The 63,296-nt window shown below is 49.2% G+C and overlaps 1 protein-coding gene across 1 annotated transcript; it reads left to right on the top strand.

Annotated features, from left to right (window-relative positions):
- The first annotated feature begins 18,990 nt into the window (after positions 1-18,990).
- Podxl (podocalyxin like) lies at positions 18,991-62,968 on the top strand. The gene is made up of 11 exons (XM_051175906.1): positions 18,991-18,996; positions 19,927-20,033; positions 21,433-21,728; positions 22,745-23,236; positions 53,000-53,569; positions 55,201-55,415; positions 55,693-55,764; positions 57,443-57,590; positions 57,744-57,805; positions 57,994-58,161; positions 59,347-62,968. Exons 1-11 carry the CDS (start codon positions 18,991-18,993, stop codon positions 59,542-59,544), a joined length of 2,334 nt encoding a protein of 777 aa, XP_051031863.1. The 3' UTR covers positions 59,545-62,968.
- Positions 62,969-63,296: the final 328 nt, after the last annotated feature.

Here is a 63,296-nt window from a genome sequence, read left to right as displayed (position 1 = left end):
TACCACATAAACATCTACACCTGCCAGGTAGATGTATGGTAGCCCACACCTTTAATCCCAGTATTTGGGAGACAGGGGCAGGCTGATTTCTGTGATTTCAAGGCCAGCCTGGTCTACAGAGTGAGTGCTAGGATAGGCTCCAAATCTACAAAGAGAAACCCTGTCTTAAACAAACAAACAAAATCTACACTCACACCTAACACCACATACACACACCCACAACACACACATGCATACCAGAACTACCCATTTCTTACATACAAGTACACATTTACATAGTACCACCAACAACCATAGACCATACATGTACCCAGGCTCAAAACATCGGTAACTACCCATACATGAAACAGGCAGCAACAAATCTCATTCACACCCACAAAAATGCCTCACATCACACACACACACACACACTCCATCTCACTAGGATGACATTTTCAATAATCACAGGCTCTTGACACATAAACAGCCTGACAATGCTTTTGGCCTTCATTCTCTGGTGCTATTGCTGAACACTGAGACCCCCAAATAAGGTTTGTATCTCCTGACTTTGGCGTGACCTCAGGGTCTCCTGATTCCCCTGTCAGTCACACGCACAAGAACTCTCCTGCCCCCCCCCCCCATTTCTAGGCTGGGCTGCAGGGACATCCTGCCCCATCCCCAGCTGGTGCTGCAGCTCCCAGATCTGCTCTAGTCCCCTCGGACGATGAACTCTGGCACCTTCCTGTCCCCAGAGCCCTTTCTCCCCCTCCTTGGGGATAAGGCCAGGTTATCTGCCCATCTGCTGGCTCCAGCCTGTTTATCTTCTTAGGGCTTTCTTCCTGGAATAGCTCGGGTTATCTAAGCTGTGAGCCTGGGCAGGGCCTAATTGTCTGCCTGACAGACCCTGCCCCCCAGGGACAATGCTTACTCATCCTTGGTGGTCCCTCCTCCTTTATCCAAACCGAATTCCACCCAGAAGAGGCTCTGGTACTAGCCAAGATGGAGCCCTTCCTGGCAGCACCACATTCCACTCAATTTTTCCTCTCCTACAAAAGCACTTTTTCCTCTCCTCCCCCGAAGTTGTGGCCACTGTCAGGATGCTGGGCATGTCACTGCTCTCCTCATATCAGCCCCACGCAGCTGAGACCCCTTAAAGGCATCAAACCCCAAGCCAGACTTACCATTCACCTTTCCCAAACTCTCCGTCCCCCATGTATTACCATCTGTGCAGCCAGCTCAGAACTCCGGGGACATCCAGCCTCACTTCACCTCTTGGGCCCTTGGCTTTCTGTCAGGACCTCCTACAAGTACAACCCCCCCCTCCCCAGGGCCCCATACCCTTCCAGGTTGAGTCCTCTGCCAACCCTCTCCACCCCTTCCCACCCCTTCCACTAGAGAAGAGACGTCAACTGTCATTTCCAGGGACTTCTCTGCTTGAGAGCATTCCACAACTCCCTGGCCCTGGCTGCATCAAGTCTGATCATGTTTTCCAAGGTACAACTCCACTTTCTTATTGTCCCTCACAGCCACCACTTGCACTTTGGGGCTCCCATTTCAGGCCTGGCCCAGTGTCCTGTTGCTAAGATTCCTCACCATAGGGAGGAGATGCGTGCCCTGTCTTCCAAAGACAACCGAGGCCAGGACACACCGAAGTTCGCTCTGGGGGATTAGTGGGTCTATTGGGCTTCTTTGCAGAACACAGGTGAGGGTGTGGGGCTCTCCCCACAAAGACTGCATTTATCTGGCAAGGGATGAGGGCATCCCAGTAGCTGCATACTCTTCCTGGGCTTATATACTCTAGCCCCTCCCTAAGGCCACATGAAATTGAGCCAGAATTGCACACACAGGTGGCCGTGAGAGCAACTGAACACTTAAATGAAGGTCGTGTGACTCTCCAACACTGCACGAGGGGCTGGAAATACTCGACAAGCTCAGCTGGGATAATGCTTTTGCAAGGGAGGGTGCAGCTGGACGCCCCAAGATGATGGTGACTTGACGCAGAGGACAGCCACCCAAACACACCCCGACCAAGAGCACCCTCGTCATTTTCCTTCAATTCACCTAGACCTCCTCCTCGTCCTCCAACTCCCACTTTTCTTGTGTCCTCTGTGATGCTCTGTGGTCGTTCATTCTTCTAGTGAGCCGGGGTTCCTACAGCTCGCTCTGGAGCAGGCAGATACTAGCACTTTCTGCTTTATCACACAAATACATCTTTCACTTATCATGTTGCCACGAATAAAAGCACCTTTCAGTAGTGAGGAAGAAAAACATAGTCCCAGAACAAAGGACACCCTCTGAAGCTGAGTAAACTGGGCACCAAGAACAACTTCACCAGGGTTCTTTGTCTTCAGCCTGAGCATCATCTCAGAGCAAAAGGACCGTCCTCTCAATGGGATTGATTTAGCAAGATGGACGACGTCGTCAGTCCCTCCTTTTCTTCCATTCACCGAGGACTGGTGATGACTTTGTCAATGTCTGCATTTGTGGTCCCCATCTATGTAGTCTTGGCCAGGACTAAGCAACAGCGGAAAAGAGCAGAGCCCTTAGTGGATCCTTTGTTCTCTTGCCAGCTGGAGAAAGCATCCTCACTCTCTTATCACAGAGTCAGGGTTCCCTGAAACCCACCATAGCCATGACTGGTCCAGATGTCAAGCGCGTCCAACCTTTTGAGATTGCAAAGGGAAGCTATCATTTGGCCAATTTAAGATCTAGAATAGCACAATGGGTATATATATATATATATATGTATGTATGTATGTATGTATATATATATATCATACACACACACACACACAGAGAGAGAGAGAGAGAGAGAGAGAGAGAGAGAGCAGTCTGAATTCACAGATACACACACAGTCACTTGTCTGAATTCATATCTATCCTTGGCCAAACGCAATCTCATGTGGCCCATGGGCTACTTGTTGGACCCATCTGCTCAGAGCTGCCTCAGACTTTCACCTCAATCCCATGCAGCTATCAGTCAGGGATGTCTTGTGGCATCTCTGACTCTGTCCTGCCCTTGGCAATGGCACCATCGAGTCGCCAGAGATGCAGGTCAGACCAAGGTGTCTGGAACACTTGGCAAGGGCAAGAAGCAGTGATCCTCAGAGATAAACCATCTACTGTGGCTCCGTTGCTTCTGGGAGTGAGCCCAGAGCTTCAGTGTCCCTGAGATGTGACCCTGACTCTTCCCTCCCCTTCAAGGTTCACAAGCACAATCTAAACTTTCCATCACTCAGCCTGGAGTCTCCAGTGGCTTCCACAAAAAGCTCCTGAGCCTGGACTGGGGAACGGAGGCAATTTTTCCGAAGGATGTATATGTGTATTGTTGGGGACCAAAAGCATCTCGGTGAACTCAGGGTCATGGCACAGCCTGACAAATGGCAGGAAATCAGGGACTTCGGCCTGACATTTTTTGACAAAGGCCCCAGAGTCCAGCCAGGTGAGCTAGCCTCTAGGAGGGACATGCTGGCCACTGCCCAGCACTTCCTGCCCTTTGTTGGCCCATGGGACAGCCTTTCTTTCGTGCCTGGCTCCTGTTCCTTATTTAAGGCTAAGAGCAGCTCAATATAGAAACGGGTGGGCCCCGGAGTTGGTGGAGGATGTAGGAATGTAGACTGGCAGGGTGCCTGCCTGGGCTGGACTGCTGGATTGAAATACTGTCACCATACATATCAACCATGAGCCCATCTGTCATCTGATGCCTATGGAGAGGTCCCATGTGCTCCCATGGTATGTTTCAGAGGATCACAGTCTGCCTACATGGCAGCCTTTGCCAGCTGCTCTATCCTTGGGTCCCTGAGCCCTGGCTGATCTTCGTGGGTCTCCTGAAGAACAGCCATTTCCTTCTGCCATAAGGAAACCTTGGTCACTGGCTTCCTTGGGATCTACCTCTATTGCCAAAGAGCTGCTGTGTACAGAGTTGAACACTGATACCCGGTGACCGTTTACATCCCTGCTGACTTTATCATCTTTACCCAGAGCTCACGTGGAAGATGGAATATATAGAACAGACTTTGAGCTTTTCTTGGAAACTCTGGGGCTGGGCTCAAACCTCCGAGCGAAGGAGAAACAGCCTGGACTCAGGGAGAATCACCAGCTCCGTTGCTCTTGCTGACTGGCAGTACAAGCTGGAGTAATGACCTTCACTTCGCATTCTGTGGTTCTAAGATACACTAGCTAGCTTATAGTCGCAACACTGATGTCAGTCAATAGTCACGGAGGTTCACACCAAGTCAGTAAGCATCGACTGGTGCTTTCGGTATAGTCCCTTTTCATTTGATGCATAGGTTTCTTTTCTTTTTAAAAGGATGTCTTTTTTGTTTTTAACTAAATTTCATTTTCATTTGTTTGCATGTGTGTGCACAGGTGTCTGGGTGTGGGTAATCATCTGTGTGCCCATGCAGCTCAGGTGTAGTGAGATATCCACCCCGCCCGCACTGTTGCATTGACCATGCCCAATGGGGCGTGGGGACAGGGTGTGGGCATGGCCTGGGGAGACAACGTCTGGGGTCCCAGACCCCAGCTCACTCTCTTACGTCCTGGTCAGACACAGAGAGCATCCAGAGACATCCTTGAAACTGGAACCTGGGGCGGTTATCTGTTTCTGGTGTAAGTGATTTCTCCCCAAATAAACATCCATCAGCCTATCGTTTCCCAGATTCTTATTTACCATGCTTTAGTCAGGAGAATTGGACCCTGGAGCCAGAGGTACAGGTGGTTGTGAGCCATTCACTGTGGGTGCTGGGGCCCAAACTCAAGTGCTTCTGTAAGAGTAGCACACATCTGTAACTGCTGAGCAACATTTCCAGCCCTATCTTTCTCTTCTTTCCGGTGCTGGAGATAGAACCCAGGAGTTGTGCATGCTAAGTATTCACTCTGCTGCCCACTGCTTTGTTTTACAGCTCATTTTAGATGAGTAGTTATGAGGCTGATGGGTGTGATGGCACACACCTTTCATCCCAGTACTTAGGAGGCAGAGGAAGGTAGATCTCTTTGAGTTCATGGTTAAGGCTCCGTCCATAGTAGCAATGCTGCTACTACTACTACTACTATGACTTCTTTAAAAAGAATCATTTGCTTGTTTACATGTTTGACCATGGAGGTCAACGGACAACTTGTGGGGATTAACTGAAACTCTCTTTCACAAATGTGCACCCCAGGAATTAAACTCTGGTCTTCGGCCTTGTCAGCAAACACCTTTGCCTACTGAGTCATCTCAACAGCCCAAGTTTGTGACATCTCAATCTGTCAGAACTATGTGCATAATAGCAGTAAATCCAGGGTAAAAGGATAAACACAAGCTTCTGTGTGTAATTATGGCCATACATTTGGCTAATAAGTGACTTTTTCCTAGTTATCTTCCTTTTAATCTTTATTCTATGTATGCTTGTGTGTGTATGTTTTTACATGTATGTGTGTTCATATGTGAGTGTGCATGTGTGTATTTATGCACTTGCCAAGCATGCATGAGGTCCTGAGTTTGTTCTCCTGCACTGCAGAATCTAAATAAAAAGAAGAGAGAGTGGTTGTATTTGTAGGACATTTTATTGCTGCAACACCTTAAAAAAATAACACTAGACAAGGATTTATGCCACCTGCTCCCCCAGCTAATGAGATGATGATACTACATCCAGGACACACCCCATCTCCCCCATTTAACCCTCTCTGCAGGCATCCTCACAGACACATCTCAAAGTCTCTTTGGATCCAGTTGAGTTGGCAATCAAGATTTGCAGACTTGGACACACAGAAGTATCGGTCCTGCAAGCTTGCACACACCATGACATTTCAGCCAAAGGAAAATGGCAGCTTGCACCGTGCCCAGTTGCCTTGTGATGGCAACACAGCCAGAGCAACATCACAGCACCAGGAATTAGTGCCACGTGAACAGCGATACAGGTGTGAACGGACCTACAGCACCCCAGAGAACCACGCGCAGTCCAGAGTATGTACGAGACATGGCAGCAAATGGCTATGCTCCTGATTTGGTTTTTGTTTATAATTTATTTTTATTTTATGTGCATTGGTGTTTTTGCTGGCATGTGTGTCTGTGTGAGGGTGTCAGACCTTGGAATTACAGACAGTTGTGAACTGCTGTGTGGGTGCTGGAATCTGGACCAGATGCTCTGGAAAAGCAGTCGGTGTGCTCTTAACGACTGGGCCATCTCTCCAGCCCTGTGCTACTGGTTTGTGTGTTGTCTATGCCATACTTTTTCTTGTTAGTTTACAGTGTACTTCTACTTATAAGAAATGTGCTGTGAAGCAGTCAGCTGTGTTACACAAGCAGCAACTTGTAAATCTCACCCTTAGTTTGTCTCCTGATTATATCAAGAGGGGTTGGGGCTGTAGCTCAGAGGATGAGCATCTGCATAGCATATGTCAGGCACTAGGATGGACCTAGCACAGAAACACACACGCAAACACACACACACACACACACACTCACACACACACACACGCATATACTATACACACACACACTCACACACACACACGCATATACTATACACACACATATACTATACACACACACACTCACACACGCATATACTATACACACACACTCACACATATACTATACACATACACACACATATACTATACACACACACACATATACTATACACACACACATATACTATACACACACACACTCACACACACATATACTATACACACACACACTCACACATATACTATACACACACACACTCACACACACATATACTATACACACACACACTCACACACGCATATACTATACACACACACACGCACACACACACACTCACACACGCATATACTATACACACACACACTCACACACACACTCACACACACACTCACACACACACTCACACACACTCACACACACACACACGCATATACTATACACACACACGCACACACACACTCACACACACACTCACACACACACACATATACTATACACACACACACACATACACATATATACTATACACACACTTAAAGTTCACGATGAAGGACAATGAACACCTCCTAGGCTTCTTTAAGGCATCTCTATGATGGATGTTTGAAGGACAACAAAATAGTGTTTAAATTATATTTCTGGACCCAGAAGTAGCGGAACACACCTTTAACCCCAGCTCTTGTGAGGCAGAGACAGGCAGATCTCTGTGAGTTTTAATTATATAACAAATTCTAATTCAGCCAAAGCTATTTAGTGAGAACCTGTCTGGGGAAAAAAGAAAGAAAGAATGTTCTTTTAAAAAGAGCATTTCTGGGATGGAAAGATGGCTCAGGTTCGAGAGAACTTGTCAGAATTCCAGCACCTACACCATCAGATAGCTCACTACTGCCCGTAACTCCAGGTCCAGGGCATCAGTGTCCTCTTCTGGTCCCCATGGATGCCTGAACCCATGTGACATACATTCACACAGACATATACATAAGTAAAAACAAAGAAAATATAATGCATTTCTTAGGATGGGTCCCTAGAGAGGCTAGGAATGAGGCTCAGTTAGCAGAACACTTGCTTAGCATGCACAGAGCCCTGGGTTTGATTCCCAGCACTTCATAAAAGGAACACAGTGCATGGTGTCATATTCCTGCAGCCTCCGCACCTGGGAGGTAGAGGTGGGAGAAGCAGACGTTCAAAGTCATCCTCATTATTGGAGAGATGGCTTCGCTGTTATGAGCATGTGTTGTTCTTACAGAGGACTGAAGTTTAATTCCCAACACACATATGATGGCTCACAACTATCTGTAACTCCAATTCAAAGGGATCAGACCTCTTCTTCTGACCAGTATGGGTACTAGGCATGCAGGTGGTGGACATACATACATGCAGGCAAAACACTCATACATATAAATTAAAAAAAAAAAAGAATGTGTCCCTCTCCTTAATGACATACAACAGGACTGTGTTGCACATAAGCAACTAACTCCCTGGTCCTGCTATCATATTGTCACATACAACAGAATGTATGTTCCAGGATGGATTCCCATCCCAAAGCTTTTCCCCAAGTGTTTCTGATCTGCTTTGCAGAAGAGACTGCAGGGAAGTCAAGCTGAGGGATGCTGGCTTTGGATTCCCTCTCTCTAACAGGCAGGGGGTTCTCCTCGGGGCGAGGGGGACAAGAAGAGGTGGCAGAGGGGCTGCACTCAGGTTGGAAGTGAGGCCTGAGCATCCCTGTTAGAATAGGGGATTTGGTTGTGGATTCAGTGTACTCACAGCCACAAGCCTGCCCTGGGGAGATCTGGGATTTGGAGCCAGAAGCCCTGAGCTGGATTCTGAGCTCTGGAACCACACTTGCTTTTTGTTTTGTTTCCATTTTGCAGTGTGAGGGCCTCAACTGTAACCTGAGCCTTGAGTGACCCCCAAGGAAGCTGACACTTTCTAAGTTCCCAGTCAGTCATCTCTGCAAAATGAGGATACTAGCTGCCACAATGATCTTCAATACCATGGCAACAGAAGCAGTAGTATTTGTTCTCATCTTTCTCTGAGAGGTCAAAGGGGTTTGAACCACTCCGCATGCGTGTGTGTGCGTGTGTGTGTGTGTGTGTGTGTGTGTGTGTGCTCTTATGACACAACTTACAATCATCTAGCATGTGGTTGCTATTGTCACTCATCCCAGACCTTTGCTGAATGCCTGCTTTGCCCCAGGCACTGAGTTAGACCCTGTAAATTTGGTGATGAGAGGCAAGGCACGCAAGAAGCTTGTTCTCACTCTACTTGAATCCCCCAGGGCTACTCATTAGTCCAGTTAGGCTGTGCAGTGGGTGGGCTGCTTCTGTAGGTGCTGGTGTCATTACCCCCATCATTACTGCTAGGGGAATTATGTGACCCGATTTATAGGACCCACCGACACATGTCACAGTGCTTGTCATGGAAGGAGCACTCAATAACACTAGCTCTTTGAAAGTGCCCTTGAGGTCACTGCTCTCTGAAAGACTTGGTCACTGCCTGATGCTGGCTAATAGCTAGGGCATTCCCCTGCCTGGCTTCCTTTGCCATGGACCCCTTGGGACAGTAACGTTTGCCCCACTTCAGTTGTGAGCGTGTCCCAAGTCTTCCTTCTTCACACAGTGCATGTAACCCAGGGAGGTCAGCCTGGCTCAGCTGCCAGATATCCCTCCCGCACAGGTGCAGTAAAAGACAGACCAGCTGTCCGCTCCTATCCAATCCACATAAATCCCCTCCCAGCTTCAGCTGAAAGGGGATGGCAAATGGCCAACACTGCCTGCATGGCCAGGACCCAGAGACTGGATAGCCCAGAGACCTAGGATAGAACCAAACATGACTGTTAAAAAAAAAAAAAAAAAAAAAAAAAAAAAAAAAAAGGAAGAAGGAAGGAAGGGAGGAAGAGAGGGAGGGAGGGAGGGAGGGAGGGAGGGCAATGATCTTCTGCTATCCTCATAGATTAGTGCCTAGCCCAATCATCAGAGAAGCCTCAGCCAGCAAGTGATGGGAGCAAATGCTGAAAGCCACAGCTCAACATTTTGCAGAGTTTGGGAAACTGGGGAAGAGAGAGAGGATTTTTAGAAGCCAGAGGGGTCAAGGACACCAGGAGAACATGGCCCGCAGAATGTTTGGAAGCCTATGGAGCTTTTAAGATGTAGGACCTGGCTGTTTACCAGAGACAAATCTTTAAATGTGATAACTGGGTCATGGTTCTGGTACTACGGCTGATCCTGGTGCACACCATGGAAGGTGTCCCCAGCACAGATTTCCATTGTCACTCCTTCTCAATCACTATGAGCTGAAGCCCTCTGAAGCCGTGAGCTCAAACAGGTCCTTCACTTCCATGCATGTTGGTTACTGACCTATGGCTGTGTCAAAATATCCTGGCAAAAGCAACTCTATGAAAGAAGGGTTGGTTTGTGTTCACAGTTCCAGGGCACCATCCATCATGGTGAGAAAGACAGCTTGGTCTACAGATTGAGGACAGCCAGGGCTACACAGAGAAACTTCTGTCTCAAAAAAATGGTGTTTTTGTTTGTTTGTTTGTTTGTTTGTTTTTTGTATGGATTGGAGTAGAGCATGGTGGGAAGGCATCCCCTCATTAGCCATCTATCTGGGGACCCCACAAGTATCCCTAAGACTACTATCTTCAAATATATTCAAAGTATTCTTTAAAAAAATTCTAAATTCTACAATGGCAGAGAGCATTAGTAACTAATGCTTATTATAAATGATGCATCAGTCGTCAGGCAAATTTATAACATGGCATAATTTTTTATGTGCAGCATGTTCACTTTATGTCCTTCTGTGTAATCAGTATCAGCTCTACATTTCTGTGAATTTGTAAAAAGCATAAGAGCACACATTTATTGCTTTAAGTGACGACAAAGGTTTATAGTCCTTTGCTCCTGTGCCATCCCCTGTCATGCTCCGGCTTCTCATGCCAAGTTCTCCTACAGAAGGCAACCTCAACGGCGGCATTATTTTTATGGAGAAGACGTGAGCTGCTTCACAATGACTCTGTTTCTGGTGAGTTTCCAGGGACACCAAGTAGAGAAGAGCAATTCATTCTTCTTTAAAAATTAAGGCTGGCGGGGTGGCGATGGTGCATGCCTTTAATCCCAGCACTTGGGAGGCAGAGGCACGTGAGTCTCTGTGAGTTTGAGGCCAGCCTGGTCTACAAGAGCGAGTTCTAGGACAACAGCTAGGGCTACGCAGAGAAACCCTGTCTCAAAAATAAAATAAAACAAAATAAAAAACAACAACAACAATGAAAAACATCAAAAACAAACTTAAGGCTATGTGTGGGGAAGTTTGCCTTTTCTTTTTTTTCTATCTGTCTATCAATCTATCTGTCTGTTTATCATCTATTTATCTATCTTTCTTTCTTTTCTTTTTTCGAGACAGGGTCTCATTATGTAGCCCTGGTTGGCCTAGATCTTGCAATGCAGACCAGGCTGGCCTCAAATCTATAGAAATCCACCTGCCTCTGTCTCCCAAGTGCTAGAATTAAAAATATTGCTTGTTTCAATAAATGAATAAATAAAATATAAAATAAATTGGGGTTACGGTTGTCCAAGAGCCTCCCCCAAATATTTGCCCTTGGTTGCCTCCTGAGATGGAAAGTAAATCTCTATTGCTGAAGACACTCTGCACTCTGAACACAAGACCCATTGGACCTGAGCTGAAAGCCTCCTCCCTGAGGACTAGCTCTCAAGGTTCTGGAAGCTTCCATGTAAGCTTCCTGAGGAAGGAAGCAACTGGTAGTTCCGCCCAGCTGAGGTGCCTATGAAAAGTAACAATGCCCAGCAAGGCACAATAACCCTCCAGGTTCAGAAGTAGCACTCATGCCTTGGCAGTAACCAAGGGCTGTCTACTTGTGTTTAAGACCCTCTCAACCAGAGGGAAATCATGCCAGGTTTTGAAAGCTTAGTCAATTACTAAGGCTTAGTGAGGATCTTACAGGAGAACCTACAACAGCTACTTTCCTAGCCACATTCTAAACATTTGTTCTTATTCCTGTAGATAAGGGTAGTCCTTACCTCTCATCAAAGAAATTTCTCTTTGCGTCAAACAGAGACTAATAGAGAAAACACAACTGGTCAAAATGGAGCTCAGTTGCAACTAATAAAGCTGTAAGACAACTCCTGCCTCCAAGGCTCAGAGATCATTTTGGAAAAGGGATCAGGCGGATTTTTTAAGAGCTAGAGGAAAAGGAAGTTTGCTACGAGATTGTGTCTTCTAATAATGTCAGAGTAACTACATCCATGACATTGCAGCAACAGGGCTTGACTTGAACAAGGATGAGACCAGTGGACTTGCTAACTTGGAAGGGAGAATGCTCATGTGGTCTCAACTGTAGACAAATAACTACAGGTAGCTAAGGGATGCTGAGAGCAGGGGGAGATAGTGTTCCCCGAGGAAGAGTACACCACTGGTACCCAGTACCAAATGGCCAGTCTGAACACATATACACACAAGTGACATCATATAGACTTAGGAGGTTGTATTTTTATATATATATTTAGGAGAGCACACACACATGAGAAGAGAGAGAGAGGGAGAGAGAGAGAGAGAGACCATAAATTGGAGAGAACAAAGATGGTAGATGGGAGGGGCTGCAGGATGAAAAGGGAGGGAGAAATGATTTAGTTATCATCCCAGTTCTAGTTGCCTGAAAAGTTTCATGGAGGCTGAAGAGATGGCTTAGTGGTTAAGTGCAAGTACTGTTCTTGTAGAAGACCCACATTGGGTGGCTCATAACCTCCTATAATTCTAGCGCCAAGGAAATTCACCTTGTGCACCTTACTCAAGTGCACACCCCCCCCCACAGAGACACACATGCACTCAATATTAAGAATAAAGGAGGACATATATTATTAAAAGCAAAACAAATTCACGCCATCACACTCTGTCTCTTTGGTCCCTTTTCCATCCTCTGGCCAGGCTGCTGGGCTGCACCTGCATATACACGAAAGTAGTAAGAAGCACATACATATTCAAACAACCAGACAAAAGTCATTATAATCAATAGACCCAATGCACTCTCAGCACTTGGAAGTTAACATTGGGAGATCAGGAGTTCAAGGAGTACATAGTGAGTTCAAGGCCAACCTGGCCTGCCGGAGACTCTACCTGGAATCCCACATTCTCCTCCACCAAACACCCACCCCAGGACTCTGGAGAGGAAGCCACTGAGGAGTCACAGGAGGAGAGGGAAGCCACTGAGCTTGTGTTGTCACACTGCAGACTTCGGGTCTTTCAGTTCTTTCCTTCTGCACATTCACAGCCCCGAAGTCTGTGGGAATCCAGACTTTGGCTGTGGCATATACAGACTAAGTGTCCCCATTCTGCAGAAGGCAGTCACTTTTAGAAAAGACCTCTTAGGTTAAACGAAGGGTGACAGCTTTGGCTGTCTTGGAACTCACTCTGTAGACCAGGATGGCCTTGAACTCAGAGACCCTCCTGCCTCTGCCACTCGAGTGCTGGGAACAAAGGCGTGCACCACCAATCACCTGACCAAGGGGTGACATCTTAATTCATGTTCCAGGTTTTTTCCCAAGCAGTCTAAACTCTTTTGACAGAAATACTAGTTGGGTCAGAGGGACTAAGACGCTTCAGAAGAGGTGAAGGGACATTCACCTATCTCACACGCTCTGGGCTTTGTCGGTCACTGTAGCTGTGTCCAGGATATGAACACAGGATTCACAGTAAATTACATATAGGAAGAGATCATAAGTTCTTCTCTGAGCTGGGCCTGATGGTACAAACATGTAGTCCAAGCCATTTGGGAGGTTGAAGCAGGAGGATCACAAGTTAAGGCCTGCCTGAGCTACAGAGTGAATTTAATGCCAATCTGGGTACCTTAAAGAGACTATGTATGTATGTATGTATGTATGTATGTATGTATGTATGTATATCTGCATGTTCTGTGTGGGTGTGAGACCCTGGCTTCAATCCTTAGTATCATAATTAAATAAATAAAATCCTCTCTTGGTGGTTAAAAAGAGGACAGAACTCAGGCCCTCAGACACTCTAGGCAAGTGTGACATGCCACCAATTACATTGTCCCTCTTGAGCCAGCATTCTTGATGTGCCCTAGAGTGTCAGAGGCACAGCCATACCTCAAGTTGAAACAATTCCCCCTAGCCAGTGTGAGAAAGCCATTGTGTGGAGTTCATGACAGATTACAATAAGATGTAAGTATTTATTTGGACATATGTGATCACTACAAAGAAAACTGTATTCTTCAAGCTTCTTCACCAACTTTGCTCGGGAGTTTAGAGTTGTGTCTTAATAGCAGTCAGGGTGGATACTTCCTTCCCTCTGTTTCGAAGATAAAGATTTAACAGTAGAGGGGTTAGTTTCCTGATATCGTAAGCAACTGAACAGCAGAACAACGATTAAAAACTGCTGTAATGTTTCTCACCCTTCCTAATGCCTAGACCCTTTAATACTGTTCCTCACATTGTGGTGACCCCCGACCATGAAATTATTTTCATTACTACCTCGTAACTGTAATTTTGCTGCTGTTATGAGTCATTAATGCAAATATTTTTGGAGATAGAGGTTTGCAAACAGGTCAAGACCCACATGTTGGGGACAGCTGAACTAGATAATTCTACCTTTTAAATTATCTGCGAGAAGCTGTTCATTTTCCTAGCTGCTGCCAATTGAGCACCTCCCAAGGCTAGGCAACATGTAGGTCCGAACCTGGGGACATGGCTGTGGCTTCATAAAACTGGGTACAATGAAGAGAGCAATACTGCATACAGAGAAAGACTAAAAATGTATGTGTGGACTACAGTGTGAGGGGGGGAAAAGAAACTATCGGGGGAGATGCCTTGTGTTTTCACTTCATTTATTCTTCAGTGTGTATTCATTTATTCTTCAGTGGCAGGACTTGAACCCAGGACCTCACAACTGCTAGGCAAGATCACTAATGAATGGCAGCTTCTGCCCAGATCTGTGTTTTCATTCAAAGCCAGATTGTCGGGATTCTTTCCAACTTGAAAATCCTGCCATTTGCTATTTTGCCTCTGCAAAGACAGTGTGTGTGTGTGTGTGTGTGTGTGTGTGTGTGTGTGTGTGTGTGTAAGTGTGAGCACACGTATGTGGGTGGGTGTATGTGCATGCAGGTGTGTGTATGCACGAGTCCATGGGTGCGTGAGTGAATGTGCCTGTGCGTGTAGAGACACAGAGAAGGATATTTCCTCGTCCTCTTTAGCTGTGACTTGGCTCTCCTAGCCATGCTCCGACTCTTCCTGCTCTAAGGCAGCTCCTACATCCAGTGGTGTGCCTGACCGTGCAAATGTCATCAAATCGTCCACGTGACGTGGGGAAGAACAATGCCCTAGAGGTTAGTGAAGTCATGGGAACCTCCAGTGCCCATCCCAGCCTCGACCACTGCCGCCATTTGTCCATATCTGGCCAGTGTGTTTACCTCTGTGGTCTGCAGTCCTGTCCTCAGGGGCCATGACAGGGCTGTTTCAGCTGTCCCCATTTTATCCCCATAGCCAGAGTCAAGGGCACCTGAGCTAGAGACTTAAAATGGAAAGTGTTCCCCAGGACACATGCCGCACTGGAGCTACAAAACCTTGGATGCTGCCTATCAAGTAACCAGGAAGATGAAAAAGAAATCCCTTAACAAACTCCAACCAAGCAGGACAGTTTGCAGATCTATGCAATAGTGAATGGGAAGGGCCAAGAGCTATAGGATGAAACCACTGGGCTGCTATGGTCATTCTGATACTTACTTGCAGGTAGAGGAAGATGTAAAAGCTTGTATGACTCATTAATCTTTCCTGCTATGTTTATTAACTTGGGGGCACACACTCTATAGCAGATATGTAAAAGGACAACTGCAGGAGCCAGGTCCTTCATTTTCCCCATGAGGGTCCCAGGGACTGAACTCAGGTCATCAGTCCTAGCAGCAAGGGCCTTTACTACTGAGCCATCTCGATGGCCTGGGGTCACATGATGCAATGCTAAGTTCATGCATGTGTTTGATTTAAACACCGCTAGCATGGTCTTTCTCATGTATATTATAAAGATAGTTCAGTAACTGAAAACTCCATGTGCTTTTCATTCGAGTCCAGTGGTGTGTCTGTCACTGGGGGCAAACAGAATGATTGTTTCCCTGAATGGAGCAAAGCACTCGTGGTTGACTTGTCTCACTTATATTTTGGGTTACTCCTAAGGGCAGATGTTTCATCTTTTAACTGTTTTTATGAGACTCAGCAGGCAAAATCATAGCACAATAAATATCACTTTGTAGCTACACCGCGTGATCTCACTGTCTGAAGTCAGTGAGTGGCTGAGGAGTGCAGTTGGCAGGGTTAACCCTGACTCCACAACTTAACAGCTGTGGGATTTTAGGCAAGCTATTTAATTCCCCCAAGAGCCTCAAAATCCTTACCCAGAAGTCAGGATTAATAATAGCACCTGCTTCGCAGAATGGTCCTGAAGATTCAGTGTGGCTAGCCGGGTTTTAATCCGGCACTGGCATGTACACTGAGGATCGATAAACTCCAGCTGTCACGATTTGAACATGAAGCATCTCACAGGACATGTGGTTGCCAGCTGGTGGGGCAATTTGGGGAAGTTGTGGAAACTTCAGGAAGCTGCCTCTGAACTTGGACTCTGGAGGCAAGTCTTTAAGGATTCCACCAGGTCATGATTTCCTGGCTCTATTTAGTGTTTCCTGTCCACCATGAGATAGGAACACATTCACGCTGCCATCATGGCTGCCCAAGCAACCATGGACAGAGCATTCTGAACTGGGAGCCAAAGGCCATCTTTGCCTCGGTAGGCTGTTTCTGTCAGGTATTTAGCCACAGCGGTTACTCAGTGTTCTTATCATTGACCGCCAAGTGCTTTCAGTTGTGGGAACCTCCAAATTTCCTGTGTGGGGACTTGGTCTCCATGGCGGCGGCAGCATCAAGAGGCAGGACCTGTGGGAGATGATTGGTTCATGAGGACTCTGTCATCATAAATGGATTCATAGGTAAATGAGGTATCTGGAAAGTAGTTTTACCACAAAAAAAGACACCTTTCTTCAGCTTGCTGTATCTCACCACATGACAGCCTTAACCTCCCTGTGATACAGTGAAAAGCCCCTTTCCAATTGCCAAGAGGTCAGCACCATGTTCCCGGACTTCCTAGCTTCCAGAACAGGTAGCTAAAGAAACCTGTCTTCTTCATAAATTGCTCAGTCTCAGGAATCCCGTTACAGCAACACAAGCTGGGCCAAGACATACTCAACTACTGGGTACTGGGTACTTAGGGTGTCCCAGATACCGTGCTGAATGTGCACACAGGGGAAGAGTAAGCCAGAAAAGGGCGTTCTTGCTCCTGCAGAAAGAACTGAGGCTTGTCACCAAAACCATTCACCCACACGGTGAGTTGCACAAGAAGAACCAAAGAGGAGAAAATGGTTAATTCTGATCTGATGGGATGATGATGACTGAGCGTCCAAATGTACATGTTACCAAGAAGCATTGTCTGCAAGGACCTGCCAGGGAGAGGGTGTGTGGGATCCAGTTTAAAAGACCTTCTCCCAGATCATGGAAGAGGAGGAGGGAAAGTTAGTTAGGGATCAGAATTTGGAAGGTCTTGAAAGCCAACTTAGGGAATCTAGGTGACCAAGAGCAGAGGTTTGGAGCAGGTGGGAAACATTATCACATTTAATTCTGAAGCCCAGTACCTGGTGTCAGGTAGAGGGAAAGCAGAGAGAAGAGAGGGGACAAAAGTCAGTGCTGCCAAAAAGGAGCCAGACACAACAGCTCTGTCCTCACGGAGCCCAGAGCTCACTGGAGAAGTAAGACATGGGTGTCAACAACATCCAAGGTGGAGCTCACAGAACAAAGCATGGCTACCTTCAGGTTCATGCCAGGGAAATGAGTCTTCATTTCCTCATCTGGAAAATGGGCCAATTTACCACATTTACCCTTGTGGTTTATAAGGATGCAATCACGCTAGGGCAATGGTGTGTTGAAACCATTCGCAGAACACAAACCAAGCTACGTTCAGTATCGACCAAGCGCAGACTCAGTCCTGGTTGGACTCCAGGGTGGAAGAGGCTAACTGCATGCTGGTTTTATTACATGAGGATTGAGAAGGCTAGTACCCAGTGAGCCTGGAAAGCAGGTTGGTGTGTGTATACCAGGAGAACTGAGCCAAAGCTAGCACCCTGGGCCTCTTTGGTTTGAACTCTCCTTCTTCTGTATCCATGCATACCTCTTTTGCTCCTGCTAGGGGACCTGAGACTTTCCACATTGTGAGATACAGGTGCATGAATGAGAATAAGGTTGACCAGGGGATTAGAACTGTAACTGGAGGGACAGACTGCTTCCGGAACCATCTTTGTTTGTAAGCTACATGACTGAGGATGTTGCCTGAGGTCTCTGGGCCTCAGGTTTCTTCCTGTGGGTGAAGACATCAGCGACCCCCAACATCCACAGAGCCTTGGGCTGTGTCTGAATGTGAGGGGCATGGGAATTCTGGGACACCGCACACACAGCCGTTTCATACGAGGAGAGAGTAGGTTCAAGCAGACTGTGTAACCTGTAATTCTGGCTTGAGACAGGGCATCACCTCTGCAGAAAAGGTCTCTCACCTGTCACTCCGGGGCACAACATGACACTAGACTCAGGCTTGCAAGAGGAAATGAATACTTTGGGGACAAAAAGGGGATTGAGGCAGCTCTCCTGTGGGTTCATGAAACAAACAATAGCAAGGCACTACACACACCCTCCAGCTCCCATGGGGATTCTGTGGGATGACATTTAGTTTATGGAGGAAGAGACTGTGGGTCCCAGAGGTTAAGACCAGTATATGTGGCTACCAAAACCAGAGGAGGGCTAAAATCTGAGCTGACTCACTCCAACATGACTCCCCACCTGCCATGACAGACAGACAGACGGACCAATAGACAGTGTCTCAAACCGAAACCTTTTTTCAAAGTTCTCTCTCTGTGTGTCTCTATCTCTTTCTCTCAACATCTCTGCCTCTCTCTCTGTATGTGTATGCACGCATGCACACGCGTGTGCACGTGCAAGTACTAGCACATGCATATCACAGGGTGTACAAGGACACTTTCCCCCTTGAGACAGGGTTTTCTGTTGTTCACTGTTGCGCACACCGCACCAGGCTCTGCTCGCTGATCCGAGAATTTCTGAGAGCTTCTATTGTCTTGGCCTCTCATCTTGATCTAGAAGCCCTGAAATACAGATCCATGCTACCACACCCAGCTTTACATGGGTTCTTGGGATCTGAACTCAGGTCCTTTCCTGCTGAGCCATCTCCTCAGCCCCCACCTCCAAACTTTAGCAACCAAGTTCTCTGGCTTCTCATGACTCCCCCCTTTCAGCTCGCTCTTTCCTCCTAGTGGAAGTTTCTCTCTTCTTAGGATATAGCCATGCCCTTCCCCTAGCCCCACATTCTGCCCGCACCCCTTCCCTTCAGATGTTCATTGTCCTTAGTTCCTGCCCTCCATTCAGCCTTTCCCTGCAAAGTTGTTCTTCTCACGGAGATCACACTGACGGTCGGTCTCATTGTCGATCATGTCGGTGAGTCTTAGCCCTTAGAGCAGGGAACTTGGATGATGGCTTTCTTTGCCTTCCACGTCCTCTGGCTGAGTCTCTTTCTGGTGTGCATTCTCCACATCTGCCTCCACCCCAGCACCACCCAGCTGAGAAAGAGGCTCTTTTACAGGCTCTATCCCAGCCTTTTCCTAACTCCACTGAAGACCATTCCTTGTACATCCCATCAATCCTTCAACTCCGCCTGGACCTCGACGACTCTCTTGTTACTGCTCCTGGTCCTGACCTCTGCTCCTGCTCTTGGTCAGCACATTTTGAAACTGGGCTTTTCTTCTCCCAAGCCCGTTTTTTTTTTTTTTTTTTTTTGTTCTTATCTCCTCCATCTCAGGAAGTCACTGCTCTCCCCTCCACTCAACCTTTGCTCTCATAGGATCCACCTAATAACCAGCGGCTATCTGCAGCCACTACCCCATGTTCACATCCTTCTGCACCCAAAGACTTCCTGTGTGCGATGCCTCCACTTCACTCCCGTCTCCAGTGTATGAATTCATGGCTTCCCTGGACCATTGCACTGGCTCGCATTGTGCTGTGGTCTCGTCTGAAGTCACATGTGCTTGTTCATTGTACTGAAACGAGAATGGCTGTTTTCACATGGAAAGTTGGTCATTGTCTTAAAGATGTTTGCAGTCCACCATTCCATTCACAGGTTCTAATGCTCCACAAAAGGGCTCTCTCCTTGGGGGCGGGGGCGGGGGAAATCTCAGCTCCCAGCTTCACCTCGACCTCTCTCCTCTTTCCCCTTAAACGCCTCATGTTTCCTTTTCCCCTGAAGTCCTCCTCTGCGCGGAGGCCACATCCCTCCCCCCCAGAGCCTTCCCTAACCTCCCTGAGCTGTCTGGTTCTCTGCTGCCCCATTTGTCACAGTGCTCGACACCTGCTAACTGTGTTTGTGTACAGGTATTACTTCTCCCTGAAGAGAGGGGAGGCTCTGCAGCCCGTATTTGCATTCTCAGCGCAGTGCATACCATCTGGCACATTGCCTGTTACAGAAGACAGAAGATGTGGTTGGATAATAACACACAGGGCATGACTTTGGAGTGAGGCACTTTATTCAAGCCCCAGTGGAAATTCATAGAATTACACAACTTGCCAGTCAAAAGTAAACTGTTGCTTTTTTTTTTTTATATAAAAATACAATAAAAGTCATCTGTTTTACCTTTGTGCATTTTCTTTAGGTAAGGCACTATCTTCCAGGTCCTAGATTTTGAGATAAATGGAACACTGCTCTAGCCCAACCTTAGGAAGTCCATTGTAAGAACATCCCTGATCCCTTATGCAGGTATACTGGCCTGAGTGACAAGAGAGTGCATTAGATCTTCGTAGGGGGTGTCATGGGATGGGGGTCTGTCCTAGCTCTCTGGACCTTGTAAGCAGAAGTCAAACTGTTTCAAAATGAGGAGCAATGAGGAGTGCCAGGTCTGCCCTCAGGGTCAAATTCACCTGCCAGGGACTGCCAGGGACAACAAGAACACAAATTTAACCCTCGTGCCATAGGTTCCTGTGTTACGGTTCCAAGCTGGCACGCCTGTCTGCATCTGTATCTGTATCTGCATCTGTATATAACATCTGTTACGCTACTGTACTGTTTGGCTGCTCTGAGGAAGTGACAAGTAAACACTATGTCAAGAGGTTTAAAGTCTGTTAGTGGATGGGCTGGGGTGTAGCTCAATGGTAGACTGCTTCTTAGCATGCACAGGCTGTGGGTTTGTTCCCCGGCGCATGCACACACGCACACACACACACATAGAGAGACAGACAGACACAGAGACAGACAGAACACATGGGTAATATTAGCTAAAGTGCACTGAATTCCAGAAGTATGGGGAACAAGCCTCTATAAAGGGCATAAATTTCAGCTGGTGTTCCAGGCCAACAAAGCTAACGGTGCAGAATGGGCCAGGGTTTCAGTCCAGCTGTGCTAACTCTGCTCACACCACGGTCTCCTCATTCTGTTGGCCTCCTTCTGGAAGTTCCATGCTACACACATTGGGGGTCCTGCCAGATACCGGGGATTGGCAACCACAGTTCTGACTTCTCAGTTTTCAGATTCAAAGAGTGGCCCACTTCCTAAGCCCAGATATCTGCTGTCATTTTAACCATGTTTGATCTGATAGTGGGACCGATCTGAAATCGTGTTTATTTAAAATATCCCAAACTCCATCCACAAACTTAATGTGATTGTTCTTGAGTTTGTATAGAAGTTGACTCACTGAATGCAAGAGCACGGGTTAACTAGATCACACACAAAACAAAAATTTCAATGCCAGTTTTGAAAAAGTATTACTTGGTTTGAGAACAAGACTTTTGTTGGCACTGATGTCGGGAGAACAGCACTGAAAAAACATCAAAGATACACACACATCCCAGCGTATATCAGGGAACACCCTCTGTCTTTCCGAAAAGCGGCGTGGAAAACCGCGCCAAAATTATCATGCAGAAATTTCCTAGTGAAAACACGGGTCAGCCCTTCCCAAGCTTGAGGCCGGCAGCAGGGACACCCCAGCCCCTCTCCCGTGCCTCCCGCGCAGCCCACTTTAGGGGTTCATCAAGTCCACCGTGCTTGAGATCCGGGAACAATCCTTCCACCAGGCCCATCTGTCAGAAAGGCTCCGGATTAGAAACCCAGGAGTCACGTGTGACAAATTTTCAACGCCTCTCTTCGTTGTTAGCCGCCCCTCCCCCTCCAGCTCTGTATCCGGGTGCGATAGAGGTGACTCCTAGCAGCGGACTCCAGGGTCTGCGACCCCAGGGTCTGCAACCCGCAAAGGCTCCCAAGGTAGGGTCAATAGGATGCGACAGAGCTTCTGTGTTCTTTCTCGGGGTAAATTCGGGTCTCTGAGATTCTCCAACTCCAATCCCCACCCCACCCTGCGCCTTTCTCACACGCGCAGGATGCTTGTTTCCATTGAGACTGTCCAAGGTTCTGGCCCTAAGCTAAGTGCTTCTCCTACTTTAGCGATTGTCTTAGCAGCTGTTGGAGGTGTCATTAGCCTTGTTTTACGGAAGAAAAGAACCCAGGCACATAGAGTAATTCAGCACACAACTAGGTTTTGAGCCCAAGTTGGATTTGAAGCCGAGGCCCATCGCTGCTCTTTATTCAGCAAGATTAATTCTTATGGAGCAATTATGGTATTACAGGTAGTGTGTAAAGTATTTTTCCGGACTAGTCTCATAGGCAAGTCTGCCATTTACCACCTAAGGGATCATAAACAACTTTCTTAACCTTTTTTTTTTTTTAAAGACTATTTTCCTGTCTACAAAAATGAGGCTTAAAAATGTGGCTGCTGTGACGAGCAAAGCACATAGAACACAGACACTCACGAAAAAGATTTTTTTTTTTTCTCAGTAAAACAGTCACATCCATTTGTACTCCGAGAAACGTCGGTGGTAGAGGTTAAGGAAAAAAAAAAAAAAAAAAAAAAAAAAAAAAGAATCGGTCCAGATGGCAGGGTGCTCATCCAGTAGCACAACCTTGCTCGAGGATTGCACGAAATCCAGGCACCTGCAAGGCTGGGGGGCCTGCTCCCGAGGCTCAGCCACAGAAGGCGCTGAGGTCTGGGAACGTGGAAGGGTGGGTTCTTAGCGGAACTCCCAGGCTGTGGATCTGTGCCTTCGTGCAAGGGTCGCAGCTTTAGCTGTGCGTAGGACATCGGCGTCACACACACACACACTCACACACACACACACACACACACGCACTGGTCCCGGCCTCCAGCCCCTGCTCCCCCGCCCGCCGCGCTCCAGGGCGGAGTTTCCTCCTCTGCTTATTGTTCGCGGCCCAGCGCCCGCCCAGCCGCCGCCCCGCCCGACCCCGCCGCCGCTGTGAGCGAGCTCCTGGGGGAGGGGGCGGAGGCCAGCGCGGACGGGACGGGGCGGGAGTCGTCGCAGCAGCGCGCGCACGGCCGCAGCCGCTCAGACATCGCCCGGGCCGCAGCCACCTTCGCTCCTCGCTCTTGGCTCCGCGCCCCAGCCCAGATCTGCGGCAGCCAGGAGGGGCCGCCGGAACGCGACTCCGGAGTTCGCGGCTGTCGCCAGGCCTCCCCGAGCGGCGCCGAAGCTCCGGCCACCCAGGCGAGCGACCCTGCGCCAGCACCGCAGCCACCTGCTCCGAGTCCCGGGGCGAGGACAACCATGGGCCGCACGCTCGCGCTCTCCGTGCTGCTGATGCTGTTGCTGCTGTCGCCGCCGTCGTTCTCTGAAAGTAATGGTGAGTGGACCGACAGCTGCGGTTCCGCCGGACCCTTGTCGTTCCCCTCCACCCAAGTCAGGCGGGGCTGCTGGGAAGCCGGCTGCACCGCGTGGTCCGACCGCTTGCAGCCTCTCCCGCATGGCCGCATTCGGAATCCTGACCCTGGTACCATCCACGCCCCCTCAAATTGGAGAACGCTGCAGGTGCCGGGCCAGATCGTGGATTTGCCTCTAGCCTTCACCTGTGTAGAGTGAGCTGGAGAGCGTGAGAGGCACTTGGTGGGTTTGCGGGAGGAAGGGGGAAATCTTTAGGTGTTGGGAGGTTCCAGATTCCTTCGGGGCCACCAGAATGAGATTTACTCTTATTTGTGTTGGGGGCCACCAGGGACCGTACTGCAAGGTGTCGGAAGCGGACCGCGAGCAAACCTCTAAGTGCCCACGCATGCAGTGTGCTTCTGGTTCCAAGCGCTTTTTAAGTCTGTTGGGGCAGGTGGACTAAAAGCACCTTCCGTGGTCCCAGAGTCTGGCTCAGTGGGGACCGTTCCTTCATGTTGCCAAAGGACCGGATCCTTTCTCAGAGCTTGGCCAGGATGGTGAGCCCCTCCCATCCCTTTGTGCAAACAGAAACTTTACACGTGAGAGGTTTGAGCTGCTTCTTCGTGTTATCTTAAGTATCCATCTCCCATCAGTTGCACCTTGGAGACTGTCTCACTACGTTCTTTCTGAAAGTGGAATGTTACTTTCTGTTTGAGAGGTCAGGCAGTGTCTACAAACATAACTAGAGCAGGTGTTCTAAAGTCCCTGCCAACCACTGAGATAGATACTCAGCCCAGGGGAGAGACACGCTTCTAAAACTGTGTAGCCTACCTTTCCTGATCAAGTGGCAGCCGGGAGAAAGTGGTGAGGGGAGGCTTCCCAGGGCCAGAAGAACTGTGGTGACAGCCGGGTTAAGGAAGGGACTCTGCTGCCGTGGGTGTTAGTGTTGGGGAACTGGATTCTAGGGGAGAACAATGAGATGGCGATGAAGTCTCCATCGTGGTGGACAGTGCTCGCGAATGAAGGTTTAAGCCTCCTGTGTGTGGCCTAGGACGCCACCAGCCTGGCCTGAAAGGGAAGAGCGCTACCGCTGGAAGAAGGGCCTGTGTCACTGGAGGAAGAGTGCCATGAGAGGAAGATGGGAACAGCTTTGAGGGCTGCAGTCCCGCAGTTTAAACAGTCCTTAGGGATGACAAGTTTGAGGAGTATGTTGGCTCATGAGGCAGCCCGGGTGGGTTTTCTTGGAGGGAGAACGCCTCAACACCTGATAACTCCCTGGAAGCTGTGAAGCCCTCTCTAGACTCTTCACAGGGATGCCTCAAAGTCAGAGATCAATATGTGCAAACTAAAGTGTCCAGAAACCTGTCCTCCTTCCTAGAGCAAGTCTCAGCATCACTGGGGCCCTGGTACCCAAACCCCCAAATGTCATTTTTACAGCGTGTGTTAATACAGAGGAGTTCTTTGACACTTTATGGTTTCAAGGAGGGGCTACAGTGATGATGAGGACCACAGACTGATTATGATGGTGGTGGTGAATTACATCCTGGGCAGAGAAGGCATGGGGGCAAGCCCAGTCAGTATTGGGTAGTGGCGGTTTTACACCTTCCTCTAGGCCAGCTCCCTTGGCTGCCATACCCCCAGTACCACCTGAGGTGCTGGAATTCTGCAGTGAGATGCAAACACGGTAGGCTAAAGTCCAAAGTCTCTGGCCAAGGAATTATCTTGACAGGTCTCAAGCTGGTGGCTTGAGCACACTCCAGAGGTAAACAACCCTGTATCCTGAGATCTTCCGTGCTTTTCCTTCGCCACAGGGAGAGTCAGACCTTTAAACTCCTATCTGTAAAGTAGGATGGGAGAGCAGAAGGGACCTCTATCTGCACTGATGTCAGGGTCCCGGGCTTTCGTGTTCCCTGGATGATGAAAAGAGACCGATTCAGTGCTGTTCAACTGACAGCGTTTGGTGGGTAAATCCTGGGCAGGAGGAAGGCAGTGTGTCACGGTGGACACTCTCAGACTGGCTCCCATACTTGTGCCCTGTTGTCATGGTAGTGTACTTCCCAAGCCCCAGTTTCCTACTTAAGTGATCACAAACCTGCCTCGTGGGCTCTCATCTGAGGAACAATAGGGGCAACAGGCTTGGCATTGTACCCAACTTACCAGTATCGGCAGTAGCTTGATATTGCTGCTGTGAATTGAGTGTGTGTACTGCTCCGGGTGCTCCAGGCGTCCTGAGCATCGTGAGTGGCTGATGTTGGTGAGTGGTACTCGGTGCGCAGCTGCTTCCTAGAGGCTGGGGGAGGCTGGCTTTAACAGCACTGCCCCGGTCTGTGGAGAGCTTCCTGGAGTGTTTTCATATGGAGATTTTAAAATAAAAAGGAACTGCACGGGGTGGGGATCTCTTCCTAGGGTGGCTTAAGCTGGGATGAATTGTAGGGTGTAGGGGAAAGGCTGGTTTCGGGGATGGGAGCCACTCAAGGGAGTTTGAGGTGTGAGGGATGCTGTAGGGGAGGAACCAGAGGCTGCTTGAAGGAAAGAATCCAGGGGTGGGGTGGGGGCAGGGTTTATCTTGCAGGCACTTAACAGACAGGATTCACTGTGAGGTGGGCATCTGCAGAGTTAGCGGGACACAAGGAGCAAGTTATCTGAGGCCGGGTTGAGAGCATCCCTCACTGAAGACTTCAGGTGGGGCACGGCCACCCAGGGACGGACAGACCAGCAGCTTAAGAGTCCTCCCGAGGTCACTCTGAGGTGTAGGGGATGTAGGCAGAGAGAGCCGGGGAGCCTGCCTCTCTTTCTGGGGCTCCTTCATTTACACGGAGACTGCCTTTGGAAGCTGAGGGGGAGGGGCAAGCGGTTAGACTCCCCCAGGGGGCAAGGGGCTGCTGAATGGGTTATCTCCTGGGCTTGTGGAGCCCCGTTGTGTTCCACAGCCTGTGGCCGTGCCTTTCCCCACGTAGAGGCCTTGGAGGGCAGGAACCTTGTAACGCTTGTCTCTACCTCCTGGGCCAGCCCTGTGTGTTGTGCTGGGCAGGTGCCCCTGGCTGTTGACCTGCAGGGGGAACCCCTGGCCAACTTGACTCCTTTCCCATTTGTGCTGGGAACCAGTTTCTCCTCCAGCCAGGCTGGAAGCTGCTCTACACAGCTGGAGACAGTTTCTTCTCCTTCCCACCGTTGGGAGCTGGCCTGGAGACCCGACAGACCTAGGGCCAAGAGCACTTTCGGCTCTGGGCTCTGTTCTTATGTGCGCCCATCGTGTGTGGGGCAGGGCAAGGACCTCAGCCGGTAGGGTTTGCTGTCACAGCCTGTTCCCAGGAACACCGAGGGACAAGGCTTTCTGTCATGTGTCTCACCCACGAGTGAGGCTGTGAAAGGTCCCAGGAAGTATCAGATCTGGGATCACAACTTGGGGCTACAGAAACCCAAGTAGGTTTTTAAGAAAAGAAAGGTCTTCAAGGCTGGGAGTGGTGGGACCTTCAGTCCCAGCGATCAGAAGTGAAGTCAGCCAGGGTTATGTAGTGGGACCATGTCTAAAAACAAAAACAAACAAATCTTTAAAGAAAAACTACCTGAAAAGTTTCTGCACCCCAATAAGCCTCTCCCCAATGCGGCAATCCAAATCAGAACAAATCAAACGGAATTAGAAAAAGCCCACGTTCAATGGATACAACGCTCCTGGATGGCCTTCCAGCCCCCAGAGAGGAGACAGGAGACCAGAAAAGTATTTCCTGGGAGGCAGTTTAAATACCGTGTGGGGGTGGTCTTGAGCATCTCTGGGGCACAGGTCATCATTTTTCAGGCTTTCTGAGATGCAGCAGGGTTTGGAGGAAGATAGGGGAGGGGGGCTTGAACCTCCCACAGAACATTCCAGATTCTTTGGGTATACGGATGCCAGGGGCTGGAGCAAAGCTTCCACCAGAACGCTACCTGAAAGATACATTATGGGATGGGGCCGGAGCTCAGTTAGACTGTTTGCCTAGCATGCATGAAGCTCTCAGTTCAGTTTCTAGCACTGAATAAACCCAGCGTGGTGGCAAAAGTCAGTACATATAGGACACTGATGCAGCGGGATCAGAGATTGAAAGTCGTTGGCTTCATAGGGAATTGCAAGTCAGCCTAAGAAAGTGAGACCCTATCTCAAAAAACCAAAGCATTGTAAGGGGCTTCTCATTTGCAGTAGTGCTTAAGGTCAGAGTCCTGTAAGTAGCAGCCTGTTCAACGTGGAACCCAGGAACTGAGGATGTAGCTCAAGTGGTCTAGTGCTTGCCTAGGATATGCAAAGCCCTGGGTTCGATTCCCAGGACCGCAGGAAGTGAGTGCAGTTGCACACACCTGTAATTTCAGTAGCTGGGAGAATAGTAAGTTCTAGGTCGGCCTGGGCTACAGGAGACCCTGTCTCAAAGTCAAAAATGAAAATAATGGAATCCAGTTGCCTAAGAGCAACTTCTGTGCCGTGTCTACACAACTATTCTAAGAGTCCAAAAGCTGAGAGCCACCTTGAACTCACCTACTACAACCTACTTAGTTTCCAGACGAGAGGTATACACCGTGTGTGTGTGTGTGTGTGTGTGTGTGTGTGATACTTGCCCAAGTGTGTGTGTGTGTGATACTTACCCAAGTTGCTCAGGGTTTGGCAAGAGACATGTGTATGTGTGTGTGTGATGTTGTGTGTGGCTATAGGTAACTGGGAACTGAACTCAGCTTTTTGGATGTCACTTCTCTGGGGACTGGAGGAATTTAGTGATGGTTGACTAATGTAGCCTTTATTAAACCAAATCTTTCCCTTCCTGATTGCCATTAAGGTAAACTGAAGCAAAACAATGCCAGACAGACTCTCCAAGAACTCTTCAAGTACAGTCACAATGCCAGCCACCCGAGCTATGACTGTATGTCAGTGTTTCTAACTCCTGAGGCACCCACAGCACCCATCCAGTACCTGCAATAAACAGGTGGTCAAAGAAATGCTTCTGGGGACAGTGACCTCATCTCTGACTTCCTTTTTTGTTGTTGGTTTTGTTTCGTTTGTTTTTTTTGAGACAGTGTTTCTCTGTAGCCCTGGCTTTCCTGGGACTCACTCACTCTGTAGACCAAGCTGGCCTCAAACTCGCAGAGATCAAGGCATTTTCCATCACCCCCTGGCTCATCTCTAGCTTTCTAACTCCCTGAATTCCAAGCTGGCTCTGATGCAGTGACTATGGCAGCCTCTGGGCCACCAGTCCCCATTTCCTTCTTCAACCCCTACCCTCTCAGCACACAGCACTGCCACCCTCTTCCTTTGTACCCTTGTCTCCCTCAGATCAGCCACCTCGCACTTCCCCAGGGCCAGGGTGCAGGGTGGCACCCCGTCCGCCAATTGTCATAGCCGGAAAGCTGCGTGCCTCAACCCAAAGGAAGAGAATTCTGAGGAGTGGCTTAGTGAACCTTGCATTCAGGTTGGGGTGCAGGAGCCCCAGCAAGAACCAGGGGGCCATGGCTGTGAGTTTGAGTCTTGCAACTCTTTGGCACTGGTCGGGGTAGACAGGGCAGTACTGTGAAGCAGCCCAGGCGCAGCCCAGGCGCAGCCCAGGCGTTCTGTGATTCTTAAGCGCGCAGGCAATGTCTGAGGCCTCCGCCGTGGAGCTCAACCCCACAGAGCTTAGCCTGTGCTGCAAAACTCAGACTCGCCTAATTGGATTCCCACGCTACCCTTTGAGAGCATACCCACTGGTGTGGGTGACAGAGTGCTAAAGCTGGGCTAGCACAAGGTTGCCACCGGTTAACCGAGAAAGGAAACCGAGGCACTGGCACAAGGACTTACAATCCTGACAGTCTTTCTTCAAACGTTTCCCGGGCTCCTCAGTTCCCACTTCAAAGCCTCTCTCTGCTTGAACATTTTTGTTTTGTAGACAGTTTCGCAGAACTCTGGCTGTCCTGGAACTCTTCATGTAGCCGAGGATGGCTTGATTGTCTTACTCTGCCGCCTCAACTTCTAAGGGTGCATCACTGTGAGCACCAGTTTCGCAGTGTTAGGGACTGAATGCAAGGCTTTGGGCATTCCCAGATGACCCACAGCCCAGCCTGAGTGCCGTCTTCTTGAGGGAGAACTTCCCAGGACATTGAACTCGCACACCCCTATTTTCTTACGCTACAATGCTACACTTTCCCCCACTGCACTCCCTACACATGATACTGTTCTCTCTGTGCCTCTCTCTCCTGCCAGACTGTATTTCATGAAGATAGAGACTTCTGTTAGTGCTGTAGCTACGACATCTAGAAAAGTCCCTGGCCCATAGTAGATGTTCAATAAATTCTTACTGAGTGAGCCAGGGGCATAGCTGATTTGGAGCCTGAAGTCTTATGTGCCAGCTCTATACTCTCCACTCCTGGATCTTGGAGAAATGGAGAGGTGAGCAGGAGCAGGTCTCCTGTGTGGTCCTCACCAAGAGTCTTTCAGTGGAGGATTAGGGCTACTGTTAGAATTTATAACAACAAAAGGACTAAACAAGACAATATCTAAAAACAAGTTATATTGCTCTCATGCTAGAAGTTCAGAGTTCTGCAGTGATGGTTCTGTCCTTATTCTGTGCTCATCAGCGTGTAGCCTCATGGTCCACCATGGCACCAGGGATTTCATCCATCAGGAAAAAAGGAAGGAATAAGAAAGCCACTGTAGTTCCCCCTTTGAGGATGTCTCCCCAGAGCTACACATGACTCTTGCGAGTACATTTTACTGAACTGAACTTAATCTCATGCTGGTTTCTAGCGGCAAGGGAAGTGCGAAAGAGTACTTTCCTTTGGAAAGAGTAACTTTTATTTCACCCCAAATAAGTTACCTTATCCAGAAGGAAAGATGGGTACCAGGATGGGTGCCTGGCAAGTTCCATTGCAGTAGCTGTTTGGGGATGCCTCAGGCTTCTAGTGGCCTTTGTCCATCTTTCCCCAGCTGCCCCAGGTCCAACTGTGCAGAAGGGAAAGAGAGTTAGTTCCTCCGTGGCCTTTAAGCTTCGATGCCTCTGACCTAACCCTGCTCAGCGCAGTCTGGGGTTTGGAGACTAGGTGCTGGGTACTGAAGGAGAAGTTCTTTTTAAGGCAGAGAATCCAGCTCCCTCCCAGTAGGCCCTTCTGCCCTCAGCTTCGACACTGAGCCAGTTGCCCTGAGGTTTCCCATGAGCCGCAGCCAGGGCAAGCATAGGGAGGGCCTGGGTTCCCACACTGGCCTTGGGATAGCTGGACCACACTGCAAAGTCATCAGTGAAAATACCAAGCACTGAGCTAGGTGTGGTTGAGCAAGACTTGGGAAAAAATGAAAATGAAACCCCAGAGGTCTCCTCTTCAAGAGGAAGTCATGTGGGAGGTCGTGGCTTATGAAGGTGCTTGAACCAGGTACTTGGGAATAAGTTAAGAAGGCTTGGAGCATTTCCTGCATGTTATCCAGGCTTGTCCTTAGAGGTGGGCAGTGCTATTAAAAGAAGTAAGGGTTGGGGACTGAGGATGCAGTCCAGTTGGTAGAGTGCTTGCTGGGAACAAAAGCTCTAGGTTTGATCTTCACTATATAAGCTCAACAGCACATCCTCCTTGGTGACAGGGAACTGTACTTGTAATCCCCATACTGGGCAAGTGGAGACAGGAGGAGCAGAAGCTGGAGAGATGGCTTAGCAGTTAATAGTACTGACTGTTCTTCCGGAAGACCCCAGTTCAATTCCCAGCACCCACATGGCAGCTCACACCTGTCCGTTAATACCAAGATCCGACACCCTCACACAGACATACATGCAGGCAAAACACCAATGGACATAGAATAAAAATAAATTACTAAAATAAAAAAAGTCAGAGTCACCTTTGACTACGTAGAGTTTGAGGGTAGCCTAATCTGCACATGACCTTGTCATGAAAACAAACAAACAAACAAACAAACCAAAACTGCACTTCTGATGCTCGATCTTTCAAGTTCGTTCATTGCCTGCAAACAGTTTTCTGTTGCCCCTGGCCAGTTTCCCTGGCTTGCCTCCCACCCCAATTCCTGCAATACCTCCTGCCCCAGGTATCAGGGGAGGAGACATCTGGAGGACATGCTGTTGGCTTCACAGCCCACAGTAGCTCTAGCCAGCTGGTTAAGCACATCTCTGCCTAAGCCAAATTTGCTTTCCTAGCAGCGGCTGTCCCTTAAGCCCCTGTCCCAAGTGAGACATTGAGCAGGGAGTGCCCCTTGCTCAAGCCGGTGGAGTCCCCACCCCAGCCCAAGTGCAAATGAAGTACAGTGTCTTTGCTGCCTCCCTCTCCTGTTGGGTCACAGTCCAGCTAGGAGCACCCCACAAACTTTCTTCTCATTATAAGGTCATTCCGCCTCCGGGCTTATAATGCTTGTTTGTGGCCTCAGGGATCTAACTAAGGTCCTGGAGTGCCTGTGCTATGGCTCATTGTCTGTTCTCCTCCTGGGCTTCCTGGGAGGGGTGGTGGAGGGTAACATGCTTAGGCAGGAACATTTTCTAACTTTACCCCCAGGCCCTGGAAGAACCTGGGAGTTCTTTATACACACAGAACATTCACACTGATGGATTTCAGGACAATCACAGATATGTGCCAGCCGCAGCTCCCTCTGGGCCCTCCAGCTAGGGCTGTGCATGTGTGTTGTGCGCATGTGTGTGGCAGTGGGCAGATCATCTGAGCTCAGGACGGAACTGTGGAGCAGGGAGAAAGGGAGGCTGCTTGCAGAAGAGGCTGTTCCACCTGGACGGGCAGTCTGCAGCTGCTGGCCTTGAAAACAAGGAACTGACTGAGCAGCTCTTGGGGAATATTTTTAGCTCACTTTGACTCATCCAATGATTTGGATTAATTTGTGGCTGAACCCCAGGAGTATCTGTGATGCCTGGAGGTCCTGTGGATGCCTGCAGGGTAAGTGTCTTCAGGGCAGTGGCCTGCTCAGGACAGTTTGGGATGCTGCCAACTTCTGTATCACAGTAGAGGACATGAGAGCTCTCCCATAGTGTCATGGAAGCCTTCCTCCTCCTCACTGTGGGTCAGATGGATTCCTTCCCTAATTGTCCAGTAGCTAGAAGAGGCAGGATCTGGAGCTGGTAGCCCAGAGCTACTGATGCCCCACAGGCAAGGATAAATAGCTGCATTGAACCCCTCGGGTTTCTAGAAAAGTGACTCTGACCATCTTTTGCCTATCAGACTTGTTGGGGTGGGATCAAGTGGTACCCAGGGCACCCTAGCTCTGACACGACTGAGATGCAGAGGAGGGATAATGCTGGGAAGAGGACCTAGGTTTGTACATTCCTGATACAGATGATGGATAAACACCAAGTGCCTGTCACTGGGCTGTGTTCAGAGCCCAGTTCCTGGATTTTATTGAGAAGTAGTCAATGACTATGGAGCACTGTAGACTTGGCCACAGCCTGCTACTCAGTAGCTTACTGTCCTCTCAAGGATGGGTCAGTTCCTTTGCCTGGGTAACTTTGGGCATGTCATCCTGTCCTAACAGGCATGACAAGACACTCTGTGCTGTTGATCACTCTGGAATGAAGGAATCTTGCCATGGAACTATCTCCACTTTCCAAATGGGAACTCAAGATGGGAGGATGGTAGGGAGTTGCCCAGTCACAGCCCTTGTTTGGGATTGGCCTTAGTGTCCTCCAACAACTGAGCAGTGGAATAAGTCTGACCTCCATATGTAGGCTCTGCAGCTACTTGCAGGGAATGCAAAAGTGGAAAGGCAAGAGAGCAGACTGATCTGAGGACAGGAGTGTGTGTCTGGGGTTCTGGAACCTTCCCCACTGCACCCCTGTTGAACCCCAAGTCAAACTTCGAAAGCAAGCTCGTGATCTAAGCCAGCCTGGCCCTTTCCATGATTTGGAAGCAACACAGCTCCCAGTTCTTGGGAAAGGTAGAGTGTAAAAATAGTCCCTATCCTGAATGTGCGCATGCACGCGTGTGCGTGCGTGCGTGTGTGTGTGTGTGTGTGTGTGTGTGTGTGTGTGTGTGTATTTTCTATGGCCATGGTCTCTGTGTGATGTCATTAAATCTCTTAAGGGAATGAGTATGTGCTGTTGGGAAACCTGGTTTCCAGGAGCTGCCTGGATTCTTGGCTCACATCCTAGGCTGGACCTGTAGAAAGTGAGCTTCCCAGACTAGCTAGCTCTGACATTCCAGTAAGTTAGGACTTGGCTCTGAAAGGGGCCAGCCCAAGTGGCTTAGTTATAGCCTCTCTGACTTGGTTTTCTAATTCCCCGCTCGGCTCCAAAGAAGTCTAGACTCTGTGCCCTTTGGAGGGTGGCCACGATTTCTCCTCCTAGGTCCGGTCTTGTTCTCGTCGGTCCAGCCACGGAGTTAGGCCCTGGCTTGTTGGCTTTCTTATTTTTTGCTTTGGGTGCCCACAGTTGAGGTACTGAAGAAGGGGAGTCTTAGCAAGTGTCCCCCACCCCTCTGCTCCCAGCATGGGGGGGTGTAACAGTGAGGATTATTTTGCAGCAAGAGGCTCATGGGTGTCTTTCCCGGAGGAGGGATTTCTGCAGCACAGCACACACAAAGCTGGGAACTCTGGAAAGCTACACTTGTGGTCACTTGCGGTCGCGACCTCTGGCTTCCACCTGGTGAAAGGCAGTCATTCCCTGGGAAATTCACAGGCTCCATTTCGCAGACAGAACATCCAGTCTGGTTGCCAGAGGTGACTGTCCCACAGCTGGGGGGGTGCAGGACTTCCCTCTGGCCTCCTGCCTTTATTTGTGTCGGGCCAAGAGTGGACGCCGGTCCCTGGCAGAGGCTTCCAGGATCCACTGCAAAACTGTACACATCTGGCTATCTTCATGGGAGGGGGAGGTGGCGTGGGAATAATGATAACGCGCCCCCTCAGAAAAACATTTACGGAGGTTGTTTTTGAACTTAACTGTGAAGGGAAGCTCGGAGTGCCAAATGCGCATGCGCTTTGTCTCTGCAAGCCCGCTAGGCACTGAGGGGAGGAGGGCGGTGCCATGCCACCGAGCCCCACATATCAGTCTGCCACCAAGTGTGGCTGATGAAGAGTGTAGCCCCTCAGCTCCCCCAGAGTCCCAGTCCAGTTTCCTCACCTAGCCACCAAGTCTGTAGACGGCATTTCCTCATAAGCTAGGCAAACAATAATAAAGCAAGGGTCTGACTGGCACAGGAAGGCTCTGTGTCTGGCCAATATGAGAAGGCCTTAGCAAATGTTGGTGGTTAAGTTTAAGAGGGAACCTTTATTTTATTTTATTTATCTATCTATTTATTTATTTTCAGGACAGGGTTTCTCCATATAACAGCTCTGGCTGTCCTAGAACTTGCTCTCAGACCAGGCCGGCCTCAAACTCGTAGAGATCTGCCTTCCTCTGCCTCCTGAGTGCTGGTAATTAAAGGTGAGCACCACTGGCACCTGGCAAGACGTAGGCTTTATAATAAGTGGATACACAGGAAATTCCACTGTGTGTGTGTGTGTGTGTGTGTGTGTGTGTGTGTGTGTGTAAGAGAGAGAGAGAGAGAGGGAGGGAGGGAGGGAGAGCACGTCCACACCTGTGCCCTTGTGTCTCAGTGATGTCACAGGGTGTATCAGAATATTACCATTGCCCAGCCTGGGCCCTGCACTGGTACCCAGTCTGTAGTAGGGTGTTGGAGCCTGGATTCCTCTTTGTCTCCTCTTGCCCCCAATCTCTGTGGGCTTGAGAGTCTTTTAATGTTTCCCTCAAGGTGTATACTTTCTCTTTTTTATTGCTTATGTTGTCCCCAGGTGGATGGATATTTCTTGTCAGACAGGAAACCCAGGCTGAGAGACCCCTGCTCACGTAGGTCAGAGGCCTCCCTTGCTCGCTCTGACGTGGTCATTGATTATGACAGGGTAAAGGGCTCCTGGAGGAACTGCTTTTCCAGGCGCTATCTTATGTTGTTGGCAGGTGAGGGGGTAGGGTACAGCAGCTGGTCCCACCTCTGTCCCCGCCCACCACTGGCAGTGGGCAGGCTGCTCCTGGGCAACCTGCCCAGACCAACTGACCGGGATTCACATGGCCAGCAGCAGGCCAAGGGATTAGGAGGCCCTGGGAGGGTGTTGTTGCAGGAGACTAATGGCTCATTCCCCCTCAGGAAGAGCCCAGCCCCTTTTCTGGGTGGTAGGGCAGGCTGGCATCCTTAGATGAAGCTTCCAGTAGAGGGAAAGCAGCTGGGCACTCTCTTGCTAGGGGCAGCTGTGACTGGTAGGGGGAACTAACCAAGGAGAGCAGCTGTGGGCAGCCTTACAGGTAGCAACAGGACAGAGCTGGGCATGGGTGGCAATGCCAGGCTCTCCTCTTACCCGCCTCCCTGAGTCACAGAGTGTTTCTAAGATTCTTGTTGAGGGCTCAAGGGTAGAGCTGGGGTGAGATCTGGGCCTTGACCTCCACGAGGGGCTGAGAAGCTCCGGGGTGGGGATGGGGGTGGGATGGGTTGGGATACTACCCACGTTGGGCCTCAAGGGATGGGAGATGGTTGAGCCTAGCCCCGCAGTGCCTTATGTGGAAACTGAGGGTTGCTCAGCCTCAAGGTCTGCATTAGAGTAGGCTGCTGGTTCCAGAGAGCTCGTCTCTGTCCCCGCCATTGAGTGACAGCCAGAGATTGTGAGGCAGAGCTGAGTGGAGTGGCCACGTAGAGAAACCAGACTCTGGGTGGGAATGCCCAGAGCTGGGGCCCCGTGTGCATGGGAAAGGGAGCCCAGGTACAGCTCCTCCTGCCCTCTACAGGCCCTCAGCAATGGGCCCAGCCGGCCCTGTCACCAGGCTGCCTCAAGCGCACACAGATGTTCACGGTCATAGCCTGCAATGTGAACGACACTGCTGTTCATAGTGGCCCGGATTAAAGTGGAAACTATGTAGCCATCCATTTGCAGTAGGATTGCTCAAACTTGGGGGGGTCACAACATGAGCCCCAAGCCAGGTCTGCTCACCTGTCCTCAATAAGCCAGTTAAAACTGGAAGGCTGGGCGGTGGTGGTGCACATCTTTAATCCCAGCACTCGGGAGGCAGAGGCAGGTGGATCTCTGTGAGACAGCCAGGGCTGCACAGAGAAACCCTGTCTCAAGAAACTAGAAACAAAAAGTGGTCACGTTGGGAAGAAGGACAAAGATATGACACACCACTAAGTCTGTCTTTGGGGCTGTGAAGTGAAGGAACAGAAATGCGCACATCTAAGCCATACTGTCCACTATTGACTCATCAATGGGTTTCAGTCCCACTGAGAGGTGATCTGATAAGTTGTTGACCTAAGAGAAATCTCTTTTAAGGAGACAAGTTCCCCCTCTGGCTGGTGCCTTGTCCTTGTCTGAGCATAAGCTTCCTGGGGAATTCCCATTTCTTTGAGAGTCCATTGTTTGAACAGTCTGATGGCTTGAGAGGCAAGTCTCTCTTTAGACTGCCTTAACTTCTGTCAGGCCATTTTCAGAATACTTACATACAAGGCTGAGGGGCGGGGGACAGGACACGGGGGATGGGCAGACAGACTGCGCGCTCGCACAGCAGAGCACTAACTCGAGGCTAGTGAGAGTCAGCAGTCAAACCATGAGATGCGGATGGAGACAGTGTGTGATGGTGGTGGGAAATTCAAATGGCAGAGCGGAGCTGGAGATGTAGTTTGGTCTTAAAATGCTTCCCTAGCATGTACTCCAGGTCTAACCATCAGTACCTCTTGCTTTGGGAAAATGAGAGGGAATACAGGGCTATAGACAGACAATTTCTGTCCCACCTGGTCCCACAGCCACTTTGCCCCCAGATAAACACAAAATACTTATATTAAGTCTAAACTGTTGGCCAATGGCTAAGGCTTCTTACTGACTAGCTCTGTCTTAATTATTAACCTATTTCTATTCATCTATGTATTGCCATGAGACTGTGGCTTACCTGTAATCTGGCATGTTAACTCCTTGGGTAGCATGGTGTCTCTTCTGGAGGCCTCTCTCTGCCTGATCTCCCCAGCCTTTGGTAACCCACTATGCTTCTTGCCTGGCTATTGAACAACCAGTGTTTTATTCATCAACCAATAAGAGAAACATATATACAGAAGGACATCCCCCATCACAGGACAAGCCTATTAAATAAGATTTCCTATGTCACAGTCTGCTTTATGAAATGTGATGTGTGCTTGTGTGTGTGTGTGTGTGTGTGTGTGTGTTTGTGTATGTGTGTGTCTGTACATGCTCATGTGTGGTGTGAGGTATGAACCCTGATGTGTGTGTCTGTGTGTTTGTGTGTGTGTACATGCTCATGTGTGTGAAGATGGACAAGCCAAGGTATGAACCTTGACGTGTGTGTGTGCATGCTCATGTGTGTGAGGATGGACATGCCAAGGCATGAACCCTGACGTGTGTGTGTGTGTGTGTGTGTGAGTGTGTGTGTGTGTGTATGTGTGTGTATGTTATCTAATGAGAACACATCATTCTGCACACCCAGCTGCCTACCCTCTCTCCATGACCTGGACAGCCAGGCCAAGTGGTTCACTTCTCAGTCAAAGCCTCTCATCCCCAAATTGCCCACTGGAGTCCGGTCCCTGTCTCGGTCACCCCAAAGTTCTCACGAACATGGGAGAAATAGCAATCTGGCTTGGGAAGAGATTCGGGTAAGCAGGCAAACTGCTTATAGTGGGATATTAGTGTGCTGGAAGGAGCCTGCTGCCCATGGTGGGTTCAAGAACACCCCAGGGTTGGGGAAGCTGCACCAGCCAGATCTGGATGACTGAAGCTCAGTTGACATTTCCTAGAAGAGGTCTTACCTGCCAGTTTATAGGACACAGAAAACCAGGAAGCCAGGGACCTCGGTGAGACAGTCTGTACGTGTGCACACGTGTGTTTTAAATTCTTCTCTCATACAATGCATCATGAGTACTACCTTCCCTCCTCCCCAGATACTCTGTTTTTCTGTTTCCCTTCAGAAAGAGCAGGCCTCCCAAATATTAGGCAGAGCTTGGGGAACCCCTCTGGGGACAGGGATTGTAGGAGCCAGAAGGATGGAGGATACCATAAGAAAATGGCCCAGCTAAGCAGGGCTCAGAGGGGCTCACAGGAACTGATGCCGGTCACGATCACGGGTCTGGCTAAGTCGTCTGCATATACGTTGAGGTTGCTTTAGCTTGGGGTTTTTGTGGGGCTCCTAACAGTGGGAGTGGGGGTGTCTCTGACTCTTGCCTATTCATGGGGGAAGAGGCTGTTGTGAGGCTGCCCCAGGACCCACACTACCAGGTTCTACCTATTCTCATAGGAAGGGAGGGGAAAGGGAAGACAGGTTAGTTAGGTGCAGTGACCTGGCGGGGCCCTGGCTGACTGTACCTGTTCCTGCTGCCAGCTGGCACTGATGTCCCCTTGAGAGCCAGGGTGTACACACTTGTTGGCACCTTCCCTGGAATACACTGGATGTCTACTGGGACAGTACTGTGCAGGCGGCAGGACTGCAGGGATGGCGGTAGTCCCCTCCCGCTAAGCAGTGGGGAGTGGTGTTGTCGGTAACAGCCACACAGAGGAGAGAACCCTGTAAGCTTCCATCAGGACACTCAGGCCTGGTGCTGGGCTCTAAAACCTTAGGCTTGTAAATTCATTTTGACTTTTTCCTTTGAGTGGTTGTTTTCTCAGGAGTTGTGTGTATTTTCTGTTTGTATTGTGAGGCCTTGGCTTTGCTTCAAATAGCAGGCGTATGAGTGGCACTGTGTGGCTGGCTCTAGGGAAATCACAGAGCAGGATTTGTAGCTGGATGAGAGCGCAAGCTTCAATCCCCAGACCCAAGAGAAATCCCACATCAAAGGTCTGCCAGTAGCTGCTTTGCCGTGTGAAGTTGTAAATAAAGTTTTATTGTGATACAGGCATGCTTTAATTAATTGACAGTATCATCTCTGATTGCCTTTGGGCTCACCCCAGCAGAGTTGAGTTTTTGCAACAAAGACTTTGGGACTTCCAGAAACTTACTCTGTCCTCTTGCTCATGGAGTGTGCCACTTGAGCATCGAAGCAGGCAGCCCTTGAAGCCTTACCCGGGTGGCAAAGAGCGGTGGCTGTGTAAACACTGACTTAACTTGTCTATTGCACAGTGTTTGTTACACAGCATCGTGCCAGGAAACTGCTCACGTTCTAAGGGACCTTAGAAACCATCTGCCCACTTCACAGATGTGCCTCAGGTTCAGAGCCAGTCCGCTGGTGTGTGTGTGTGTGTGTGTGTGTGTGTGTGTGTGTGTGTGTGTGCATGCACATGTGCGCGCGTGTCCTTTGATCCCACCAACCCAAGGAGAACTGCAGTGGACCCAGCGTGGTCTCTGTCCCCTGGCCTTTCATTTCTCCTGTAGAGGTGGCAGCTTGGAGTGGTGCCTTGGAGCTGCGAAGGAAGGAGAGGCCAAGTGAGTGTCCGGGTGGAGCCCAGTCCCGCTGCCTTCCTGCCTGCCTTCCACACGCCCTCTTCCTGGGGCATTCTTTCCAGCTTCCTTTTCTGCTATTAATAGTGGAGTCAGTCCCAGGTCTGGGAGCAGCCGGGAACAGGAGGAAGCGAGCCCTCATGGAAGGTTCAAGCAGCACCCACCTCTTCTTGGATGGGGTGGAGGCCAAAAGGGCCTTCTCCATCCTTCACCCTGCTGGGGAAGCTTTCCCAGGCCGATGTGGCCTTTCCTCCCAGCTGGAACAACCTCTGCCTTGTTCTCCACCCCCTCCCCTCCATCTCCGCTCTTCTTGGAGAAGCAGGGAGACAGCCTGGCCTGTTAGCCGACTGTGCTCCATGTGTGCTGCATGCAGCCATTTCCTTTTCACGCCTTGCTTCCCATTACCTGCACTGGGCAGAATGCTGATGTTCTAGCTACCCAGTTTATCGGCAGCGTCATCTTTAGTACCTGTAGAAGGTCTGTGCTAGGACTTTACCGAGTCGTTTCCACATGGCACAGCACTTGCTCACAGCCTGTGTAGGTCCTTCCATACGCTTCAAGTCACCCAGACTCAGGGCTGTTGGAGTTGCATCATCACTGGGGTTGGGCGACTCTCTCTTCCCTTAGATTTATTTTACATGCCTGCATGTACGTGCATCACGCACACGTCTGGTGCCCCTGGAGGTTAGAACTGGAGTTAGAGATGGTTGTGAGCCACCTTGTGGGTACTTGGGAACTGAACCCAAATCTCCAGCCCACGGCTCTAGAGGGCTGACCGTATACCCATGTCACTCACACAGACTGAAGCCTAGTTTCTCTTTGGCCACCCCGGGTTCCACTGGTCCACCATCACAGCCTCCACCTGATGCATCTTCTCTGTTCTCCCCTTCCCAGGCGATCCTACTCTACCCTTACCCTTTTCCCATCCAACTTCTAAACGCCTGAGCCCCTCTGGAGCAGAGGCATGCGGTTTAGCTGGCTGGTTCACCTTACACTGATGTACCATGCTTTCCTTTGGAACCGAATGCTACCCAACAATCGCATTGTTTGCCTAGTACGATGTTTCTGAAAGTGTGGTCTTCTGACCAGCAGCGTCAGTCAGTCAGTAGGGACCCAAGAAGCAGGAAATTGTCACACCGGAGTCCATTTCTCCCATGGCTGCTATGCCCACTGGTGTTTTGAAAAAACCCTCCTGGAGTGTTGATACTAGCTGGGGCTTGAGAACCACTCTTGTAGTAGGTTCTTTTGGGTTTTTTGTTTGTTTGTTTGTTTGTCTGGGGTGACCATTACCCCAAAATTTAGCATTGAATTCTCTGTGAAGCTAAGCAATATTTTCTGCATCTATCCCCAAGGATACATTTTGGCGATTTTTGAATTTTGTGTTCATTTTGCTCACCTTTGGGAGATGGTCTCTCTATGTAGCCTAAGTGGTACTTAACCTGAGTGCCTGTTGCAGCCCTGCTGATGCTGGTCGGGACTTTGGGTGCCTGCTGTAGTGCCATCTTTCAAATAACGAGTCTTCCTGGCTTATTATTATTTTTTAATGAATTAATGATTAAAATGTAAACATAGTCGGGGACCTATCACATTCAGGCATGTGAATACAATTACAACTTCTTTATTACAAACTCTGTTGATAAGCATTTATTTGTCTATATGGAGCCGCTATAAAAACAGGAGTTTATGAACCCCTCTAGGGTAAGTGTCGCACAATACATTCAAACGTTACAGTTGAGATTGGTGCATGCCTAGCCTTACTTCATAGTACTGTACTATTTTGTAAAGCATTTGTGCCAGTCTTCACTAGTCCATATGCTTTTCAAGAGAGACCGGCTCTTTAAGTCTTCTAAGTAACCTCATTAGCAATAACACCATCACCTGCGTGAGAACTTGGTTCTGGGCTGCAGAGAGAATTTACTTTTGTGCCCGTCTTCTGCTCTTCACTCCACATTCTTGCTACCAGTTGCCTGGCTCTCCAAGTCTCACTGACTTGGAGGGTTTGAAATGACAAACCCTCCTTTTAGTTTGCATTTCCGTAGCTACTGACATTTCTTGGTGTTCATGGTTTATGTGTGCCTTTCCCCCCTTGTAAAACATCTTCTGTTAGTGGCTTTCTGTTGTAACAAAGCACTCAAGAAAAACAACTTAAAGGAAGCAATGCTTATTTTGGCTCATGGCTTCAGAGGGGTCCATGGGAGACTGGGCAGGGCACACCCCTGGTCACCTGGTGACCTAACTTCATCTGGGGACCAAGCATCCAGCATACACCTTTGGGGGAGATTGTCTGACACATAGCGTCTGCACACGTCTTTTCTGTTGGGTTTCCTTGTAGAGACCTTGGAGGAGGGTGGCTGGATTCCTTGGGATCCTGCAAGGATCTGTTCTTTCTTTCCCTAAGCTTCACCTCCATCTGAACACATTCATAGGTATTGGTTCCGATGCAGTGTTTGCTGAGAACTCTCAAATGGCCCTGGTTTGGCCGTCCGGGGGGCTCTCAGCTGGATCCCTCATTGGCTGGCTTCTGCCTTTTGGACTTGCTCTTTTTGTTTGTTTTTTTTTTTTTGTTTTTGTTTTCTTTTACACCCCCTTGCTTCCTGGCATTCCAAGATGTTCCAGGCTCAGCTTGCATACCCCTCTGTCAGCAGCAGACACGCAGTCCAGTTCCTGAGGAGCCCTGGTGCATGCTCCTGGAGGATGACATTAGGCACAGTCTGGACCCAGGTTGTGCCGTGAGCTGCTGCTTTGTTACAGTTTCTAGGTGCTGCAGGGGACAGAGAAGTCGGTCTATCTGTACTCCTGAGCTTGGTTCAGAGGGCCAAGACTGGCACGCTTGAGTTTGATTCCTGGATCTCACACGGTGGAAGGAGAGAAATGATCCCTGCCGGTCGTCTTCTGACCTCCAGACTCATGCCTGGCACTCCTTGTCACGCAGTAGATAAATAAGATGCAAAAACATGAGTTCATACTGACATCTCTGGACTCAAGGATTTGTTTAGCCTCTCCATTCCAACCCTCTCTTGCTTGTTTGTAACGCTTTGAACAGTAGCATTTGACTAAACTCTGCCGAGAACTGTGGAGTTTGCTTTCGTAAGTGGTAAAGGTGTGTTTCAATCGAGGGCAAGGGTGTACAGTAACTACACAACACAGAAAGCAAGCACAGGCCAAAATCTCCTTGCTGCAGAGAGAAGCTGTTCCCCACACCGCTCAGTGCTGCTGTGTAATAATGTACTTAGACTGTATATAACTTTATTTCCGTAGACTTCATTTTCATCCTACCTTGTTTGTTTTTCAGTTTGCGTCAGGGAAGCCACTTCTCTGAGGTACTGGGTTGTGCTTATCTATTCATCACCTCAATGCCTCAGTTGCCCCCAAATAACCTTGCGTAGACACTCCCCTTCCTCAGCCCCTGTGGCCGCTCCTCTGATTCCGGGCTTTTTTGTTATAGCATACAGGTGAACTCAAACACTATGATAGCTTCCTTGCTTCTCTCATTAAAAAAATAAACACATGCACAAGTGTACGTATACTTATGTGCATAAACTTATGTTTATGCACATAATTTTGTATCTTCTTATGTATGTATGTATGAATATATATTTATGCTGGTGTGTTGATGGGCATCTGTAGGCCTAGCCCTCTGAATATGAAGAAAGGAAAGTCACAGGGTTAAAGATAGCCTGTACTATGTAGGGAGACACTGCTTTAAAAAACAAAACAAAACAAAAAAAAACAGTCAAGCGGTCCAGCTTAGCGGGTAAAGGCACTTGCTGCTGCCAAGCCTGACAAACTAAGTTCAGTCTCTAGAGCCAACATGTTGAAAGAGTCAGTTTGTCCTCTGACTTCCATATCTACTATGTGGTGCATAACGTGCCTGCCCATTCACGTACACAAATAAATAATAAAAATGTTAAAAAAAAAAAAAAGAATAAAAAATAGCTCAGTGGGGGAGTCCTTGCCTAGCATATCTAGAACCCTGGGTTCAAGACAGTGCTACAAAGAAAAAAAAATTAAGATAAATGGCTAGCCTGCTTTTCCAAAGTGTGAACCCGATCTGCATTTCTACTGTGCATGGAGTTCACTTTTAACCTTGGAGTTCAGCAATTCTAGCAGATATGGAACGTTGCGTTGTAAATTTACTTTGGATTTGCCTCGTGTTAATGTTGAGCATCGTATGTGTTTGTTTCCTGTTGATATATTTTTGGCAACTTTTTTCCTTTTCTTACATTTTCTTTATTTTTTTTTTTTTCTTTTGGAAGGGCAGGGTCTCACTCCGGCCCACACTGGCCGGCAGTCTCCTGCCTCGGCCTACTGAGTGTTGGGATTACGGGCCTGTGCATGCTGCCAGGCTCTTTTTGTTATTGTAGATGCCTCCCCCGCCACTGTGGGCTGGGCTAGGCCTCCTGCTCAGTAAGCATGGCGAGAAGGGATAGCTTTGCTTTCCTCAAAGCGCTCAGCCGGTCCCTCCCAGTCCCTGCATGCCAAAAGCTTATTTGGAGACATCATTTATTAGGCAAGGAAAGTTCCCTTCCGTGCCTCATTCCCTTACATACACTTTCCTCGCTCCCTTGCTACGCCTTCTTTTTGTAATGGTGACTAAGAGGGAGCTGGAGAGATGACTCAGGGTTAAGAGCACTTGCAGAGTGCAAGTCCCAACCCAGGTCGCTCACAAAGCCGGCTCCAGGGACCTCATGCCCTCCTCTGCACACTGGGCACCTGCACTTCCATGTGCATAAGTGTACACACAATTAAATCAAATAAATCTTGGAAAGTAAATCGGCCTTCTGCTTTGTTAATATGGTTAATTTTGTTTTGATTTTTAATTCTCAGCTATCCAAGACAGATCCCACTTGGTCACGGAGTGCTATCAGTTTTAGGTGTCAACCTTTTTGGTTAATCGTTACGTAACACCATAGAGCTACCACTCCATGACTGTCAAGGTGGCTAACCCGACAAAGACAGATGGACTTGGGACGGACCTGGAAAAACTACATAAATTGGGCGGCCACTTTGGAAAAATACTTTGGCACTTTATCAAGACGCTAAACGTTGAGTTTTCATACGGCTTGACATTTCCACTCTTAGAGAAATGGAAACATACATCCACATAAAAACTTAGGGGACACAAATGCTCCTGGAAACATTGTTCGCTGCAGGATAGTTCACATAGTGAAGAATGAGTGATCATGAATGAAGAAAACACAGCAGGTCCATCTAGTGAAATACTATGCAGGCATGACCTACAGCAGGAATGATGTGTGAAGGAGACAGTATTGCCAAGATAGCTTGGCAATAAGGAGAGTAAAACCAGCCACATCACAGAAAATGTCCTGAAGAGGCAGATCCATGGACAGTAGTAGATGAGTGGTTGCCATGGGCAACATCAGAGCTTTTTCCCTGCCAAGTATTTAGTGCGAAAGTTGTGTTGGTCCAGCAAGGTTGGGTTTAAAAATCTTGTTGCTATGGATACTGTTAGTTCACTAGAAGCTGGGGAGTATTCCAGAAATGCCTGCTTGTCTCCCTGCATAGCTGTAGGTCTTTAAAAACAGCAACATTATTTTAGATTTTTTTTTTCTACATATATGTATGCTATCACGTGCATGCCTGGTGTCCACAGAGTCCTCCAAAACTGGAGTTATGGATGGATGTGAGAGCCACCATGTAGGTCTGGGAATTGAACCCAGGTCCTCTGCAAGAGTAGCAAGTGCTCTAATCTGCTGAGCCATCTCTAGTGCCTGTATTATTTTTCCTGCTCCTAGGAGCCTGCCTTTTTCAGCTTCCCCATCATTCCATTGTTAAAGCCTTCGCTGGCATTGTGAGGCAGGGGAGGGGACCTTCTCTGATGCTCTGATTAAGCCCCACTCAGGAAACTGGCTCGGAGGTGGGGCCCTGCACAGCATACTTGCTTCTTCTTAGAAGTTGAGCTTTAGCTGCTGGAGCGCCCTGGTGACACCATCATGAATTTTTAGTTATCCTTTTCTTGTTGGACATGGTGTTGTCCAGTGGTAGTCCTAGATACTCGGGAGAGCAAGGCAGGGAAATGCTAAGTTTGAGGCTAGCCTTGGCTACATAGTGAGACCCAATCAAAACAAACCTATTCTGTGCCTTTGCTGTTTTATTTTAGTTTCGGTTTCCTTGATTTTTATTTTTATCCGCATTAGTTCATTCCTTCTTCTTTTAGTTTTCGTGATCGAATTCCAACCCCGGCACCACAAAGTTGAAACAAAAATTTCCTCTGTCCTAAGAAAGATCAGGGTCATGGCAGTGTGGGTCCGTCCTCAGTGTACTGTGTTCCAACTACCACATGGTGATTTTCCCTGAGCCCAAGCCCAGTGGCCCCTCGGAGAGGCTAGTTCTCCATTGTCACCTAGTTGGGTGCTCATGCCTAGCCTGCTTCTAGGTAACTTCATGCTGATATCACCAAAGGGTGGGCTGCTGCAGGACCACAGCCTGTTAGGGGAGAGCTGGGAGAGCAACTCCTTCCAGTGGCCAAGGCTTTGCCTAGTGCATTTCATGTTCTCACCCTCCCAACCCTGTTTATTTGAGGCTTATACTGAGGTGAACGCCTGAACAGCTTCACGGGCGGTGTCTGAAGAGTTAAAGCCCGTGGTTTAGAAGGAGCAGGAAAGGGGAAAGAGGCTAGCCTGTGTGGACCCTGTGGGATGTGGCTGGAGTGAGGCTGTCTTTCGGACCCCAGGACTCATATGTTGTCAGCTCTTTCTCTGTCACCTCACGGCTGCTCCGTGGGCTCATGAGTAAGTGGCTGCAGGACAGACAGGTAGCTAAAGGACACATGTTCTGGGTCCAGCCACAGCAGAGCCATGACAGACACACTGAGCTGTAAGCAAAGCCTGGAGCACAAAGTTCCTAACATGTGCTTGTTGCCATTAACTCTACATGCTACTAAATAATGGGGCAGGAGGAAGATGGATGGGACCCAAGGAGGTTCCCTGTTGTGCTCAGTCCTAAAAGTAAACGTAGAGCCCTTACCAACAGTGTCCCCAGAGGCCACAACTCTCTGGTCTCCACTGTTCACAGAATCCGTGTGTAAAGGGGTGCTTGCCCGTGGGCCAGCGGCCATCCCAGGCTATCCCATAGAAGGACTCGACACTGTGTCTCACCTACCCAAAGCAAGCAGGATTGACACCAGTGCTTACTTTCATGCCTGTTGCTGTGATAATGCACTCTGACTAAAAGGTATCTTAGGGGAAGACAGTTTAAATAAACTTACGTCCAATTCCGAGTTAGAATTCATGCTCTGGAGGTGAAGTCACAATGCCTGGATCTCGAGACAGTTTGTCACCACATCCATAGTCAAGAGCAGAGAGGAAGGAATGCACCCTTGCTTCCTGTTGGCCATTCCTAGCAAGATGAAAGCCAGCTCTCTCCCATCTGATGTAGCTTGGCCCCCTGTCTAGGGATGGTGCTGTCTACAGTGGCCTGTATCTTCCTGCATCAGGTTAATGGTCAAGACAGTTTGCACAGACAGGCCTGCAGACCAACCTAACCCAGCTAGTCTCTCAACTGAGGCTTTTTTAGAGGGCTCTAGGTCGTGGCGGGTTGGCGTTTTAAACAAGCTGTCACAGGCTTGGTGGGATATGGGGAATAGGTTGGGAGTTAGAACAGTGAGCTCCCAGAGCGACACCTTCAAATCCTTACCACGAGTATTGTGAATGCAACCTGAGGCATGGGCAGTCTTGGCAGGTATAATCTCAGGGCAGATGAAAGCTCAGGAGTAGAGCAGACTATACAAGTGTACCCAAGGGTCGACTGTTTGCTTGGTATCCCATAAGGCTTTGGGTTGAGATTCCAAGTTCCCCTCTCCTGAAAACCAGAGGCACGCACGGAACATGGGGACAGTCCGTCCATGTCCCTGTGAAGCCATCGTTAGAACCTGTGCTCCATGGAGGTACTTGTCTGTGGGAGCACTGACTCCTGAGAACTAGATAAGCGGTGTTGTTCTCCAACATCACTCAACATAACTCTCACAATTTTTATTTTCTTAAACGAGTGTGTGTGTGTATGGGTGGGTGAGTGTGCGTGCACATGTGCACGCGTGGGTGTGCAAGAAAGCTGTTAGAAGACAACAACTAATTGCAGAAATTAGTTCTCCTTTTACCACGTGACTCTGGAATGGAACTTGGGCCATCGGGCTTAGCAGCCACCTTGTTGGACCTGCCCACTCATTTTGGTCTGTAAGAGTACTTGGTGCTTAACTATTCTTCTAAAATCCCTTTGGTAGGTTGTGCTGATTGCTATATCGGTCTTCCTGCCTAGAATATTGAATCTCATACATCTTCCCCCTGGAAATTCTACCCTGTCCCTATACTATACTCAGGGATGTTTGTTTCCATCCTAGCTGGAATCAGTGTCTGATTAACATATCTGGCTAAGGAGGGAGAGGTGCACCAGAGCTCTATGTTGTGCTAACAGCGCCCTCAGTTCTATGAAAGCCACCATCAGTTGTAAAACACACAATTAACCAGGAATTCTAGCATTTAAAAGACTGAGGCAGGAGACGGGTCACCATGAGGCCCTGGCCAGCTTGGGCGGCAGAGTAAAACTCTGTCTTAGAAAAAATTGCCTGGGCTATGGTGGCACACCCTTTAATCCCAGCACTCTGGAGGCAGAATCAGGGGGGAATCTCTGTGAGTTCAAGGCCAGCCTGATCTACAGAGCAAGTTCCAGGACAGGCTCCAAAGCTACACAGAGAAACCCTGTGTCGGAAAACCAGTGAACAAACAAACATAAATAAATTAAAAAATAAAAACTGGAAGAAAAAAAAAAGCAACACAGAAAGTCAGCAAAAGAAAGCGAGTAGCTGCTTTGTGAGCCAACTGGAAAAAAACAAACAACTGTGAAAACACAATCAATAAATATTTACACTACATCTTCACTAGAGAGACACAATAAGATGTTCCTCTTAGCACACGTGGAGAGTGCTGCTGAAAGCCTTGTGGAGAGTTGTTATCGGAATTATCGGGGAAAGTCAGCGTGCGAGTGAGCAGGGCATACATAATGCTGGGGTCAAACTGATGTTTTCAAAGTCTTTATGGTGTGTTTGTATATGTGTGTGTGTCCATGCAAACTCAGATTCCTCGCCTTACAGATTCCCTTGTTTCCACCGCCCATCTCGCTGTGGGAGTGTTGTGATTACAGACATGTGATATTGAATCGATCTTTACTCGGATTCTAGAGATCCCAGTTTGGGTCCTTATGCTTGCAGGGCGTCTCTCCAACTGAGACTCTTCATAACACCAATTATCTCTCTTCAAGACTTTGGATTTCTTCTTGCACAACTATGCTTGGCTGTTCTTGGCAATGTAACCATCTATTCAGTTGTATGACAAGATATCTAGACTGGGTGCCTTGAGCCAGCTATGGATGCAAGGTCTTGGGCTGTGTACCTATATTGATAAATCTGTCCCGATGAGCAAAAGTTGTCATCCTCCATTTATCACTGTCATGTGTATTTTGGGAGCCTTAAGCAAGGTAGGAAGTTTCCTCCTGTTAGACAGGAAAATGGTTGGATCATCTGAGAAGGGAGGGAGGTTTATGGGTAGTCTGGTTCATCTCTATGGGAGACCATATGTCAAGGTCAATTTCTATGCTAGAGCCCAGATGAGGTAATCAGCTACACTAACACTGGGACCAGTCTTCTGACGTTCATCCTTTCTCAGCTCTTTGGCTGCCTAACAGAACTTCTTTGGTCTTAGAAAGCCTCTGGCTTCTTCCTATTCTGTGTGTTGGTGGGGGGTTTTCTGGAATTAATTTGGCATTCTTTCATGTTAGTTGGTGATTTTCGTTGACTAGTCATTAATTCCTCAGAGGAACACATGGTAGTATCTGGGGACATCTTTAGTTGTTAGAGTTGGAAGTGGGTATGTGTGTCTATTTATATCTAGTGGACAGAGACCAGAGATGTTGCTAGAACACTCTAAGGCACAGGGTGACTGTCCATAGTTCAGATTGAGATGCTGGTTCCCTCTGTTTACTACTGTAAGAAGTCTGTCCCAGTCAGTGTGCTATTGCTGTGAAGAGACACAATGACCATGACAACTCTTAAAAAGAAAGCGTTTAACTGGGGCTAGTTTACAGCTTCAGAGATTGGGTCATTGTCAATAAAGCAGGGAGCATAGTGGTATGCAGACATACAGATTTGGTGCTAGAGCAGAGGGCTACATCCTGACCTGAACACACACACACACACACACACACACACACACACACACACACACACACACACAGGGCCTGGGTTGGGTTTCTGAAACCTCAAAGTCCACTTCCAGTGACACACTTCCTCCAACGAGGCCACACCTACTCCAGTGAGGTCACACCTCCTACCCCTTCTCCAATATGTCACCAAGCATTCAAATATATGAGCACATGGCGCCATGCTTACTCAACCCACCACAAAGCCACCGGCTGCCTCTGTAGCTCTTAAATTCCTGAAGTCCCCACTGGTGCTGACGCCTCCTTACCAGTGTCCAGTTGACAAGAAAGTATGAAGCCACCAGTTGCTGCATGAACTACAAGCAGGGAAATCCGGGAACTGTAGCAGCTGTGGGGCTGGGAAGATGGGTTTCAGTGGACAAAGCGGTGACCACAAACGTGGTCTGCAGAGAGAGTTCCAGGACAGCCAGGGCTGCACAGAGAAACCGTGTCTCGGAAAACAAAACAAAAGCAAACGCGAGGAACCGAATTCAGTCCCCACGACCTTGCTGGTAATTGAGGCCTGGGATAGGAGAAGCAATCTGCCTCTTCACCCTGGCCAGCCTAATCGTGAGCTCCGTCCCGGCCAGGCAGAGAGCTTGTCACCAAAACAAGACGGACAGCTCCTGAAGAACAATGCCCAAGGGTGTCAGCTTCCCGGGTACTCAGCCAGGGACACCTGCACACAGGAGCACGTGTACGGATACATGTATACACTGTCTCCCAGCTCCACCAAATCCAGATTTGCTGGTTTGTGGCAAGAGAGAGTTGAAACCAGGTCTCAGGTAGCCCAGACTCTCCCTGAACTCATTATGTAGCCCAAGATGGCCCTGGACGCCCCATCTTCTGCCTCCTCTTGCCCTCTAGGGTGACAGGCCTGCTCCTCTTCACCTGTCATGTTTTAGTCATTAGCTACTTTTATTTTTAAAATCAGGGTCCCACTGTGTAGCCCATCCTCCTGTTCACCATCCTCCTGCCCCAGCCTTCCCAGTGCTGGCATTAGAGGTGTGTACTACTGCACCTGGGTGGGTTGATTTTTTTTTTTTTTTTATTTTTAAACATACCATTCCATTATATGTGCCCTTCAGTCATATATGGCAGCCAGTGCCATCAATGCCACTTCATCTACCAGAATCCCATCCCTTGGTAGATTTTTGACTGCCTTTGGCTCCCATAAGGCCCGATGGTGCCATACTTGATACTGCCTTCTGCTTCTCAAGAGGAAGGGATCTTGTCTATTAATGGAGAAATGCACACCCCCCCCTCAGGTGCAGCCCAGCTGCAGTTAGCACTGCAGCGGGACACTTGGAGCTCCCTAGGGTCACCTTTCAGGGCTGCTTGGTTCGAGCTCCACATTCTATAACTGACACATGCTTGTGGATTCAGGGAATACTAGGCAAGCTAAAGCCTGCCGTTTTCAGGTGTAAGAGGAAACATTCTGTTTCTAGCCAGTCTTGTGGGGTGGGGTCTTGTCCAGACAGAAGTGTCAGCTGGCCATGATACCCCTTCCCATCACAGCCTTTAGTGCTTATGGCAGAAAACCAGGAGTCACCTACAGCCCCTCTTACCCTCAGGGCCACACTGGCTAGATGGAAAGCCCCTTCCCCTGACTCGAGACCTTCAGTTTGTTCTGTTTTCTCTTTTGAAGGTACTTGTTCACATAGCATTCTTTTTTAGCTTTTAATGGTCAGCGGAGGGTTGCTGTTACGGCTTAGTTATTGCGGTTTAATAAGGACCAGGATAAACGATGAGGCCGAACAGATGTTTATTCAGGGAGAAATAACTCACAACATAGACAGGTGAACACCAGCAGGTTCCTAGTCCCAAGGATGCCTCCCCGGAAGTGCTCCTGTCCCGGTGCTTCAAGCAAGAGAACTTTCTGCTCCTCCTCAGACCTAGTTCCACAGGTCACTTTCACCCCTGGCTCCACCCCCAATGGGCGTGGTCAGTGCCACAGAAGGAGACAAAGTGGACATCCCACTACACATAGTGATGTATTTGAGTGTCAAATTGACAAGGGCTGGATTACGTTGGTTTAACTGTCAGCTTGACTCAGCCTAGAATCATCTTCAAAGAGAATATTAGTGAGGTAATTAATTATCTCCATAAAGACGGCCAGATGGGCATGTCAGAGGGAGATTGCCTTGACTGTTAGAAGACTCTTGTGGAGTGCACCATCTCCAGGCAGGGGTCCTAAACTGTTTAAGAGAGAAGACAGCTAGCTGAGCAGGCAAGCAAGCAAGCAAGGACCCACGCTTCATCCTCCTCACTTTTGACAGTGGATAGGATGCCTGAAGTTCCTACTTTAACTTCCCTGATATAATGAGCCAGGGCCCTTTTTTTTTTTTTTTTTATCTCCAGAGTTGCTTTTGGTCAAGGTATCTTATCACAGCAGGAGACAGGAAACCGAGACAGCTGCCTGTCCGTCAGTCATCCTGCCCATGCCTTGGTACCCCCCCACCCTCATCCCACTCTGCCTGTCCCCATCCTTACCGTCTTCATTTCCTCTCCTCACTCATTCTTCCTCAAGTTACTGAGTCTGCTATCCGGTTGTTCTAGCTTCATGCCATCTCCCTGGGGTTGTAGGTTCTGGGACTTTTTTTTTTTTTTTTTTTAAGATTTATTTATTTATTATGTATATAGCATTCTGCTCCCATGCCAGAAGAGGGCATCAGATCTCATTGCCGATAGTTGTGAGCCACCATGTGGTTGCTGGGAATTGAACTCAGGACCTCTGGAAGAGCAGCTCTTAACCTCTGAGCCATCTCTCCAGCCCCGATACACCTTCTTTTCAACCAGTAAAAGCCTTTCTTCCTTGACCCTTTCCCCACCTCGGTTAAGCTGCTGAGCTAAACCCTGCCAGGTACACCGCTGTTCCTCAGCCCCTCCCATAGTGGGGCCTTGTGAGCATTTGTGTGACTGTCATCTATTTGTCCTCTGAGATGGATTGTGCCTTCCCTGGGAAGGCTATGTGGCTCTTGCTGGTACCTGCTGCAGCTCAGTAAGCGTAGGTCCGTATAATCTTTTGGAGGGCAGGGCATCTTGAGGTGCTATGTAACCATAGACTCATGAAGGATGCAGGCTTCAGCAAGGCAATGCCAGAGATGGGCGGGAGGTTGATGCATCCGGGGCTGAGCTTGAAGCTCACAGACATTCTGGCTAACACCTGACTTGATTTATGTTGTTGTCTTCATCAACAGCAACTACCATGAGTACTCCAATCAAAAATACAAGCAACTTAGACCCTACAACAGCACAGACTACCACCACAGCATTGACAAAAACCACAACCAATGACACAGTGATTACACTTTCTTCAGCCCAGCCAACCAGTGCATCAACCAAAGGAACAACAGACCAGTCTACAGGAACTATTTCTTCAGTGTTCCCAAGCCCCAGTGACAATCAGCGCAGTAACAGCACTACTACAGCTTCCAGTGGCTCCCAGGAAAACAAAGGGACGCCCAGTAATGCTGGCCCCACTAGCAGTACAGCTTTCTCTAGAGGCAACACTGACATTGCTACCACAGACCCAGCAACCACTCAGGGGACGCTAACCACTAAAGCTTCTTCCCAGCCTCACAGCCCCTTAACTACCTCAAAGTCCACTCCTGACTCCAGAACAGACAGTAGGACAAGCATTCATCAGCTTATAACTACAACGACCCCTTCACACTCTCAAGAGAGCCACTCGACTGTCGTTTCCAGCAGTTCCGGCCCCACGCCCAGTGTTAACTTCTCTGTGTCCACAAGGAAACCTACCACACATAGTAAGTCATTCATTGGCTTTTTTTGCGTCCGTCCATCCATCACCTTGTTTTTAGAGACAGGGTTTCTCTGTGTAGCCTTGACTGTGGAACTTGATCTAGGTAGACCAGCCCCTCCCCTCCCCCATCCCCCATCCCCACCCCACTCGAACTCAAGAGACCGGCCTGCCTCTGACTCCCAAGTGTCCGGATTAAAGATGTGTACCATCATGCTAGGGCTACTTTCATTTTTCTTAAGAAATGAGACAGGCTGGAGAGACGGCTTAGTAGGTAAGAGCGCTGGGTGCTCCTAAAGAAGACTTCAAGTTCCAGCACCCAAGTGGCAATTAGCAACCATCTGTAGTCATATGATGCCCTCTTGTGGTCTTCTTGGGCACTGCACACGTGGTCCATAGACAAATATGCAGGTGAAACACACACATAAAAGAAATGTTAGAAAAGACCCAGAAACTTGGCAGTGCATTTTCCCCATCCCGTAGCTTAGTTGGCACTTAGTTTTAAACACTGCGTGTCTTCTGCTTTTATCAGACCTAGCCATGGGCTCCCTTTTTATCAGTGGCAGAGGCTGGCAATGAGTAGATTCCACCAACCCAGAACCTATGTGGTTGTGGTGGGAGGGGGATTGGAAAACTCTAGAACAATGCTTGTCAGACCTGTTTGATAGCAACCAACCATAAGAAACACACTTTCAAATAAACGCAGATAGACAGACAGACAGACAGATAGATAGATAGATAGATAGATAGATAGATAGATAGATAGAGGCCAGTACATGGCCTAGTGAGTAAAAGCATTTGCTGTCTAACCTGATGACCTGAATTGGATCCCAGGGACCCATATTGTGGAGATGGACCTGTGGTATGCCATGTATACTGGTGTTTTCTATTTTCCTCCCCTCCTTCCCTTCCTACCTCCTTCCTTCCTTTTCCTGAGACTGGCTGGCCTAGAAGGAACTTGCTATGCTATGTTCCTTGAGACTGGCCTCAAGCTCACAGAGATCCACCTGCCTCAGCCTCCCAAATGCTGGGACTAAAGGCTGGGGCACCATTCCCTACCTTATTTCTATTTCCCTTTACTTACTTATGTTTAAAGTGCCAGTCTTTCTTAACTGGGTATGTGCATGTCAGAATCTAGGGCCTGCTCAGGAACCTTAAAATCCTGCCTCAGTTGCGGTGCATGAGCCTGTGCATTGGGAGACAGTGGTCACACCCTGTAGCAGTGTATAGGCTTAGAGTTCAAATCCCCCACACTTCCAGTTGTGCCAAATGACCGTAGATGAGTCACCGAGCCTCGGTTGCCTTGTTGATAAGTAGGGGCTGTGAAATGCCATCCTAACGGAGCCAGTGCCTTTGAAACCCAGCACAGCCGCCCCACCCCAGCAAGTGCCCTGTGTATGTGAGCTGTGGCTCAGGTAGGTTAGCTATGCCATCATGTCTGTGACTTCTGCTCGGTTCTTACCTCTTCTGAGTGACTCGTTGTGTACCATGGCCCAGGACTCAGTGTTTGATGCCTGTCTCATATCCTCCATAGCCACTGGCTACAGCGTGTGAGAATTAGGAAGCCAGAGAAGAGCATCGTCCTTCCTTGGCAGGTACAGCCTGTCTCCTCAGCCTTTGCTTTGTCTGTTACTACAGCATCTCTGACCACCTCCAAAGAGACTCTACCCATCACCACCAGCCAGATACCCGGCATCCCTTTATTTACACCACGGCAGACTACGGGGTCTCCAGTGGGAACGAAGATCGTGTCTACCACTGAGGAGTTCACACACTCCAGCTCTAACTGGACTCCAACAGCTCCTCAAGGGCTCAGCATACCCCCTCCCACCTGGACTTTCAGGGATTACAAGGTAATTCTAGCAGCAGATGGGATAAGCCCAGACTCAAGGGGAGTTCTCCTTTGCCCCACACAGGGCCCCAGCTGGGCACTTCCTGCCTTCCCCCCCCCCCACCCCATTCTTACCCGGGTTTTTGAAACAGCTGGGCAGCCAGGTACATTCCTGGCTCCAAAACTGACCACCCATGCCCCGCACCTTGCCATGTGTCCTTCCGTGTCACTCCCACGAAGGGGAGAATCAAAGATCAGCTGACTTTGTTCCTAAACCTCCATCTTCTGACCTCTTCCAGCTAAAATGTGGTGCCGCCATAATACCCAGTGAGGAATTACTCATTCTGAATCTCACAGGAGCCAGCCTTTGTGTGAGTACACATACCTGAGCGCCAGCTCACACCGCCTTCCCACCCTAGTCCGTGAACGCCTTCCCCTACGGGGACAGACTTCTTTAAGTCGGGCCATGCACACAGGACTGCTTCAAGTACAGTTCCCTCGGCTTTTATGTTCCAGGTGGTCTGAGAGCCGGGAGACCCTGGTTGCACTTCCTGTGGCTCTGAGTGATTGTGTGTGTGTGTGTGCGTGTGTGCGTGTGTGCGTGCGCACGCATGCTCATGTGGTATTGGTAGGGTTTTTTGGGCCATTTGGCTCAGGCCTATAATTTCAGCTACTTAAGCAGCTGAGGCAGGAGGGCTGAAGTCAGCCTTGGCCTCAGAGTGTATGTATTATGTATGTATGTATATATGTATATGTACATATTTGAGGTCATCCATGGCAAGTGATAGAGATAAAGATTTTGGCTAGCATGGTCGAGGTCCAGTACCTCAGAAAAGAGCAAAGTTCTGACTACTGACCCTCTGTCTTGATAGTGGTTTCGGATTTCCTGATCCCTGCATGTATAAGAGGGTGTAGCAATGCCTACCTCTCCCTCCACACTGCACAGTACCCAGTCATTGGCCTCCTGCGTACAGGTGATGGCTGGCTTGCTGCTGCCCTCTACTGGCCAGTGCCAGTTTTTGCATCCACTTCTGGGAGCAAGGACTGCTTGCTTGGCTCCTCTCTAGGATAGAGACCTTGGATTCTGCTATTGTTTTCTTCCAGGGGTTCTGTTTTGCTGACACTTGGAATGAGCTATGAAAGCATGAATTTGACCATCAGGGCTTTAGAAGAAGGCAGGCACAGCATTGAAATTGCCCCTGAGATGATATTTAGGCTAGAGCCCTTAGGCTGTGCCGTACTCGTTACGGCTGTGTTGTTAGTAGGAAGCGTTCCTTCCCTTCTATAGAAGGAAGGTGAAAAGTGCTGGTTCCGCTCCTGGTGATGGAGCAAAGTACGTCTGGGCCTAAGGAAACTACACATGGGAAGTGTAGGGGGCGGCGTGTGTGAGACCTAAAGGATGCTGGGTCATGATTTCATGCATTCACCTCATCTCCGCGTCCAGAATCGGGAAGGGACACTAGCAGTACTAAGTAAAGGTCCTTACCCTACGCCTCACCATCAACTCTCACGCCATGCTTCTGCGTTCTTTCTGCCTAGGCCTGTGTAAGCAATCCAATGGACAGCCCTAGAACCCCATACTGCCCATCCAGCGTGCCTTCCTTCCCTGTCAGCCTGTCAGCATTAGCCTATGGGTGGGAGCAGAGACATTACTTACTATCTTGGAGAGCTGTGTGGCCTTCCCACCTGAGTAAAACGGACACCAGAGGCTAGGGAACAGGGGGTTTAAATCCTGGGTTGTGTCTCTCCCCCCGGCAATGGTGGAGTGCTGTGCCCTGGTTTCGCCCACTCCTGCGGCATGGCAATGCAGAATCCCAGGAAACGAGAAGGACCCTGGGAGAGGTGGTGTGACTCGCGGACAGCACACGCAGGCCGAGCAGAGAGTCTAAGGAGGAAAATACAAAACTCCATCCCTGACAAGCCCGGGACAGCACCAGTGTGTGTGTGTGTGGGGGGGGGCACAGGAGGGACGGGACAGATGGACAGCGTCCTGAGCGCAAGCTCTTGTCACAACCTGGGGAATGACCTGTGCTCTCTGTACAATAATAGGAAGGGAGCCCTCCGGACGAAAAGCTCGTGGAACTCCTGTGCCATTCAGTCAAAGCCTCCTTCAAGCCAGCCCAAGATCAGTGCACTCTCCAGGTGGCGCCTATTCTAGAGAGCCGGGCAGTGGCGGTGCAGAGAGTCATTATTGAGAGTGAGTGAAGGGTGAGGGGACGATGGCTTGGGCGGGCAGTGCCAGGAGCCATCCCAGGAGACTCGAGGGACTGGGGCAGATGCAGAACCTTCTCCCCTTGGGTGCCCTCTGGGATGGACCGTGGAAGCAGCAGTCTCTCCCTCTCTCCAACAGCGAAGCTTTCTCCTGAAGCCGTGTATGAGCACTTGAAGGACAGATGGGATGACCTGAGAGAGGTAAGTAGCTTTGTCCCCGTGTCCTCTGGTGCAGAAGCGTCCTTTGAGAGCTAGGCACATATGAGTGGACGATGCTGGTGGTAGCATAGAGGGCAAAGGACCCATCCAGAAGGGCTCAGAAACGGATGGGGTGGAGACGAGGGGCCCGGAATCTGTTTTCTGTCACTCAAGTTCTCTTCCTTGGCCAGGCGGGAGTCAGTGACATGATGCTGGGGAGGGAAGGACCACCAGAAGCCAACGAGGACCGCTTCAGCCTGCCACTTATTATCACTATTGTCTGCATGGCTTCCTTCCTGCTCCTTGTTGCTGCCCTCTATGGTTGCTGTCACCAGCGCATCTCCCAGAGGAAGGACCAGGTAGGCATCTTCCTCCTCAAGTCAGGGAGCAACCAGCCCAGTGAACTCTCACGCGATTCCTACACATAGTGAGTGGGCCTGGACCCTTCTGAGAGGCTCTTGTCCCCACTGCAAGGCTAGCTTGTCTCGAACCCTGAAAACTCATTGTGGTGGCCAGAGCAGAAACCCTGGGTTTAAGACCTAACTGTCCATTCCCTTCCCGTGTCTGACTTCAAGCCTGTAGCCTTGTCATCAGCACTGAGGGGAAGGGACCTTGCAGAGCTGCTCTGGAGATTTAGGGGTAGATATGGCCTTAGGCAAGTGCTCTTCTAACCAAAACTTCTTTCACCTGGCCTACTAGAACCGCCATCTTCCCTGGTGTGGTGGCCTACATCTGTAATCGCAGCACTTGGGAAGCTGAGGCAGGAGGATCACAAGTTTGAGGTTAGCCTGAACGGTACAGCCTGACCCCGTCTCATACACAAAACGGCCATCTTTTTTATTTTTTATTTTTTTAAAGACATACATTATGTATACAGTGTTCTATCTGTATACTTGCTTGCAGGCCAGAAGGCATCAGATCTTATTGTAGATGGTTGTGAGCCACCATGTGGTTGCTGGGAATTGAACTCAGGACATTAGAAGAGCAGCCATCTCTCCAGCCCCAAACGGCCATCTTTATATGCCATTGTGCTGTGGTCTCAACCCTAGCTGCAAACTACTGGGAGCATTGCAAAAATTCCATACCTAGTGACCTTAGACACTGCATGAGGCATGTGTGTTGGCAGTGTGTGTCCATGGCCAAATCCACCTGCAGCGTGGAGGGCCATAAGACCCACCATGTTTATCTTGTCAGCTAGTCTGATTGCCCCCCCCCCCTTGTTTTTATTATGGAGTGAGATGAGAACTGAGAGGTGTTTGGGGGAGAGATGGAGGAGACAAAAAGGACTTAAGGACAAAACTCCTTAAAAAAAAAAATCTCCCCACAGATTGCACTGGAATGAAGGTAGAGACCAGTTGATAATTTTGGGATATGGGGAAGTACTCGTGAGATGGTCGGGCCTGGAGCCAGGGTGACCTCCAGAGCATCTGCCCCCCACAGGAATCTACTCTAGCCAACTTGGGGTCCCTGGGTAGAATGGGGAAATAGTCTCATTAAAGCTCACGGCTATCCAAAATTGCCTTCTTCCTGGGGTCCCACTCTAGCAACGACTCACCGAGGAGCTGCAGACAGTAGAGAATGGTTACCACGACAACCCAACCTTGGAAGTGATGGAGACACCTTCTGAGATGCAGGAGAAAAAAGTGGTCAACCTTAATGGGGAGCTGGGGGACAGCTGGATCGTCCCTCTGGACAACCTGACCAAGGATGACCTAGATGAGGAGGAAGACACGCATCTCTGATGAGTCCGCCGGCTACCCAACAGCTCCAGACCACCCCAAGTGCCATTCGGACAGCGGGGAAGCTCCCCCTGGAAGAGGGGGAGACTGGGGAGGGAGAGTGGACTCTGAAGAGTGCCCCCTCCCAATCCCCGAAGGGCCTTAATTTTCCCTTTTCAAGTTCCACAAGTCACATTGTGTCCAGTTTCCTCGTGTAAAATGACCCACTTGTGCCTGAGCCCAGAGCCGCTGGAAGGCTAGAGGAGGTGGAGAAAAGCCACAGAAGGGGCTTTGGAGAGACAGCCTCTAGTTGTGGCATCCTCTCATCTCGTGAGACGACAGAGACCCTGAGGTCAGGTCACTGTGCACAGGGTCACACAGACATTTGTTTCCCTCAGTCTGGTGCCTAACTGCACCATGCCACGCCACTGTGTTCCTTTGTGCTCCTCTCCAAGGCTGCTCTGGCCAGGAAGGATACTCGCAGGTGGGCAGGCTGGGAAGAAAGCCAGGTCCCAACTGTTTCAAGGATAGGTCCCAAGTTCCCATCTCTTGTAACATGACCTCCACTAGCTTCCACGATTCAGTCTTCAGTCCCACTATTTTCCAGAGCACGACTTTGAACCTCCTGTTCTAGATTCTGATTTCCTTGCCTTTGCTGAGTGGGATAGGGACTTACCCCACACAGGCCTCCCTACCCAGTGGAGGTCTGCCAGAGGGGTGAGTGGGCAGGCAGAGAGAAAGAGAGAGCTCGTGTGCAGATGGCTTCCGCATGGCAGCTGATTCCGTACTGACACTGGCTCAACCCAAGGCACTCCTAGAAGACACTCCCCCAGCCGTCCTCTGGCCTTCTGCTTCCACTTGGAACAATCTAGCTACTGAAAACAAGATGTTCCCTTTCTGTTGTTCACTGCTCCACTGAGGGGGGGGGGGGTGACTCCTCAAAACCCAGTGTCATAGAGCAGTTGTCTAGGGACAGATGTCCTGGGACCCTGACTGGTCCCTGATTTGCAAATGTGTCTCAGCAGACAATCAACCTAAACTACCAGGTGTTACTGTTGCACGGGAAGCTCGGGCCTTTTCGAGTTTCAGGAATTAAGATGGTGTGTGTGTGTCTAGTCCAGCTCCCCACTACCAGAGGCTAAAGCTTAGCTCAGACTGGAGATGCTGTTAGTGTCTTTAGCTAGTTCTCATCCTCCTTTGCCTTGGAGAAAGGCAGGCCCAGAACATGCAGTGAAGGCACCTCTGCCCACAACCCCAGCATGGAGCCAGGCTTTTGTTTCCTGTGTTGTGGTTTCTAGCTGTTGAGTTTCTGGTGACATCTCAGGGAAACACAAAGCGATGCCTAGTACCTAGCACAGGAGTTTTACAGGCTTGGCAGTCAGGTGTCCATGTAGAAGGCTGCTGGGGGCTGGAGTAGTGAGGTCGCACCTCGTGTTCTGAGCAGGCAGAGCCTGTGGGGGAGATTTGAACTTGGTCTGTTTTGTTCTTGGGCATAAATTCCCATGACCCATTCTCTGCTCTGAAGTAGCCATCACCCTGTGATATTCTCTAGGCAGCAAAAGCTGTCAGAAATCAAGGTAGGCTCTCAGTGAGTTTCACAGCAGCTGGACAGATACTAACAGGAAGCCACAGCCCTGTGGCTTGCTTCTCTCAGATTGCAGGGGAGGGTAGAGAGCAGTGGCCGGGAAGTTAGGTCTGCTCCTTCCTCCTGCGCTAGGCTCTGTCACCAATGGATCTGTCCCATCATAGCCCGTGTGAGAGGCTACTTCAATGTCACAGTCACTGGGGCGAGGCCATTTGACAGACAGCAAATTCTATTTCTGCAAAATAGTCACAGGTTGCGACCCCACAGCCTCTCAGAGATGACTGCAAGATTAAATAAAGGATATCTGGGCTGAGGGAATGGCCAGGGCTCTGTCCAGGGTAAGTCTGTGGAAGCTCTGACCAGGCCAGTCCAGAGCTCCTTGTGCACCCAAATGTTGTTGCCTTTTAGTACTGCTGTCAGGCCCCAGCTTGTTCTTACTGCTGGGACATCTGTTCGACAGGACACACAGCTAGCATCTGTAACAGTTGTCTGTGTTTTCACTGGGATTTTAGAGCTGTCTGTTAACTCAGAATCTCTGGCTGAGAAAGGGAAGAGGAAGGGCTCTCAGCAAGACTTTAAAACCAGCTGTACCAAAGAGAAACCAGAAGCCTCCAGTGGCAGATGGCTTTCCCAGCTGCAAGCCCACGGGGCTGGCGTTTGTGGCTGACAAACCCAGTGACTGCCATGCTGCTGTATGAGTGGGAGAGGAAGGAGAGGAAGCTAAGCAATCTGCATCTCAGGGCAGGATCCAGGCTCACCTGGGAGACTCAGGCCTCCAACCTTCTTCAACAGAGAAAGCTGGGCTAGCAGGCGTTTTGAGCTTTATCAGGTTTGGCTCCCTTTTGGGTCAATACACTACTGTTGCAACTCTGAAGAATAGGGTGAAGTAGACAAGATGCATGCATATTTTTGACACTGTAAATACAGGGGCCATGAGTTTGTTTACCCTGTACCACTTTCAGGGAAACATTTGGTAGCTGAGAGATAGCTAAGTGGTTTTTCTCTCCACAAGAATGTAAATGTCTTTTTAGTAGAACTGGCTTTTTAAAAATGAGAACTATAACTAAACAGGCTGGTAACAAAAGTATTTACTTTGTAGCTAGGATATTTTAAATACGAGCCTTGCTCCTCCCTAGCCAAGTCTTAAATCCTACTGCAGCATGGGCTGGAGTTCAGAATGTGCTTATCGGGCTGATGGTCAAAGGGAGAAGGTTTGGAAGACACAGTTCAGTCTTCCTACAGGAAAATACATCCCAAGCCACAAAGCGAATGGACCAAAATCAAGCAGGGACAGAGACAAGATTAAAACACAAGCCCCACCCTGCCCACCCTGTGTGTGTCCTCAAGGACAGGGAATAGAGTGCAACTCACAGGTACAAGGTCAACACTGCACACCACCGATCCTCCACTGTTACCCTGGCAAGGGACGCACAGCCACGTTGCTGGGCTCTGGAATCATTTGAGTCCAAGGTGTAAATAAATGTTGTTTTTTTTTTGGGGGGGGTTCCTCCCTAACAAGAAACAACTTTGCAAACTTGCTGAGGAATGTCCAATAGAACAAGGATCCAAGGGAATACTGGAGAGCAAGGCAGGAGACGCCCTGTAGAGGGGCATTCGTCACGGTCACCCTCGGGTCTGGGGGGATTGCGGGGATCGCCGTTTCATGGGTCCTTTCTGTTTCTTGGTGAATGTCAACTAGCTTGCCCAGGAGACTGGGGGAGCCTGTGTGAGTGGACAGGGGTCTGAAGTACACTGGAATTTATTGAGAAACTTGTTTGTAAAGACTATAGTTAACTATTTGCCTTTTCTTATAAAATATATTTTGGAAAATTGTACACAGTCAATTAAAATGCTTTTGTGTAAGCTGGTTCAGGTCCTGGTGTGTTGCTCTGGCTTAAATTCTCCACCCACACCCCTGAAGACATCAACTACTCCCTCTGTCCGCCCATCCACACCTGCTGAGCATCCGCCCATCCACACCTGCTGCTCTCTGCCAGTAGAGGGGAGAGGCTGGAAGAGAGGAGTGGAGGACTCCAGGGCTATGCAGCACCTGAGAGGACCTCACTTCCCCTGTGCCCTGGATTATAAGCCTGTTATCCTCTAACTCCCCCTGCTTCTACCTGGGATGTACGTACAGGTGACCACCATCAAACAAAGATGCCGTGACTGTCCCGGCATGAAGAGCACTCTG

The sequence above is a fragment of the Phodopus roborovskii genome, unplaced genomic scaffold (genome assembly GCF_943737965.1).
Source record: "Phodopus roborovskii unplaced genomic scaffold, PHOROB, whole genome shotgun sequence".
Lineage (NCBI taxonomy): Eukaryota > Metazoa > Chordata > Mammalia > Rodentia > Cricetidae > Phodopus > Phodopus roborovskii.
The sequence above is the reverse complement of the archived record's forward strand: the minus strand, read 5'-3'. Positions and strand labels throughout refer to the sequence as shown.

What these genes read in the sequence shown, in the direction of transcription:
- Podxl (XM_051175906.1), top strand. An exon ending in AAGGAAACCTACCACACATA is followed by an intron (nt 53,570 to 55,200) that starts GTAAGTCATTCA and finishes CTGTTACTACAG; the next exon opens with CATCTCTGACCACCTCCAAA. An exon ending in TCACAGGAGCCAGCCTTTGT is followed by an intron (nt 55,765 to 57,442) that starts GTGAGTACACAT and finishes GTACAATAATAG; the next exon opens with GAAGGGAGCCCTCCGGACGA.